We start from the raw sequence: 69,985 nt of genomic DNA, 5'->3' as shown, positions 1-69,985 counted from the left end.
GATTATTTCTCAGTTTGATCATTTTTCTTCATTGACTATAACGTTTCAAGATGTATTAAACTTCACCCAAAAAAATACTGTTATATAGCGTGCATCAAACTTATTATCCATGGTAAAGGGTATCTTTACTAACGACTCCGCATTTTGATTGACTAACCATCAAAGTCAGTACTACACAAATAGTTCACATCTATATGAGGTTGTAAAGAATACAATAACTACAATAACAAGTTGTAACCTAAAATATATACAAAGTTCCATTTTTTTTTTGAACTGCAAATTTCATTAGAAAAGACTCGCTAGTTAGAAGCTAGCCGAGCCAAGAACCATACAGATACAATATACACTTTAGAAGGAAAATGAACACCAATTTCTCAAAGTCAAGTCCTTAAACTTTACTCTATGCCTAATCCAATAAAAAGAAATTGCTTTGAGATTGCCATTACTCTATACATTTCATTTAACTATGCATAAATTAGAGTGTTCAAGGTCATAATGTTAGCAGACAAATAAAATAGAAGACTAAGGTTCTATAAGTTCCAGAATTACCCATTGATCAAAACATGCTAAAACATACAGTTCAATGCAAACTAGTACATTAGCGATTTAAAGACTGAACAGGTTTCTTTTAGACTTGGGCAAAAACAGTACTATGGACAGCTTCAAAGCATAGCCAAGCTAATACAGAAAAATATCCAGCAAAACACAAAAAATCATAAAAATTCGACACAAAACTTAATACTCCCATTTTTTCATTTCCATACCATCTGGGGGGGTTCCTTCCACCACTTTAGATCCCACTTCTTTCCAGTTTGTTGACAGCACTGTCCCACTCGACTCAACCTGTTCGTTCACACAACACACCGTAACTATAAACATAATTGATAATATATACTTATGGGCTTATGGCAACATTTATCCATTTATCAATCAAATCAACCCAGTCAACCGTAAATGGGTTTAAACGCACAAAATCGGTAGATTTGAAGAGGAATCAAAACAAGTTCGTGTCAAATCAGTGTCAGGTTGAGACTGTCTATTCTTTTGAACTTTAAAATTAAAACTATTAAAGTAAAAAATCAACACCAAAGCCAAGGAGACTAATTTTCAGATACAGGGAAGTATAATCTTACAAAAGATTTTCTCATGGCCCTTCTTGTATCCTCATCTGCATCTTTATATATATCACGGAAAAACTTGTTAAGAGCTGCATCACCATCTAGTTTTTCATCTTTCTCCTGAGAAAATAAGCTCAATTAGCCACACTACACAGGGCTCACATAGTCTTAGGCACATAACATATGTGAGTTAGCAGGTCAAAGTCCATACCTCCTTTTTCACTTGAGCTTCAAGCTTATCCCAGTCCTTGGTTGGTCTGGATGAAGGATATGTTGGCCTTTGATTACCTAAATAGCAAAGAAAAAACATGACCAGTGTCGTGAGAAAAATGAACTATGAACAACAAACTTACACTACAAAGAAACATAAGCCATATTAAAAGGGACAATTTCAACGCATTTACTTATGAATTGGTCAATTTCAATGTTCTTTCATAATACGGGTAAAAAAATTAGCTAAAAGGGAAACCTGAACCATTCGTAACGCATTCAAAATGAATAACAAGTGTTATTGGGTCAACCTGAACCAGCCCGTTTGGACAAGACTAATTACCACCAGTTTCAACCCCAACCCGTATTGACCCGTTACCCACCTGCACATCTTGCTGCCTCTCCACAAAGTTACAGATGTTAGTGTGATATCGACTATTGCAAAAGGCTACCTGTGGAGACATTGATCAGCTGAGCAACCAAACTGTTGTTAACGTATTCGAGAGATGTCCAATGGATAGATTCAACTTTTGTAAGCCGGACTTCAATTTTGGTCGAGAGAACATCATATCTGCACTTAGTGGGGACTATCTGTAAAAGTTTAAAGCATGATATTAGACTCCGTTATATACACCAATTAACTATAATTCATAGAAAGAAATGAGCTTAATCAAATCAGTCATATGACTGTTAGAATTGAAGTTCATGTCCATCACCTTTCCAAACAAGCGAGGCTGAAAAATGTATGAATCTTCCCCAGGCACATGAATACTTACACTTAGCTGAAAAGCAACAACATATAAAGGTGTCACAATATAATACCAGCTTTTCCTTTATAGGATAGCCATGAAAATTGCAGAAAAAGAGTATGATATGTGTCAATACAGGCTGGTGCTTTTTCAGTATGGGTTGATATAGACAAGCTGAATTGGGTTGACCCAAAAACCCTTTCTGTCCAATTTTTAACAAGTAAATATTAAAGTAATGGATCAACTGTAGGTACAAAAATATATATTCTATTACAGTATACTTCAAGAGACTTCAACCATGCTTGACCCATACCCATCATCCCCTTTTAGTTAATTGTATATATTGGTTCAGGTACGCATATAAGTATCATTGATCGCAGTTCACCCTTATTTTTAGAGGGAGGTTATCTTAATGTACAATAACTTCACATGTGTCTGAAAACATTAAACATAGCGCCCTAAGGCAGGACTTAATTCAAATCAACCCATTCAAAAGTAAATTGGTCGAAATTGCAACCACAGGTATATAGTGATTAAATGAAAGTAAAATGCCAACGTACTATTTGCTCCCCATAATTGATAGACACGCTGTTAGTCGGTATCCCCTTGGCAAATATGGTCACGACAACCTCATCTGGCTTCTGATTCATGCCTGCAAATATACAACATCAAATAAGCTATATGGTATACCTTGACTGTCCAATGCAGCCAGAATCAAAATAACAAATAATATATGGGTCCAAAATTAGCTACACCCATATCACCAAACCAAAAATAGCCCTTTTGACACTTCAAGGCTTTATGCACACAAGTCAATGTAAATGAAACATAAGCAGTAAAAAAGATTTGATGCTGGAAAGTATTAGATTCAAAAACATGTTCAGACCTGTATTTGGGTTTGGCTGGTGTTATGATCATCTCACTATTCTTTACATGCTCGGCATCTTTAGTAGTTGCATCAATGTTTTCTGGTTGTTGGGCATTATAAGCCACGCCATTAGTAAGGGTTGCATCCGGTGACTGTGTTGGTGACTCACCATTTTCCTCTGCTTTGGAAATTTAACACTCATCGTTAAAGGCAATAGCATGTGCACTTAAATCAGAATAAGATGCATTTAATTCAACACCTCAATTTTCATGAACAGTTTTATGGGTAATAGTATTGTTACAATTAGATGTGTAGAAACTAGAGACTAAAAAGTGTCTTTAAAACACAAATCCACCTTCAGAAACTTCGGTTAACTAGTGTATCAAACAAAAATACATAATATGGGAATTGTGTGAAAGAGAAAACTGATTTTCAACTGAAAAAGTGTTATGACACCGTGTAATCTAACTTTTATCGGCTTTTGTCTATTGGGTCATTTTAATCATATAAAAAAGGAGGTTATAATCCAGGAAATTAAATAAATGATATATCCTCCAAACAACGAGATGGCTATATGTACATGGCAAACCAGATTCCAAAGTTTTTACATGTCTGATTTACCTGCAATGCACTTGTCACACTTGTTCATCCAATCTGCGAATCTTGAATCTTCTGGAGCTAATGCAGAACCAGCTTCAAATGCTGTTTTGGCAGTCTGGTATTCTTCAAGACTGAAACAAGCCGACCTGTAGGAAAAATCAAGAAGTAATAACATATTCACAAAATCATGTGACTAAAAGCAAGGGACACAATGTAGAGTGCAGTCATCAGCGTTTAAAATATTAACACATTATAGACACCATAAGGTAAAGTAATACATAAGAAGAAAATGTGCCCACCATTCTAGAGATCACGACAGAGATATACAAACACATTATTATTTACGTACATATGAAAAAATGGATAACAATTGGTTAAGAGGACTCACCCTTTGCGAAGATATGCCTTGGGATTTGAGGAGTCCAGTTCAATTGCTTTGTTTGCATCAGCAACGGCTTCTGCTCCCCAAAAACACAAGCAATAAAACATGTATGCATTAATACTACGAAAAGTCAAATAGTTCCTGATGATATTACTTTGCTATGTTGAATATGACAACAACATTACATTACATCCTACTAGTGTAGCTTTAAGGCGAACAAACAAGATGTGTGTACATATATATATAATTCACATTAAGTACGTAAATCTGACAGAATTAAATTAATGATATCAGCATTAAATATAGTGTCACCACATTACATAACCAAAATCTAACGCACAAAAGGCATATATATACGCGCTAAACTCAGCACTAATTTACAAATAAAAAGGAGTGACGGAAAATATATAATCAGTGTGGGCATATTATAAGGATATATATATATATATATATATAGTGAGAGAGAGAGAGAGAGAGATACCGGTGAAGTTATGGAGTTTGATATTAGCCTGAGCACGGTCAGAGTACAACTCGGGGTTGTTAGGCTCGAAAGAGATTGCCTGTGAATACAAGTCAACGGCGAGTTCAAAGTGGTCGTCAATGAATGCTTCCTTTGCCTTGGCCGCGAGATCCGACGCCATCGCTGCAGAACAAGGTTCTGGAATTTATAATATCGAATGGAGGAAGGGAGGGAAGGATAATATGCCTGACTTGAAACAACGAAATGTATGAGTAGACGATTGGATTTGCGTGTGTTGTGTTACAACTTTTTACATTACAAATATATATATACACTACATTATTGTCCCGCGTAACAGTAAATATAATTTTATACTTAAATATATCAAAAATACAATTTTCTCAAGTAATAGTTAACCAATTAGAATATTCAATTTCACTTTATTAACATTTGTTTTTTTTACATTGATAATTTCACAAACATTTATTGTGTTGTTCATTAAGTCTTCCTGATTCAATAGATTATTCATGTCAAAAGTTAATGCTTATCCATATCATCACAAATATCTCGATGTCATTCGGATTTTCATTTAATGTCATAAAAAAATATCACACATGACACATTCTTAAGATGGTGCCAAAACATACAACCTTCTAAACCGAGTTGCAAGATTGTCACCATTAAGCCAATGATCATTCCAGAATCTTGTCTTACATTCACTCTCAACTGTTCTTTAATAATATCTTAAGGGGCTAGCAATCAAATATGCCTCACAGAATGAGGAACATATATTTGCCCATATGTTATTACCATTTGTTTTACATAGGAAAACAAACTCATAAACATGAATCACATGGATGATTTTGAACATCACGTCATCCATGTTTTGAACCATATGTCATATCCATTTGTACATATCAATGCTAAATTAAGAGCATTCATACCACCAAAACCTAAAACACCTACTTTTTTACTTGACGATCGACTTACATTTCATTTTTCGAGTTCGACCCCCCTCCCCTTCCTCCCTAATCCCTCCACACAAAAAATATGAAATTGTGATCTTTATCAATCGAAATAAAGAAAAATAATATATCTTAAATACTTTGAATTCCTAAGTTAGAATCCATCATAGGCAACGCATTAGTATTGATTTTAAATTTTATTCTATAAAAACTTTGCAAAATTTATGATATATAACCATGCTTTATTTTATGTTTCATTCTTAAAATACTTCGTATCGCATTAGCCTTTTTCAAAGCATCGCAGTTATTAAATCTTATAAAAAAATCTTTATTATTGTTATTAATCCCCATCCTCTAGCCTAATACTCTGTCATCGCCACCATCTCCCCATTGCCGTCGCATTGCGGGAACATAGGTCTTAAATAATATATATATATATATATATATATAGCGATAATTATAAGAATAGTAATAATTAATAATAATAATATCATCTTTTATAAAACATCTTAAAAGTATAAAAAATATATATAACAATTAAAGAAAAATAGTGATCCATATGGAGAAAGTTTTCAAAAAGTTTAAATAATATATGTTTTTCACGACGAAAAAACAATTATAAAATATCAAATTACATTAACTTTGGATCATGTGATTTTATCTTACATACAAGGTCAAAGTTTACAATTTAATTTTATCCATAAATAGTTAACAAATTTATGTTACCAAGCATGTCGACATATTATTTACGATTTACAATACATAATTAAGAAGGGGATTTTTTGACTAATTATATAGAGTGAAAGTATTAATGTCGTCCATCTGTAAACATGAAATAATTAGATTTAATTTAATGGTTCTAAATCAAAGTTGGAACTCATCCAAGAGTTTCTATTTGTTTAGGGATAAATTTAGGACCTTGTTATTACTAGATTGATAGATAGGAAAAATAAAGTTTGCGATTTACTATACCAATATTAATAAAACCTAATTTCCTCGAAAAATAATCAAAGTCTACGTCAACGCTTAAATTTAAAGAAAGAAAGGGGTGTTTTCGTCGATAATGATAACGCTTAAATTTCATAAGAATTAAAAATAAAAGTTAATAATAAAATAAAATGTTACGAAATAACGTTTGTTATTTAATTCACTTTTAACCAGTGTAGTTCTCAGTTTTTTAGAAGACAAGTTGTAAAGGTTACGCTAGTTTTTAAAACTTTTTATCTGTTTCTAATTCACTTGAACAAACGAGTTTATTAAAAAACACTATTTTTTTAATTGTTGCTATGAGTATAAAGAACAACATTGACATGGTAGCAAATAAAAGAGAAAGAGAGAATGAATGAAGAAAGGAATGAGAAAATTATGTATAAGGTTGTAAAAGAAAGTATTCGAAGCAATTTTGATGTCATTAGATGTCAAGGAGAGTAAAAAAGAATAAGAGTGTGCTTAATATCTAATATTTCTTTATAATAATTATTCACCTCTATTTTAGGAAAGGGTTAGAAAATAGTTAGATGGAAAATTACTAGATTGCCCTTAATAAACAACCCATAAAGAAAGGGTTATTAGATATTATCAAAATTATCCTTGATGAATAAATTTACACTTTAAACTCTTATTTTCTAAAATATCACTATCACCATTGTATCAACTTACACGGTTAGACCACTCGACGCCAATTGTCGATGTCATCGATCACCACCCATCACCGACACCACTAAACCACCGTTGCCGTGACCGCCGTCGCATTTGCACGGGTACAATCCTATAGCTAGTAAATAGAATTTGGGTTGGATTAATTACTCCTGAATTGCCTCATAAGTTCTCAAATATTCCATATTGCCATAATGCCATGTGGTTTGAGATTGGAATATGTTTCTGGCGAATAAAATTGTATGTTTTTTTTCAAGTTGTATCCAATACCAGTATTGATAAATGAGTTTATGGGGATGTTTAAGTAGCTCGTCTCTCTAACATTTGCAAATTTTGAGTTGATATATTTTTCACATTGGGAAAAAGGAAAAGTAAGGCTTATATATGTAGATGTGTGATTTACTGATTTTCATTTGATTGAAAATAATCTTAAAAAAAATCTATACTCACATTCTATCAAAAATTTCACACATTATCAAAATACAATACTTTTTGCCAGAATAAAGAAAATTTTGCAACTTCTTTGGTATAATTTTTTTTTAACAAATATAGAAAATAAAATTTGATCTTCAATGCATTGCATCAAAATATTATACGCCGAATAGCTACACTAAATTTTGTAAGTATAGTTTCGCTTATTAAAATTAGATTGTCATTTGCATCAACTTAAATATCTAAATTTCATTTTATATGCTAGTTGTTGATTTTAACAACACTTATCAATGGCTGTTAAAAAAATTATATACAATAATCAATAATTCAATATTATACAAGTTTTAAAGATGGGTGAGGGAACTCCTACCTTTTCCCCAAGTTTTATATGCTAGTTGTTGATTTTAACAACACTTCTCCCCGTTTTTTTCTTTCCTTTTTTTTTTTTTAATTTAACATCAATTTCTTACTAAACTAAAAAATAATTTTTATGGAACTCCCTTTTTAACTTTATTTCTTAATAAATTCAAAATAACTTTAACTTTCAACATATTCTCAAACCACACACTACATATACTCAAAGTATCCCTAAAATATTTTCCAACTCTATCTATTCAAACTATCACTCTCATTTATTCACAATTATTTTTTCACCAATAATACTCTTAAAAAAATTATTTACAACATATATCCAACCCTTAAAATAACTACACATACTGCCTCTTTTACATCAACTACCTTTACAGTGGTAACACACCGTTATCACCATTACCACCACCCGTCGTCGCTGTCGGGTACCCCTCTCGTTAAACTAATACAAATAACTTAATCAGTCAAATACAAATTACTTAACCATACTAAACTAATACTAAAAATCCCTACCAAATTACTTGATTCAAACACACATAAATATCCTAAACATACTATCTAGTCATTAGCCCAAAGGATGAGGATTCCCTCAACCCATCCCAGATATATTAATTAATTGATCAATTAATTATATATAAAAGGACAAATCCAAGGTGGTTAATGAGTAAAAAGAAGGATGAGGAACAGTAGAATAATTGCAAGGTTATATACCAAATATTAAACGAGTAATATTGAACGGAGTAATAATAGACCAGGGCAACTGTCATAGAATTGTAACCTACCGGCCACTATCATTACCATTTATGAAATACCATCACAATGACAAGAAAACATGCTTATATTGCCTTGACGGCCATGTGTAAATGCCGAATGTGTCTGGAAGACAAAAAAACGATCTGCAAAAACCATATTAATACGAGTCAAGGTTTGTTGTCTGATGAAGGCATTCCTTCTGGCTCGTCATTATGTGAGTTGTCGCCTGATGAAGACATTCTTTCTGGCTCGTCACTATGTGAGTTGTCGTCTGATGAAGACATTCCATCTGGCTCGTCACTATGTGAGTCATCTGGCTCTGAAGACGTTCCGTCTGGCTTGTCACTATGTGAGTTGTTGTCTGATGAAGACGTTCCTTCTATTGGCTCATCGCTATATGAGGTTTCTAAACAATTGCGACAAAAGCTGGAGTTGTATTTGGGGTTGTATTTATCTTCCTCACAACTAGCCTTGGCGAGATCTCTAAGCCTCTCATATAACTCTTCAGGAATACTACCTAAATTGACCTTTGGCGGTTGATCCAACTTATCGATTACATCAGATATATAGTCTGGGTTTATTCCCCAAGGGTCCCATTCTGCAACCAACACAATACGTAATCTGACTATCCCGGTGGAGCGACAATAACGTCATTAATAACAATACATATGATCCTACGAACGACATTTGGTTATTACTCGATCCTCTTCAGAAACAGATAATACTAGTACTAATAATTATAAGTTTGGTGGTCACACTTGTGAGATACATAGATCTACCCTTCATTAATCTCGCCGTTTAGCTAACAAGCTTATTTTTTAATAAAAATAGGAGGTGAAAGAAGATCAATCAAAATCATCTTTCCCTTCCTTTTTCATTTTACTGGTGTTTTAAATTCAAAGAAGCGGCAATTGCAACTCGTGTATATGAAAATGGGTTTATCTTAAAACCCTAAGATACAAGTCTCATTTTATTTTACAAACAAACAATTGAATTTCCTTATCCGATAGTAATAGTAACACTACTTCTTCTCAACAGTAATAATTATCAAATAAATATGAGAAAAAATGCAAAAGCAAAAAGAGAGAGAGAGGTACGAACCGAGCAAATTGCTAAGGATTTTAAATTCAAACCGAGCATCTCGAAGGAGGTCATCAAATTCTTGGCAACCGATTCGCTTCTCGATGGCTTGAGGGTCGTAGTCTTCCCGTACGCAAATGTCAAGGCGTTGGCGAGTGTTGGCTTCAAGGGCTTTACGATAACCCTCGTCTTCAGGTATACTCTGCACCTCTTTTATCGTTCTTTCATATAAATAAATTAGTTCCTGCACCGGCCTCGATATTTTTGATTTAGTTGCTTCTGCCACCGGACCGGTTGTTGATGTTTCCTTAGCTGCCGCCGCCACCGCTGGATTCATCCTCATCCTCATCATCATTGATGGCCTCGCAAACTTTCGTAAAAACATCTTTCCTGTTTCTCTCCCACGGCGGTCGGTCGGTTGGTTGGTTGGTTGTTTATGATCCTCTTATTTTTACCACCGTACAATGTAAAACCCCAAACCTATAGATCATTAATATAAGGCCCAACCCTAGGCCCATTTGATACGTTCGTTTATATTTGTTTTTTGTTTACTATTTAGCCATCACCTTCTAAAATTAATTAACGAAATGAGCTTGAAATGGATTGACTAACTTAACATAACACTAGCACCGTGTCTGTACAATAATGATGTGGTATGACTCTACGAACACCACCATGTTCGTCGGTAACGATGTGGTTGTGACAGACGACTGTTGGTGGCAGAGCGGCATTTTAGTGGTATAGTTGTGTAAATAATTGATGTAAAAGTAATTGTTGTAAATAGTTAATAGAAATTTTATTAAAGAATAAAAAATAATAATGTAATATAATATTGAGCGTATTTTAAACCTTTTCTCCATATAAAATAAGACTATTTTTTATAAGATGTATAAATAGTTAATAAAAAAAGGTTTTGTTTATAATATCTTATATTATAGCTAGGATATAATGGATTGGGATGTTAAGCAAAGTACACATAAAATGCTTTTGAAATTTGAAAAAGAGAAAAGAAATTTTTCTCAAAAACTTAAAAAATTCATTCGTAAATAAAAAACTTGTTATCTTTTACAATTTTTAAAAAGAATCTCGTTATATTTTTCATTTTCAGATGTGCATCAATTGCACTTTTATGTGTGTCGTTAGAGCAAACACATTTTTATTACGCACTAGACATAGACATATGTACGTGTGATGCGGTGACAATAATGATAGTGACGATAATATGGTGGTAATAGCGGTGACGACGGCAGTGGCAATGATAGTTTGTTATTAACGTAAAAAGGTCAATATAACTATTTTATGGGCATACATCTCTACAATATTTCACTAAGTATTAGAGATTTATTGGGTGGAGTTAAAACAAATTGGACTAACTATTTGAGGGACATAAACGTCAAACGGGGGGTGGGGTGTTATTTCCTATCGTTTGCGAACAAAAATTGAGGGAGGTTCCCCACAATAAGATTCGTATAGATAATAATGTTAGTTCAATTTTACTATTCATATAGATAATAACAAGCATGGTATCCGCGCAATGCGGCGGCGGTAACAGCGACGACGGTGTAGTGGGGCTGGTGACGCGTGGTGATGACATCGACAATTGGTGTCGAGTGGTGTAAGTTGATGTTTATATAATAGAACTATTTTATAAGATAAGAACTTAGAATGTAAATTAACAAGATAAGGGTTTAGGATGTAAATTAATTCATTAAAGGTAAATTTGGTAATTTATAAAAACCCTTCCATGGTGAGGTGTTTATTAAGGACATTTTGGTAATTTCGCATGTGACATTTTGGTAACACTTTCCATTTTGAGAGGGGTGTATAATCTTTAATAAGGAGTATAGAAGTATAGATATATGTTACTTCAATTTTACAAAAATCTGATTGTTTTTTTATTATCAAAAACCTTATCAATAACCATCACTAAAATCATTGGATTTAAAAGGATTTCTCTTAAAGACATCTCTAAAACGTACCAGTAACCTACATATACGGGAAATGATATAGCTACAACAAAATGTATACATTTACAACAAATATTGCAGTATTAGTTATATTTTGTGTATTAAAATTTATATTTATATTGTAGATGTTTAAATGTTGTTCTATGAATATCACTGCCGTAATATACATATACCCTTCATATAAAATTACCCGACTTTTGAATTTGATGCAAGAAAAATACACATTAATATATATACCAGCACCATGTTGTCATTGTAGCAAATTTCTATTTAAAATCACCGAACTCTTCTGTATATGAATCTACAACTACATTATTCATGAATTAATAAATTGACATACAAAAATATAAACGCACGGAAAGAAAGTTGCAATTTGTATAGAATAAATTGTAACTTTTTATTGATATTATATATCTTTTAGCATTCTCAAGAGTTCCACATTAAATTGTGTATCTTGAAAAGCCTTAAAGGAAAAAAAATTGTTAAGATTAAAAGCTACTGCCCCTGCCACTACTAGTGCTACTATTCAGGTTTCGAAACCTTTTTAATACATCTTCATGCATCGGTTTGAGGATGTTTTCATTGTATCCACTACGTCGTTCATCATTGATTTCACACTCGTCATTATCTTTAAAGGACGTCGTTGATGAGAAGCTTGAAGTAGAGGCTGGAGAAGAGGAAGAGCATGGAGGGTGCTCGGCAACACTAGTATCGCCAGCAGCAAGAGTAGGTGGTTTGCTGCTGTTTTCATTAGTAGTAGTATTGAATTTATTGCTCCTTGTGCTGCCGGCTAAAGAACTGCGGTGAGTGGGTCGAGGGTGAATGTGCTCACCCGAATATGAAACTATAAAGATGGTTGTGTCCACGGGGCTCCGTTCCACTTGTTTCTTTGCCCCACAAGCTTTTGTTGTGCTACATCTGTAGTAGTTTCTGAACATATATAATCCAATCCAAAGCAAAAAATCATTACTCTTAATTTTTAAGAAATTGCCAAGATTACATTTTCTAAAATTGTTACCACTAATTCTATACTTTTCACAATGTATATCTCCACGTACACTGAACATGTAATTATCCGTAGTAGTACTAATTAATTCTTTGTTGTTTATATATGGTGATAAGATGTAACTTAAGTGAAAACGGAGGAAAACAACAAATTAAATGGAGCACATGTAGATACCATTATAGCAAAGATTAATTCAAGATATACTATACTATACCTTGGAAAAGGGGATCCTTTGATGGGTTTTTGACCGTATTTCCGCCATGCCCACAAATCATTACTTAAGTCTTCTTGTGTCAATTGAAACACCGTCTTCTCCTGGTTTTTCCTTCAATTTCAAATTTAATTTAATCTTACTTTCATATTGATAACATCATTAAAAGATGAATTAATCATCCCATACTTTAGTACCAATATCGAGTACTACTTGACCCTGATGACCTGATCAATCTTAATTAATTACTCCGTATAGTTAAACATCAACAATTGTCCGTCCTATCAAATAATAATCTGTGTGAAAAATAATGCACTCAGACCATAACTATATGAAATCTCTAATTAATCAGTTAGTGAAGCTTTATTTAATTAGAAAAGTCGATAGTGTTGTATAGTACAATACTATATAGCATGTTTGGTGGTATACGGTCAAAATCAAGTGGTGTACAGATCACTTCCCTAATTGGAGTGTGCATAATTAAATACCTTTTTCTGGGACGTGTGGAATTAGAATTCATCATGGCGTGCATGGAAAAGGAATGAGAATCTGTCAACATCGGTAATTGTTGGTGTACTACGAATCCTTCACCATCCACATCAATACTACTACTACACCCTGCTTTGTATACATCCTCCAATCCACCACCGGAATTTGTTGATGAAAATAATGCAAATGGGTTGCTCTCATTTTCAGATGCCGACGCTAAACTTTCCAAGTTGTACGTACCATCGTCGTAATCCTCTATTGTGGTGGGCCTGGCATTCCCAGCAGCCGCACCAGCGGTGGTGCAACTCCTCACCACCGCATGCAGATCCCATTGATCATCATCCATATATAAAAATATAATCGCCCTAAAACTTACTGTATTATATATGTAAGTGTATATATATGTCTTAAAATTACCAGCGTTGACTTTAAAAACAGAGAGATTAAAAACAGTGTATATAATAAAGTCATATAAAAATATATGACTTTATTATATGTATCAATATAGAGAAAAGGCAGTATATATATAGTGTGTAGCCGGGTTACTACTAATGGAAGAATACTAGTGTATGCTAACTTTTTGTGTTGTTTAGGGTTGACAATTGAGAAGAAAAAAAAAAGTCAAAAGGAAGGCCGCTTTCAATTCATCTTTGCTTTTCACCAAGCCAACAATGCGATTGTTTGTATGTGTTTTGGTTTGGTGGGTGTATGGACCATTTCACCCATTTGCAGCTAGCATGCTCTTAAATACTACTACAAGACAATCCAGTTATTTTTTACAATAGATCCTTGATATACTTTAATTGATTAGCGATGGAGATAGTGAGTCACTTATAAGAAGATTTGATCCACATTCATAAATGATTTTCTAACATGTATAAATGGTTCATTCGGAAGAAGGTATATAATTTCTCATTATGTATTAATTAATGGTTTAAAAGTGCATAATTTCTTACTTTGTGGATTTGTGATATAAATCTAATACACTACAACAAAAATGTCATTTATTCATACCTACTTTTAAGAAGTGTGGAAAAACTTATTAATTTGTTCACACTTAAAATATTTAAAAAATTATACATATTTAAGAGTGTGAAGAAATTTAAAAATTTATAATTTTTTCACACTTATATATGTGGAAAGAAAAAGTTCACATCCAAAAATACGTGTGAACAAATGTCAAACATATTCACATTTAAAAAGGTGAAAGTCAAATTATAACATCTAAATTTTTCACATTTCTCTTCACAGTTACAAATTAATCATGACACTTCTAAGTGTGAACGATTAATATACTTTTACACATTTAAAAGTGTGGAAATTTTTTTTTTCAAATATATAAGTGTGAAAAAGTTATAATTTTTCAAATTTCTTCATAGTTTTATAGGTGAATATTTTTTATACTTTTTTAAATATGAATAAATTAAGCAAATTTTTCACAATTGTTAAAAACAAGTGTAAGTGAATAAATGATTGGGTACGTAGCTTACTGCTTCCATATATGGATCACCTTTTTATACCGGTTTTATGTCTCTATATATAAGCAAACTACATATATAATGTGTTCTAAAATGTTAACAACTTGGTAAATTTTTTTTGTCAATGGCCCAATAAGATATGAGTATGGACCCACTTTGTAAGTGCTCCAATCTTTTGTAGATTTTTCTGGTACTAAATCCCACCCCCATTTCCCCCTACAATAATTTCCTCAGTATACGTCTATACTAGATTAGTAGATTTAGACATGTAGTATTAACTAGTAATGACACAGATATATGCAAAGGAACATTTGTGAGAAATTAAAAGGGTCGTTAGCTTTTAGTTTCCTTGAAAGATATACCATAAAAACAACATATGTTATGTATGTATGTATGTATGTTACTAAGAACTATGTTTATTCTTCGTAAGCTCCAACATTAAGTTTGGTAACAAGTGCAAATTTGCAAGCACATGTGAGAAAAACCAAATAGCAATCGTTTTGAATATAAATGTAGAGTTAATTGACTATATTTAAATTGGCTGTTTGAAAGTGTTCTAATTCCTGATGAGTTGAATGTACAACCTAAAGAAGTGTTTGTTTTACGTTGAAATAAAACGTGTAAATACCCTAGTTATGTTGAAGTTAATGTTTTATTTTTGTTTTGAGTTTTGGTCACTAGTTGATCTAATATCCAATGAAATATTTGAAAAAGAGAAAGGTAAATATCAATATCATACAATATATCACGTTTTAATTTGATTTATATAAGATGTGATAATATATACTCCGTATAACTTTTTTTGGTCGATGGATCATATATTCCAAATTTACAATAAATAGAAAATGGAAAATACATGAACCCAATATGGGGGGAGAGGACTTAAGTGGTTGACTATTGGGTCACAAAGGTTCGAGTCTTGTCAAACATTGGAGAGATAAGATGATGGGCCACGTTTAGTGGTAGTGTTGGGGTAGAGACCACATCATGGGTTTGGCATGCAGAAGAGGTTCCCTGGCTCTTTGATCACTAACTAGCTAGCTAGAATAACAGTTTTATCATATTTAATGAAAACTTATATCCATCATATATAGATGTCCATTTATATAACAATCAAAGTATCCATCTTAAATATCCATGCACCCAATTTTAGTTTAAAAACATTATTATATCTTGAAAAGATTTAGTTCTAATCAATATCTGCAGACGACACTACTCAGGATCTACTGGACTTTGGAAAGTCTAAAACAGAAGGAAAAACGACAAGGTAAAAAACTGAAGGCCCACGTCTAACTAAAAGTCCCCCATGCTTACAAAGGAAAAGACATAAAACTGGACACTTATATAAAGACGTCCAAAGTCAAACGATAAAAACAGGAACTGTAATACAAAGTCAACTCCGTCCTTCTAAACCAACCATAATCATTAGAACATCATTATCATGCTAATGCCCCAGCACCATCTGTCAATGTGGGTAACGAACATCGAACATCGCCTACTTTGTTTTTAACAACAGGTAGATTTGAGTTTTATTTTGTGTCTTTAACAAATTAAAGCGTGTAAATTTATTTGAACTTATGTCAGAGTAATTGAGACATAGGGCAAGTCAAACGAGAAAGTAACAACGCTTGGGCCTAAAACAATCATAGAAGTATAGTTATAAAACACATGAATTAGGCGAAATTCAACGCATTATAATGGGAGCAAAGGAGGTCTTTCTAAACTTCTGAGTTTGTCATTTCATTCTGAAAAAGTAAAAATATGGTATTGTGTAGTCTTTGGTGCTTTTCAGATACAACAAACATTCTAGGTTGATATGTACTCGTATTATTTTTGAATAATGATATGAATGTTGTTTGTTGGCCGTTCAGAAAAAAAAAACAAAAAAACAAAAAAAAAAAAAAACATGAAAGAATCAAAATGCAAAAATCAAAACGATTTATACTCAAATTTGGACACCATACTTATCATTATCATTTACACATGTAATTGATCTGGTATACTAATACTCCGTTAATAATTTCATGTATTATACTCGTATTCCAACTGACATAGAGTACAATAAGGATTACAGAAAATTAACAAGGAAGTCCTAATCACCTCATATATTTCCAGCTATCATTGTACCAAAGGAAAATTATTCACCATGTTCATCCAGCTATAGAAGATCATTTTCATCCACTTCATATTGATCTGAGCTGGATTCCTCGTCATTTGCTTCATTGCTAACCTCAATGACCTCTTTGTTATCATTTTCAGGTTGTTTTAGATTCTGTGATCGGATTTTAACACGTTTCCCTTTTATGTATCTATACTCCCATTTAGGTGGAGGGTATTTCTTCAACAACTTTTGGTACTTGTCCAACATTCCTAACTTTTGAAATACATCTCCAACCATGTTAACGATTGAAACAGTAGGTCGGATACCAAGTTCTTCCATATCAGCAAAAACCTAATAGCAAATTCAAGAGTGTTAAATAGATATCAAACAAACGAATAGACCGCTCGATTTTGACCCATTTACATTTGAATGGGTCGATCTGGATCATAATTTGGTCTCTAAATGGTTCAAATAGAAAAATATAGCTTAAAGGGGAAAGAGTCGAAAGTCGACCGCCCCAAATTGTTTTATTCAAAGATATAGATTTAGTATTACAATTAGTCAATTATATTGTTTTTCTGATCAATAGTCAATTACATTGTTTTTCAAAAGTGTTAGCAGATCAATCCACTACAACCCTGTTTCAGTACTAAAAATGACCCTTTAACTAACCAATCCGACCCTCCGATTTTGCCACTTGATTAGTGATAACTGATAAGGAAGGCAAAAGTACCTCAAACATCTTGTCATGCATTTGCCTCTGGTAATAAATGGTAATCATTCTATCAAAGAACATTCGAGGCATACTTTCTAAGTTATCAGAGAATAACTTCGACCATAATTCTTCGGCTTCATCGATTCTTCCATCCTCCGCCAATGCATATAACAATAAATAATAGCTCCCCATTGTCCTTCCTTGGCCTTTGCTTAGCATCCACTTGGTCACCTTTTACACATTTAATTTAGAAAAAATTTCACGAAACTCAAACAGCAAACTGAAATAACGGACAAAAAGAAAGGAAAATAAAAAATGTTACACGGAGTCACAGTCACTTCTTACTTGTATTATCCTTTTCCATTCCTTCTCATATTCTAGTGCTTTTAATGCTTTTTTTACGGTAATCAAAGGAAATTCCAGATCCCATGCAATGAAAGAATCAAGAGCCCCATAGACTTCCTCTTTGACATTTGATAATCCCTTTATCTGGTACAAAATGATGAAAACCCAGTTTAAACATCATAAAGGCTATTATTATAGAACCAATTACTCTAAGACTAGTAAACACAAAACGTACACATTCGACAAGTTTTAACGATTTAGAAACAGTTCCGATTTTGGGTCTTGTTTTCCAAACTCGTGGATATCTTGGCCGAGGACCTTTCGCTGCACATACCTGGAATTTGCTACAACTGATGTAAAAAAGAGGGACGAAAATCAAGAAATCAAAAGTAATGATCATGTAATACTTTCTGACAACAACAATACTTGCAGATACAAACAATAATTGCATATTTAAGGGAACAGTTTAGATGGACATTTATATAGACATTCATTTCTATCTTCGTCAACCTGTCTATTAACTCAAGTTATAAGGAATTCGAGTATGACATGCCAACGCCTACAGAAACCGCAAACCAGTTGGCATTCTTCATGAGAAGATTCAGTTAAAACAAGCCATGCCGTAAGATTCGTGACAGAAACTCGTAACACATGTCACACTTTACAAGAATTCAGGAAGCACGTGTACCCAAACGGGAGGTCCCAGAATGGATATAAACCTTAACAGTTGGTTATTAGAGGTAAGCCTAATTGTTATCCAAACTTTGAAAAGGTAGCTGATCTGACAAAGAAACAGACATACCATTTAATGCAAAACGGAAAAGAGAGGTGGTGATTTGGCTTCCCTAGTGAGGAAAAAAAGGTCCGAAGTTCCCATCAAATGAATTAGATCCTAAAACTAATAACTCATTTATTATCATGAAAAGCTCAACTACTGATGGCGCTTAACCATGTACTGCAACAACCCAGTTTCTCATATTTCATGACAGCCATTGAAATCCCTACTTTCATATTATAATAGTTGAATATCAGACTAACATCTAAACCTTCTAAGAACACTCATGATAAGTGGTTCCGGATAACCATCACCAAAACTACAGATTTAGCAAGACGCAGCAGCGTTCACAAACTCATTTCGCTTCTAATTTTCTACCGCGATAGTTACTTTTTAAGGGCAAAAAGCATCAGATTTTAACAGTGGAATCTACAAACTTGACCTAACATGCCAACGAGCTATTTATCTGATTCGATTAATAGTTCAGTAGAGTAAGGCTTACCACAAAGTTGCTAGCTTTCTTTGGGAATTCAATGAATGGCAATCTCCCAATTAAATTTGGTGTAGCGTAGTAGCAGCTCAACATAAGCATCCTGACAACAAAAAAAAAACTGAAAGAAAATAAAAGCTATGTAAAAATCATTCTCAGAGGCAAAATATCAAACAGTTGCAGTGCACAATTTTATTTTAAAATAATATAGGAAATTGACAATTTTACAAGTCAAAAAATGTAAATATATTTAAAGAATGACACTTACGAGGCTGACTGATAGAGCTTGAAATTCACTCCGCAAGTGCAACCATCGAGTTTACTGCAGGTGCTCAGATGTAGAGGAAGAGCACCGAGCCAGAGAGCGACGGAAGAAAGACCAAAGTATAAAGCTCTAAATGCTCCGAGAAATTGTTTCAGGGGTTTGTTGGCGGGTGGTGTTATCTCCGTTTGGGCGAGCAGCAGGGGCTATTGGTGATTAGGGTTGATATGCGAGATATGTGGATGCACCCTGTTACTGTAAAATGACAGTGTGTTATTATTAAGACGACTTGAGTAATTCGAAGGGCTTTGGTCTAGCAGTATGTGAGGTTAGTTCGATAGTGGATGAATTCTAAATATTTGTGGTTTTATATGGTACAACTGTTTTCATATGGTTACGCAATCCAACGACGATGGTAATAGTGACGCGGGGTGATGATGGTGATGATAGCGTCAACGAATAACGACAGTGGCGGGTGGTGGGCGGCAATAGTAGTGAATGTAAAAATAAATGACGTTAAAGTAAGTAGTATAGTTATTTTTAAATATTGAAAATTTATGTTGTAAATTATTTCATTAAGATATTATAAGTATATAGGCAGAGATGTTTATCTTAAAATTAATAAAAGAAATGAATATTTTAGATATTTCATTGAGATTTTCTAAAAACCGTTTCCTTTATTATGTATTATAGGTAAATTAAAAAATCATCTTATGTTTGGCAAATTGTGATTGGTTATGAAATTATTAAATAAAATGACTCGACGAGACATTTTTGTTATTTTGAGACTACAACAAATGTGTGAAATGAAATATTGTCTCAATCTGTAAAAGGCATGGGTAAATAGTTAATTTACCTATAAATAAATTTTTTTTTGACCAAAAAATGACCATATGTAAAATCTGTTTATGAAAACTTAAAAAACTTATTAGGGTTATCCAGTTCAAATTCAAAATGTTCATTATTTGAACTTTGTACTTCACAAGCAATAAAAATTCCCAAATACAACCAACTGTTAATAACTATTGCAGGCTTGCAGCAATAACGAATGTTCTTTCAAAAAACCACATGTTCCTGAACTTCATGAACAAAGGACATGGTCTTCAATCCAAAGGTAATTTATCTTACTGTATTGTTGTCCTCTACCCTTTGGCCATAATAGATTCCATAGAAAAGATCAAGTTCACTACACGGTCATTGTTGATTTTAGTAGTTCATTCTTTCATCGTGATTAGACTAAATCATAGTTTTGTTGCTCATATATAATGTCTAAAGTGTGTTTTTTATGATTGAAAATCTCACATATCAATAACTTATAAGATTAGAATACTATTGAAGCATTTCATTTTTGTAATCAAGCTTGACATTTGGTTATTTGAGCACAATATTTGGACAACTGATTTCTTTTTAATTTGTCGGGCATTTGGGTTTAGAGAAATAGAGAATTATTTCTTGCCTTAATTGTAATGTATGAACAAGATGTAGCATTTTTTTTTTTTGCCCTATATGTGGAATACAAGTATTTCAAATTATGGAGAAAATGTTTTAGTAGATGGGATACAAATAATTTCTTGATCTATCAAGAGTTTATTTGTGACTTTTAGTATTTTTGGATGATTTTGAGCGTTATTCGCTTGTCTTGGCAATTTCAATGGTGGGTGTTTGTAGTTTTTGCTACAACTTACAAGCAATGATAGTTGACACTTATGTATGATAGGTAAGATAGATTTGTGTGAATGGAAAAAAGTGATTTTGTTGTAAGTACTTAGAAATTTTTTAAAAAAATCAATCTTAAGTATGACTTAAGTTTTTAAAACTTTATAAATAAATGTCCCGTTAAAGTGAATGATAGTTTTAAAAGTATGTTTGGACCTCTCTAAGATTATCCTTTTATGTCAAATGAGATAACAGATCATTGTCTAAATACAGTAAATCATGTTAAATTAAAGAGAAACAATCAATCAATCCTTCTAATAAAATAACTTAAAAGTTATAGGATGGTGACAAGTTATAGGATGGTGACATATGGAAAAATGAAGGGACAAAATTAAGAAAGAGAACACATGTCACATTCTTATAGTCTTAAGAAGATTTTTAGGCTATATTATTGGGAGGATTTATCATTTTTCATAAATAAAATGTGGTAGATATAATTGGAAAAAAATGAAAAGGCCCGGCCCGGATAATTCAAGAGCCCAAAAAAACGGGCTTTAAATTTAACAACCAAAAGTCGATCCGCACAACAACACCTTATCTAAGTAGGGTTCTCTTTTGTTTTTCTTTTTCACAAACACAAACAACACAACCTTCCTCTCTAACTCTCGTCCATTCGCCGTCTTGAAGCAGCCGCCGCAGTCATGGTAGTTCTCCCTTTTCATTTGTTGAAAAAATAATATCATGAAACAATCATTATCTATAGTTATTAATTATATATGTTTCTTTTTGTGTGTGTAAAATCTACAGATCATCCCTGACAAGAACCGCAAAGCCATATCCAAATACCTCTTCCAAGGTATCATTTTTATCTAGTTCTGCAAATCTAACAAATTGATAATAATAAATTAATTGCTGTTATGCAGAGGGAGTGTGTTTTGCAAAGAAGGATTACAATTTGGCAAAACATCCAGAAATAGATGTACCAAATTTGCAGGTGATAAAGCTGATGCAAAGCTTCAAATCAAAGGAATACGTCAAGGAAACATTTGCGTGGATGCATTACTACTGGTATCTCACTAACGACGGCATTGAGTTTTTGAGGACTTACTTGAACCTCCCTTCTGACATTGTCCCCGCTACTCTCAAGAAGTCTGCCAAGCCTCTTGGCCGCCCCATGGGCGGCGGTGATCGCCCTCGGTATATTTTATTTTTTCCCAATTATTTTACAGTTTCAGCACTGTCTACATATTGTTCATGTCTTTATAAAAAGAAGATTGATGTGATTTTTAAATGGAAATGATGTGGTTTAATTTATGGGGTTTTGTGTGAATATGTGTAGTGGCCCACCAAGGGAAGGGGATAGACCGAGGTTCGGTGATAGGGATGGATACCGTGGTGGACCTAGAGGACCTGCTGGAGATTTTGGTGGAGACAAAGGTGGCGCTCCAGCTGATTACCAGCCTGCTTTCAACAGGGTAATGTTTTTCACTATTTTTTGTGCTTATTCATATGCTGTTTATCATATCTGGTTCGACTTGTGTAATGCTTTGACTGTTGTTTGTGATATCTGTTTATAGCAATTGATTTTTTGTGTTTATTCATTGCTTGCTTGTTTATGTTGGAGTTGATTTGCCAGTCATTTGTATCATTTTCGTGCCTACTGGCAATTTCATTCCAAGTTTTTGAATCGACCCTGTTAATTATATGTTATTCGATTTGGAAATGTTTGTCTTGGCATTCATTTATGGTGCCACAAAGTCAGTGAGAATACGAATCTTTTAGCATGTGTGCATTACCATGGTATGCTAGTTAACTTTGAAATGTTGTCAGGCCAAGCTCATATGTTAAGTCATGCTGCCTGTGATCTTTTTCTGTTTTTTCTTACTTGTAATTTGTGGAACCCTCCCAAACTTATATCGGTCATTTGATTAGATTACCATAGACACAGTTTTGGTTGGCACATTGCAATAGATATGTTGCAAGTACTCGATAAAGATTATATACATTATATACATGTGTAACTAATGAAATTTGAATTAGACAAAACTGTCCAGACAAGGAATCATATTGGTTCTTTAGATGAATGTCTCATATATAAATTTAAAAGGTATATGGTTTTCTTCAATCTCTTGTTTCAAGTTCTAGGTGGTGCTTCTTATATTTTGCATATATGTATGCAGCTCTGATTGTGTGCTTATTAAGTAATAAGCACTATAGCTGCAAACATTTTTTTTCCTTTTACAATTGTACCAATGTTTTTGCACTAAAGCATGACACGGTACAAACCACACTTTCACCACTTACTGAACACTGCTCATAGATAAGCAAGAATATTGTATGTTTGATCTGTAAAGTTAGCGTGCTTTAGACTTACTTATTTATAAGATATGTTTGATCTGTGAAGTTAGTGTGCTTTAGACTAACTTATATACTAAGAGAGTGAAGGTTGCTATTTACAATCTGTGACTTAACTGTAATAAACTATAATTTGCAGGGTCCTGGAGGGAGGCCTAGCTTTGGTCGTGGAGGTGGTGGTTATGGTGGTGCTGCTCCACCAAGCCCAAGCTTTTCTTAAAACGTTTTGTGCTATGCTGTCCAATTCGAGTTTTATGGATGCTTAATGATGTAACTGTTATAGAACCTGGGATTGACAATTTTGTCTAGTTTTGAATATCGTATGTTTTTAAATGTTAAGATTATCTTTGGTGTTGTGTTATTTGTAACTGTTTCTATCTCTGGTATGTTGGCATTTAAACATGATCACCCGTTACATTTGGATGAGCAATTGCCTTCAATTCTTGTTTAACGTTTTGCCATGGTCCCTAAAACGTTAGCCGGCAATGCCATCAACTCATCCATGTGGTTTTGCTAGATTTACAACTTTATTCAGTGCAACACATCAAGCCTCGTTCTATATATTTTTTATTTTCTGAATCAAATGCACTGTTTAGTTTTTCTTGAAGACCTATGCTTGTATCTCTGCCATTGGCTCATTTAAGTCCCAAAATACCAGAATTTAACTTTAAACTCTCAAACATTTATATTACTAAGACTTGTCGATATAAAGTATGATGAATGGTCTGGGTGGCTTTGCTTGCATATAATTTCTGTACAAGAGCAACTACTACTAGGTTATATGAAAAAAGGTTTCTTGTTGTAGTTCTAGGTTTCCTAACGTTGCTGTCATGGAGTCCTTTTTTCTTTTTCAATTGTTAGTTTCAAAATAATTGCTTGCTTTTTTAAAAGAAAAGTTAAATAAGTAGGTTCATTTTGTAGGATTAATTTAAAAGTAAGATGCCACAATTTGAGTTTCTTGCAGCGGATACCATCTAACCAGACTTCGTTTCTCTTTCTCTTACTGATATCGATATGTCATTCTAGAGATCCAAAACACCATACAAAATCATATTAGTGTACCGACTTGAAGCATGACTCATGTAGTCATGTTCAATTGAACTTTGGACTTCTAATATGGTCATGTTAGTGCTATGTTTAATAGAACATAGTTACATACCAGGAGTTTGCAGATGAAACAGAGATCATTAAAATCATGTGATATTGCGATTTCTTTATGAAATACATCCACTATTTTTCTGAAGCAATATACCTTTGCCATTCTGAACTAAACAGTAAAACAGCTGACATAGTTGAAGTTTTCAGCAGTGTGTTGTATAATATGGTGCTTCAACTAATACGGTGACGATGTTTTAACGAACTGGATGAAACTATCATCTGTAGTTACTGTGCAGAATTATATAAGAGAATATTGTGATTAGATGCCAGTTCATTCGTTGGTTCACCCATAAACATGAGATGGCTAGAGAATGGTTAATTCATTGGTCCAAACTTGAGATTGCTCGACCCACACAGACAATGCGAGATATGACTTGCTGAAATGCAAATCAAATACAGTCATGCGGCAAATAGATGACAGATATAGGATTATCATAGTGTTTGGATACGGCATGTTGATCCCTTTTACTGCTTTAGAGGGAACTTTTGAACTTCAATTTTAACCATTTGCGGCAATTTAGAAATACGATTAATAATTGTGAAAACAAGGTTAGCGATTGCCCATTTTCACCATAATAGGTAACAAGCCTTCTCTGCGTATCTCTTGTATGTTAATCAGTTAATGCAGTTTTCAAGTAAAGAAAGAATCATATAAAAAGTAAATCCAAAACACACAAGATAAACTGAACCAGGATATATTCCAACGACGTTCTAACAGTACAAAAACCAGAAATATTCACTTTTTATCTCCATCAGACCCGAACACACTAAAACAGTTTCGAAGACAAAGATAAAACATCTTAAAACACTAGACATGAAGAAAAAAGACTCATTTTAGAAGACCATTTGAACAAAACTCTGAACGGACCGATTGCTCTTCTTCCCCAGCAACCAACAGCCTCTAATCAACTTCCTCCATCTTACTCTCCTCAGCAGCTTCCTCCTCCAAAGCAGGCATTTCAGCATCATCGCCGGTTTCTTCCTCCTCAATGCTCAGACCCAATTTCAGCATCCTGTGGATCCTTCCTCCAAACATGTTAGGGTCCTCCAAGCTGAATCCAGATGTTAGCAGAGCAGTCTCAAACAGAAGCATCACCAAATCCTTGACAGATTTGTCGTTCTTGTCCGCCTCAGCTCTCTTCCTAAGCTCCTCCATGATGGGATTGTCAGGGTTGATCTCCATAGTCTTCTTGCTAGACATGTAGGAACCCATGGTGGTATCCCTTAGAGCTTGTGCCTTCATAATTCTCTCCATGTTAGCCGTCCACCCATACTCCCCAGTCACCAAACAGCAGGGGGAGTCCACAATCCTATCAGAAACCACAACTTTCTCCACCTTGTCACCCAATATGTCCTTCATTGTCTTGCACAAATTCTCAAAAGACTTCTTTTTCTCCTCCCTCTTCTGCTTCTCTTCCTCTGTTTCGTCATCAAGCTTCAACCCTTCCTTTGTTGCAGACACAAGCTTCTTCCCATCATACTCCTTCAACTGCCCAACCGAATACTCATCAATAGCGTCCACCATGAACAGAACTTCATAACCTTTCTTCTTGAGTTTCTCCAAGAACGGAGAGTTCTCAACAGCTTTTTTGCTCTCTCCAGTGATGTAATAGATGTCCTTTTGACCTTCCTTCATTCTGGTAACATAGTCCTTCAGGCTGGTCATTTCATCACCACTCTTTGTTGAATGGTACCTGAGCAAATCAGCCAGCTTGGCCCTGTTCTGGCTATCCTCATGGACTCCCAATTTCAGATTCTTTGAAAAGGCTTCATAGAATTTGTTGTAGTCCTCCTTGTTCTCTGCAATCTCGTTGAACATCTCAATGCATTTCTTGACAAGATTCTTCCTGATGACCTTAAGGATTTTGTTCTGCTGGAGCATTTCACGAGAGATGTTGAGTGGCAAGTCATCAGAGTCCACAACACCCTTGACAAATCCAAGCCACTCAGGAATCAACTCTTCACAGTTGTCCATGATGAACACCCTCCTGACATACAACTTAATGTTGTTCATCTTCTTACGGGTGTCAAACAGATCGAATGGAGCCCTCTTAGGCACAAAGAGGATCGCCTTGAACTCAAGCTGTCCTTCAACAGAGAAGTGCTTCACTGCTAGATGGTCCTCCCAGTCATTGGTCAAGCTCTTGTAGAAAGAAGCATATTCGTCCTTTGTAATCTCCTCTGGTTTGCGCAACCAGATTGGTTTCTGCTTGTTGATGAGCTCCCATTCATGAGAAACCTCTTTGATCTTTTTCTTCTTGCCTTTCTCTTTTTCTTTCGCTTCATCAACTTCCTCAATGTCACCTTCCTCTTCTTTCTTAGGCTCATCATCTTCATCATCACTGATCTCCTTCTCAGTTGTTTTCTCGGTCCACAGATAGATCGGATAGCTAATGAACTCAGAGTGCTTTTTCACCAAATCCTTGATTCTCCTTTCCTCAAGGTACTCCATCTGATCCTCTTTGAGGAACAAAGTGATCTTGGTTCCCCTGCCAAGCTGCTCACCCTCAGTATCCCTAGTAACCGTGAATGAACCACCAGCTTGAGACTCCCAAATGTACTGCTCATCATCATTGTGTTTTGTAGTCACAATGACTTTCTCAGCAACCAAATAAGCAGAATAGAAACCAACACCAAACTGCCCAATCATGCTCACATCAGCCCCAGCTTGGAGTGCCTCCATGAATTCCTTTGTTCCAGACCTCGCAATTGTTCCTAGATTGTTCACCAAATCTGTAGACACACACAACAATGACACAATTAGACTCCAATGATAGATCACTTCCCATTACCAACACAAGCTTTTACTGACATAACCAACAAAATTTTAATTTCAGAATAAAAATCCCCCTAAATAAGACCCCCTGCAGCCACAACATTACCAGCTTTTACTGACATAACCTACTTTCATATATTCCGTCCCAATTTAAATGTCCATGTTTGACTTTCCAAGTCTTTTTCTCGTAACTTTGACCATTAATATAATTGTTTATGTTTTATAATACTTGGCGAAAGTTATATGATTATAAAATACATTGAAAACTTAATCGATTCATATATATTATAACAAGTATTACATAATACAAATAGAATTTTAGATGATCAAAGTTTACCATGAAAGACCAAAAATGTCAAACTATGACATTTAAACTGGGACGGAGGAACATGACCCCAAAAAAAAAATACATCATAAGTACGAAGCTAAAATGCACAATTTCAAGCACGCACTCATGTACTAATATACTCCCAACTAAATAATTGACTTTATTATAGATTAGTCTACACTAATCAAGACTAGACACATAACTATAACTAGAAAAAATCAATAATCACAACTGATACTAGACTATTCCTTGATAACTAGGAAAAAAACATTATAAATAACGGAGTCCTATGTTACTTCATCATAATTCATATAAAACTCAACAATCAACATAGCGACAGCCTACATGCCTATATTTAACTGCTAACAAAATTCCGTAAAATATTCTATAAATTCCTTCATAACTAGAAAAAATATCAATATAAATCAAAGCAGAGACAAGACTATATGTCAATTTATACAAAACCCGCATATACATACATGCCTATAATTAACTAAATAATATATTGATAACAATGGTTTTTTTATATATATATTTTTTCTAAATTCCTTCTTAACCAGGAAAAAATCAATATATAAATTAATAGCTGTAATTTACAATAAAAAAAACCTAAAATAAAAAACGAATAGTATCAAACTTATGAGTTATAGTAAAAATTATGCCATGCATGTTTATATAAGCTGACAGTAGTATTATCAAATCAATACATAAATAGATAGAGAAAAAAGTAATATACCTGCTTTAGTCATTCCAACACCGCTATCGATGATTGATAAAGTTTTGTTAACCTTATCGGGAACGATCCTAATGAAGAGCTCCGGCTGCGCATCCAGTTTGCTCTTATCAGTCAAGCTTTCGAACCGGATTTTATCCAACGCATCTGAAGAATTGCTAATCAATTCACGAAGGAAGATCTCCTTGTTGCTGTAGAAAGTGTTGATGATTAAGCTCAACAACTGATTGATTTCTGCCTGGAATGCAAACGTCTCTGCATCTGCCATCTGTACTTCCGCCATTCAATTAACCAAAGATTTTTTTTTATATAAAAGATTAATTGAGAGTTTTATATTATATAATGTGTGCTTAAACTGTAGAGAGAGATTGTGTGAATTTCAGTTTTCCGATGAGGGAAAGAGATGAATTTGGGTGGGATTTATATGGAGAAGGAGAAAGGTGGTGGTGATTCTAGGTTCTTCTACGGGGCAATAGGTTCGGAGTGTGGTTCGGGACTGTTCTGGATGCTTCCATCCCCCTTCTCGAGTTGTTTCTATAATATTCACTCCATTCTTAATTTTTTTTTCATTTAAGAAAGGAAATGATAAAAAAACTCTTTCAAATCTTTTATTTTATAAAAAAAATGATAGGAAATAATAGGATAAAATAGGTGTTTTAAAACTAAAAGTTTTTTTTGTTAATTTGGCATAATTTGGTTAGAAAGGAAATGATACATATATAAAATTACTATTTCACCCTTCACTTCACATCTATTTTTTTTTTCAAAAATGCTATATTTGTAAAATTATATCTTTTTTAACTTTCCTTTCTTTCCCATAAAACTCAAGAATATAATTACCTCTTTTTTTTCTTTCCATTTCTTTTATTTTTCATTAAACTTAAGAATGCATTATATGTATACACTTTCTTTCCCTCTCCTTTCCTATCCAATTTTATTAATTTTTTTCTTTCCATTATAAACTCGAGAATGTAGTGTAAATGAAAGATTTTTGTTGAAATTTTACCACCCGGCCGAGCCCAAAGGCAGCCGATTTATAATATACTAAAAACTTATGTGAATGTACAAGTGTTTTATGTGTGGAATTTATAAGTTCTTATAACACATAATATTTTTTACCATTCTTTCATTTTAACCACTTAAACTTTCTATCTCTTAACTCTTGTCTCACATAGAAGTTTTCGTTTATATTTTCTTGATACTACATTTTGGATTCTCATATTTTTATCAAACAACTTTCACACATTACGGTTTTACTTTAATTTCATCCGTCTTTTTATATATCTAATTTATTTTAATATATTACTAAAACCTAATAATTTTTTCCAACTTTACATTTTAACACCTTAAAGTTTTTATTTTTTCACTTTTGTCTTCGTTTGTATTTTCTTGACACTTAACTTTTGACTTTTTATGTTTTCATCGAACAACTTTCACACAGTACGGTTTTACTTTTAATTTTCATCCGCCTTTTTAGATATCTAATGTTTTTAATATATTCCTAAAAGCCTATGTAAATATACAAGTTCTTTATGCATGAAATATACAAGTTTCTATAGCACATAATAATTTTTACCTTTTTTTAATTTAACCTCCTAAAGTTTCTATATTTTCACTTTGTCCCAAATCAAAATTTCATTTTTATTTTATTGACACTTAACTTTTTGGTTCTTATGTTTTTACCAAGAAAACTTTCACACAATTATGGTTTTACTTTTAACTTTTATCCGATTTTTTTATATGTAACGTTATTAATATATAATAAGTTTTATCATATTTACGTCTTACGTTCATGTAATATTTAAAGCGTTCATATAACGCATAATAATATTTACCAATTTTCATTTCTCCCTAAGGTTTCTATCTTTTAACTTTTGTCCCACATCCAAGTTTTCATTTCATTTTCTTGACACTTAACTTTGGGTTCTCATGTTTTTATCAAACAAATTTTACACAGTTACAGTTCTACCTTTAAACATTTGATTTTTTATATTTTCATCCGTCTTTTTATATATAATACATTCATGTAACATTTAAAACATTAATATAGTTAGTGTTTATATTTTTATATATCTTATTATTTTTTTTTTACATTTTTTTTATTGTTATTGTTATATGTTTAGTTGTCTTTTTTAATTTTCGGTTTAAATATTTGACATAAATCTGGGTCTAAAATATTGTCGTGTAAAAGTGTATCCCGCAGCAACGTGCGGGTTAAAAAACTAGTTAAACATAACAAATTTGTTTTCATCAAGTTTTGTTTTTTTGTAAGGTTTTCATCAAGATTTGTAAAACGAAAGAAAAAAATGCTCCAAGTATTCTAAAGAAAAATGTCTATAATGCATATTAATATTTGTTTATGTCAATTTACCATCTCAATCTTCATTAAAGACGTTTATCCTAATATCACAATCGATGTTTTTTCATATAGTTAAGCTAAAAATTAAGGATATATTAGCTAGAATAGAAGAGGCAACTTGAGAATAATCATATAACACATTGGCCTTCAAATCAATTTAGCGATTCAATAAATAAATTTGAGATATTATGGGTGCGTTTAGATAAAACACCATTTATTTTTCATTTTTGTATTTAAAAAATTAATTAAAAATAGAAAATTTGCTTTTTTTTATTGTTTTCAAAAATATTTTTCATGAAAACTAGAAAACATTGTTTTTCATTTTTCTATAATAAATTAGAAAACATTTTCATTTGTATTATATAGATGGAAACTACTTTCATTTTTTTAGAAAATTTAAAAATTAAAAAACATTTTTACAACTAAACACGCATTTTATTTTTTAAGAGACTTTCCTAATTTCGATAGTGTTAGTAAGTATTTGGGGATAAGTTGAACATCTTACATTTTGTTGATGAACAAAGTTTATTTTTTAATCACGGATTTTTGTATATGGCATTTCTTAATAAAATAAATTCACATCAACCTAAAATAAGTCTTAGCTTTAAATTGTCAATAGACGATTTTTAGCGAATACACAACTTTTTGTGTATATACTAGGGATGTGCAAATGGTCCGACCCACGACCCGTAAGTACATGAAAATCGGAACCGTGACCCGGCCCGTGATGGTTCGGTTCCGGTCGGGTTCGGACGGGCCACGAGTTTTCTTCACTTTTTTCAATTTTTGGCTTGACTCAACCCGACCCGCGCAACCCGTGACCCGAAAATGCAACAAAAGCTTGACCCATGACCCGAACCGTTAGCCCTTCGGACGGGTGGTTAGGGCCGGTTCTGAGTCGGGTCACGGGTCAACTTTTTTTTTTTTCTCATCCCTAATATATACTACACCTTAAATAATTAATAGATCGCTTCATTTAGGCACAAACCTATAAAGGTGGGGAGCGTTTCGCCACCCCTCCCCTCCCCTCTCTGATTTTTTTTCTCGTCCCCGCTCGCTGCCTAATGCTAGGAATGTCTCACCACTCTACCCTCTCCACCCTTTTCTATTTCATTTACTTTCTATTTATTTTTAATAACTAAAATTTTAAACCAAACACGACCCAAATAATTTTGTCCAATCAAAAAGTTCTGCAAGTATGATCAGAAAAATGATTTTAACTTAATGACCGATTGACCAATGTGAGATTAACCCACTTGGTAGAGGCTTTTGCTGTAAAAAACAAGACTACGGTTCAACCCCGACAATGGTGTTTATTAGAATAATATAGGAGTAGAGTAGGATTTGCAGTTCAAAAAATACCAATATATATGAATAGAGAGATCTGGGGTGTTTTACATCTTAAAGTACATTGAAGAAATTTACTTGTCCAAATTAAAATCTTCCTTTATCAAGGACACAGATACAGATACAGAATAGATATACAAATAATAAAAAACTGAAAGAGTAAAAAGAACATTGTCTGGACTTATTCTCTTTAATGATACAAACATAAAAATATTAATGGGAAATGCTAAATACAGCCTTTAGGACTGTATTTAACGTGCATAAAAATATTTGTACCTTCCATATTAAAAGTCTGCCCCTTGATTTTCATGGTAAATGTACAAACAATTTATGCACCTCAAACGCAGCCCTAAGGCTATATTTAGCAAACCCCAATATTAATTAGCAATAAAGTCAGCTAGCCGTTTCAACTTTGAAAGATAAACTTAATGCACTTATTCTCCTTTTCTGGACTCTGGCTCCTTTCAAAAAATCAAGATGCATAGTCAACTTCGTCTCCATGGCAGCTTTATTAGAATAAGCTAATATACACTTTGATCACAATACTGTTCAGATGCTCTTTTTCCTGTACTTCTTTTGGTGATGCGGCGAATCCAACCAACTTGGTTCGATCCAAGTATGAGCAGAAAGATGTCTAATTGGGAAGGCATCCCCGAATTTTTCTTGGATGCTTGTATCATTGAATGTGTGAAACGTGCATGTTTCAAGTGAATAAAACACTATTTTCTTGTTTCTAGAACTCAGTTGTGAAAGGAAGATCTTGTTCTCCATTTCTGGTATTTTAGCTTCAATGCAGAGACATGTTGTATCACAAATATAAATCACGTGCTTTCCTACACCATTTACTTTTTCCCATTCTTGTGTAGATTCGTTCAACTTGAATACCTCAATGGATTCTCCAAACCCGCCGATAACAACTAGTAAAAGATGTTGGTCACATTTTACCAAAAAATATTGTGACTGAGAGCAGCTACAACTTTTTGGGGCTTGGGTATTGAAAATTTCCCAAGAGACATTATCTTTACCCAAATCTCTGAAAACCATAAGTGTTCCCGTCTTGTGCAATGCATAAAGACCTTCACCATGGAAGGTTGGAAAACAAATTGGATATTCCCTTGCACAAGTAGATCAAACTCCAGCCAGGGTGTTTCTTGGGCTACATGAAGAATGAGAACTCTTGAAGATGCAAATCCAACAACCATACATTCAGGTGAACTAGGCGGGGCTGAAAACCAAAAGGAAATTACAGCAATACGCGTTTCTGGAAGCTCGCAGAGATCATTAGTGAAGGGGTTAAAAAACGCTGGGCAGAAGTCACTGGTCTTAAACAGCAACCAGCCAAACCTGGAACAACATATTGTTTCATCAGCAATCGGTAACTGTGAACATCGCATAAAGTAGTTGTCACCCAACATCGGATCTGTGAAAGTGATAATGCCTTGAATTTGGTCTACAACCATCAGCCAAGGCGAGCCTAGTGAATAATCCTGTAATCTCATTAATGATGTATGGTCGCGCCATTGTATCGTACGTGCCGCTAGATGGCAACGTTTGCATGTAGCACGAAAGTTCATGTATTCCACTCCAACACAAATCTTCATCAGCATCTCCAGAACATCAAATGGAATATCAAGCAAGCGTGATTCAGCAACTTCAACCTCATTGTCTGATATTAAGTTAATCACCATCTCGTCTTCTTCTTGTTTAGAATCAACTATGAATTTGGCTTCTCTATGGTCATCTTCTAACCTACCAAAGTAAAAAAAAAAATCCTGTAATAAAACACATGATATGAAAATATATAGAAGCATAAGAAAAGAGAGAAGCAATACCAGCATTCCCACATTGACATGTGGCTTGTTGACAGCACTGAGGAAGGCATGGGAGATCGAACAATGGTTTTTTTAGTGAGGTGATAAGAATATATTACTTTGTCCATTTTGTCAAGAATGTGTATATACCCCCCTAAATCCGAGGCAATTCCAGGGTTGTAATATTCCAAGTTATCATGAGCAACATCAACAACAAATATGGTGTCTTTAAGGACTTGTACTTCTTCCCACAGATCTTCAATAATAGCCAAGTCGAGAAGGTAACCTACAACGCTTTGATCAGGTTCTTCAAGACCAGACATGTCCCAGTTTTTGAGGCATTCCAAGGCTTTCCAATTTATACTAGCCATGTCTAATTTAAACAGATACACATCACTAGGAATTCTGTCAGCTTCCGTATGAAAACCAACTACAATGAGGAACAACTCTGTACAATTTCCTGTCAGAAAAAAAAAAGCTGTTTAGGACAACGACAGGGAAGAAGAGTGGCTTCCCCAACTGCTATTAGTTGTATCACAACGTCTTTATCCTTGACTACAATTTCAACCCGTATGACCATTGGAGTAATACTATTTTCACTACATAAAGCATATATTTGACCATTGCAACAAGTTAGGCTATGTAGTAAATGACCATCCCAGGTTAATCTCTTGAGTTGGTAAGCATATGACATCTCGGTTCATCTTGGCTTTTTCCTAAGGCTTTTCTTTCTTTTAGGGGATACTTGACAAAAAACAAAGGTACGCTTATTGGAAATCATTAAGAGGAGAACTGAAGTAGGATTATATGGAGGAGCAGACAAACAACATTCACGGATAGAATCATAATCTCCGTCTTTCAATAACAAAGGAGGGAGAGTTATGGTGTTAGGAGCAGATGAGGGGTTCCAAAGAGACCAAATATTGTTGTGTGGATGGTTTGAGAGAATGATCCACCCATGGAAACAACCTCGGATACGATTCCCGGACAACGGAGAGACTTGACACTGATATTTAAACATCGGGTTGTGAAGGGTGGAGAAAAACTGGTGAGTAAGGTCTTCCAGGTCCTGAACAACAAACCATGGATATTTTGCAGATAGAGAGGGCAGTTTATTATTATCATCATTACAAACCTCCGCATCATGCTTATTCAGCTCCATCGTCATCATTGAATCTAAGATATTTCAAAATATAACTAATTAAATTGGGACAGCAACACTATTAGCAAAAACTATGATAAAGACACGAGTTTATCAACTGGGCAACTACAACATATTCAACTTTTATCAAATAATCAGAGCTAAAAAAAGACGGATCCCAACTCCGGTTTAATGACCCATTTTATCAATTAGGCAACTACAAAAGATTCATTTATATCAAACATGCAGAGGTTAAAAAGACCGTGACGTTTTATCACATAATAATATGAAATATACAACTACTATTAAGACTCGATTTTTATCAACTGGGCAACTACAAAAGATTCGATTTTCATCAGATAAGCAGAGCTAAAAAAAGACTATGACTTTTTATCAAATGATAATAATCATCTTAAAAATATTCGACTTATATTTAGAGAATACTATTTAACCATCTAATCAAATTTTATCAAAGAATCGACTAAAAGCTACTCGATTTTTAATAGCTGAAAAGACTTCATTTTTATTAAGTGGGCAGTTTTTCATAAACCACGCAGAGCTTAAAGAAAGACTGTGACTAAAATATCACATAGTAATTTGAAATACAAGTAACTACAATAAAGACACAATTTTTACCAACTGGGCAACTACAAGCTAAAAAAAAAGACTGGGACTTTTTATCAAATGATAATAATCATCTGAAAATTACTTGACTTTATCTAGAGAATCCCATATAACCATCTGAAAGGAATCAAATATTATCAAACAATCGACTGAAAACTATTCGAAATTATCTAGCTGAAGAAGACTTGATTTTTATCAAACACGCACAGCTAAAAGAAGACTGTGACTATTTATCAAATAGTAATATGTAAAATACAAGTAACTACGATAAAGACACAATTTTATCAACTTTTATAAACAAGTAGAGCTAAAAAAAGACTGCTACTTTTTGTTAAATGATAATAATCATCTTAAAATTACTCTGACTTTTATCTAGAGAATCCCATTTAACTATCTAAAAGGAATCAAATTTTATTAAATAATCAACTGAGAACTACTTGATTCATATTAGCTGAAAAAGACTTGATTTTTATCAACAGCAGTTTTTTATCAAACACGCAGGACTAAAAGAAGACTGTGATGAACTGGGCAACTACAAAAGATTCAATTTTTATCAAACAACAAGAGCTAAAAACAAGACTTCGAAAATTTATCAAAAAATGATGATATCATCTAAAAATTACTCGACTTTCATCTAGACAAATACCAAATAACCATCTAAAAGGAACCAAACCTTATCAAATAATCGCCTGAAAACGACTCGATTTTCATTTAAAACATACTTGGAATCAAATAATCAGCTGCAAAAACCTCGGAATTTTGTTAAATCATATTCGTCTTAAATATCAAATGTTTATTGAATAAGAACCTAAATAAGACTCGATTTTTATCATCGGAAAAAATAGTACAGCACCATCTATGTCATATAATATTACCGATTTACAAGTAAGTTGCTGGTAGTCGAAATCAGTAGTTGTTTTAAACTTAATAAAATACCAAATAAATCAAGGGATATGAAAGTTTAAAGATCGAATTCGTAACTCAAATTACACCCACATTCGATAATTTATTGATACGATATCATTGATATAATTGCGAACAATAGTAAGTTAATTCGTAGGGTTTACCTGCAAATTAGTATGCTGAAAGAAAAAAGAGCAAAGAGCGGCTGTTATCTGCGAGAAAATAGAATTTTACTAGTACTTCTAACAGGCAACAACTTCTAACGGGGCGGACAAAAGTTAAAAACATTAAGGAAAAAAACAAAATTTTTGTGTCAAAAGTTAAAGAAAATAAAAGTTATGGTTAAAAATAAAGAAAATGAAACTTTGGTAACAAAATTTAGAAAACAAAAGTTATGTGGTAAAAAACAAATAAAAGAAAACTTTTAGAGACTGAAAAAAAATTAAGCTATGTGAAATAAAATACAAAAGTTAAAAAACTTAAAGTCAAAAACTGTTTGTACAATGGATTAGGTTAAAGGATTTGGAAGTGTTTGATGGGTTGGACGACGATTCCCTGTTGGTAGGAGTCTTCCTCCTTTGTACGCCGATTTAGTTATGTTTAGATCTCTTAGGGTTTTGCCAGTGAATCGTGTATGTGTTTTAGGGTTTTTCCAGTAGTAGGCATAATGATAATGATTAGGGTTTTCTCCCTTTTATAGCTGCTTTTTCGTGGAGAATAAGTCTCTCACGCGTCTTTTATCTTTGGTAACGATATTCTTTATTTAAGGAAGTGATATGATCGTATCTTTTTGTGTTTATCTTCTTTTCCCCAGCTATATGATATCCTGGGTGACCTTTAAGCCTACCCAGGGTGAGGCTTTATTCTGGGTGACGGTGGGTACACCATCAAAAACAAAGTATGTGGTAAAAATAAGAAAAAAAATAAACTTTTGACGGGAAAAAGTTAAAAACCAAAAGTTATGTGGCAAAACGTAAATAAGTCAAAACTTTAGAGGCAAAAGTTAAGAAACTTAAACTTGAAAACAAACTCCGTTAAATATCCTTTTATAATTACCGCTAGCTAGCCAAACAACACTTAACGACCATTAAGACTGTTACTTAACGGGTGTTAAAGTTATCTATTGAGTTTGTTTAATTCTATGCAATAGAGACTTGTATTAAATAACTTATAGCTTATCTCTATTATAAAGCTAAAGTAAAATTAAAGAAAGGTAATTATCAATATCGGGTCTGTCTGTTCGATTGTTAAACCAAAACTAAAATTCCTAAAAGTTGACCACAAACTGTAAGTAATTCCAATGTTAATATCTTATCTTTCACCCCTTATTGTTTATTATTATTATTATTATTTAAGCAAATTAACCTTCTAAATTCTGATGCTAATATAGTTTTATTTAAGTGATCATGTTTTCTTGTATACTTGTATTAATCAATTGAATTTATTTATATCCAGTATAAATATATTTGGGAGACACCAAATTAGAATCACAGATTTACTAGCAATATATAAAAAATAATAGTTTCAAAAGAAACAAAGATGATTCTAGTTGTTTAGTTGCAATGTCACAGCAGCAACATTTTTGGTTATAGTTAGTAAGTTGTTGATTAGTGCTTTAAAATAATGATTTAGGTGGAATCATGGTAAAAAAAATAACCATGGATTCATTTTTCAAATGAAAACAGGAAGAGTTCATAAAAACCAATCCGAACTCATACCTAACAAGAATTTGAACGGCTGAACATGTCATTTATAAAAATGTGTATCTGTCACATGTCATTTATAAAAATGTTCGGTCCCTTCAACTCAAATTCCTGGTTCAGCCATAGTACTGAAATGTATGTATGTTGACATTAAAACTAAGATTTAAACTAACTATATATATAAAGTTAATTACTGAAATGGTACCTCACGTTTGCGTCATATTACTGGTTTCATATCTTTCCTTTCAAAATTACGCTGATCATACCCAACGTATGCAAATCTCCACTTGGACCATACTGGAGGCTAACGTCGTCAGCTGGCCGTTAAAACCTCCCCCACGTGACTTGCACGTGAGGGGTAAATATGTAATATCGCGTTTCCTAATTACTGAAATGGTACCTAACGTTTGCACGATATTGCTGGTTTCATACCTATATGTTTCTTAATTACTTAAATGGTACCTAATGTTTAGTTATTAATTTATTTTTATTTTTTTTAATTTGTTTTTTTTTCTTTTATAAAAATTCTCCAAAACTTGTTACAATTTAATGAAAATAGTCAGAATACACTTATAATCCACTCAAAAATAATACCAAATAGCTATTTCATAACAAAATATAAGTTTTAAAGTTCACGAATAACCAAAAATAGCAATAAAGTGTAATAAAACAATTTTAAAAAAATTTGCGAGGAAATTTTTTTTTTCGAAAAAATTCCGGAAATACCGTAATGGTAATACCAGAAATATCCAGGAATACCAGAAATATTAGCCGGTATTTAAAACATTGCTTTAAGCTTCGTGTCGCAGTAAATACTGACTTGTATTTCTGGTATTATCATTGCGGTATTTCCGGAATTTTTTTAAAAAAAAAAAATTTTCTCGCAAATTTTTTTAAAGTTGTTTTATTACACTTTATTGCTAATTTTGGTTATTCGTGAACCTTAAAACTTATATTTTGTTATGAAATAGCTATTTGGTATTATTTTTGAGTAGATTATAAGTGTATTCTGACTATTTTCATTAAATTGTAACAAGTTTTGGAGAATTTTTATAAAAGAAAAAAAAACAAATTAAAAAAAATAAAAATAAATTAATAACTAAACATTAGGTACCATTTAAGTAATTAAGAAACATATAGGTATGAAACCAGCAATATCGTGCAAACGTTAGGTACCATTTCAGTAATTAGGAAACGCGATATTACATATTTACCCCTCACGTGCAAGTCACGTGGGGGAGGTTTTAACGGCCAGCTGACGGCGTTAGCCTCCAGTATGGTCTGAGTGGAGATTTGCATACGTTGGGTATGATCAGCGTAATTTCAAAAGGAAAGATATGAAACCAGTAATATGGCGCAAACGTGAAGTACCATTTCAGTAATTAACTCATATATATATATATATATGATATAATGTCATGTTACTTCTTTTAAATTAAATATTAATTAATTAAATAGATAGATAAAGAGATGTTTTTTGTAACGATTATTTAAAAATGTATATGCGTTTGTTTTTGCGTCACTTAAAGGCGTGAAGTTTGTTAACTAAATCACATCACGATATTACGTTTTTTCCAGATAAATGAGATTTTAAACTCATTAACACTTAATTTCAGAATAACCATATATACTCTCTCTCAAATGTAATTCACGAATTTTGTAAACCCTAAATCAACAATAATCAATGTCGATGTCAGCTTCGTCACTTACTGGTCACCTTTTCGATCAAACACCATTCTTCGGGCTTAAACTATGGATGATAATCATAATCTGTATCGGTTTAGTCACCGCCATTCTCCTATTCGCGTTTTTATGTTTATGGTCATTTCTACGGCGCCAGAAGAAAAAGCTCAAGAGTAGTAGAAATCCCAGTGGCCTCGTGATGGAAAGAAGGTTGCTGCCACAAAGCGGTTGGGACATTGGAACACAGGACGAACGAGTGCTTTACTCGGATCGCCACAATTGGTGGGGAAGTGGCGGCGGTAGTATTCATTTGGTAGACCATCATAATAATTATATGCAAAGTAGAAGAAGAAGTAGCTGTGGTACTAGTAGTAGTAGTGCGTGGCGATGCATGAATTATAATTCAAGGGAAATTGATATAGCAACAAATGGATTCGGGGATGGGAGTGTCATTGCAAGTGGAGAGTATGGAGTGATGGCTTATCGTGGTATTTTGTTTGATGGTAAGAGAGTTGCTGTTAAGAAATTAATCAACATCAGGTAATTAGCTAGTACTCAATTTCTATACGTACACTTTATTTCGAATGAAATTTACACGTACATGAAAGTTTAATTCATTGGGTCGATCTCATTGTGAATTAGTACTAATGATGAGGAATTCATCGAACAAGTGGAGGCCATTTGGTGCATTAGACATGTAAATCTGGTGAAATTACTTGGATACTCCATTGAAGGAGACAAAAGGTACGTACGCCGTGGTGCTTATTTCATTATCTATTTGTATTTTTTGGCAACAAAGTTATTCATAGTTACAGTATAATCCAACTAATTAAAGAAGGACATATTGCCTAAAAATAGCAACGTACGCTTTGCGAAGCAAATAAGGGATGCCATCACAAACCATCGATCATATTAGGCCGGTTCAATTCTTAAATAGAAGGAGGACTCCCGACTACCGCCACATCATCAATTATTTTATAATTTATCTCACACACACATATATACACCACACATATATAAAATAAAATTAAAAAAGAAGTACAGCTGACCCCATAATGGAGAGTCTTGAGTAGTCCCTCGGAGGACTAATTTGAAGGACGTTGGGCATAGGACTCCCGTGTCCTACGTCTTTGAATTGAAGAACGAAGGGAGGACTCCCTTATAAGAACCGGCCTTACCCTCTCATATATATGTTTCAAAGCGATTAATTGGTACGTGACTCCTTTTTATCATCATGAAATTAAGTACCAAGCAATTTGCCCATGCATATATAGTAAGTAACAAAAATTGTTAAGGAGTATTAATTAGATTGATATCGTGTATCAAATAAATTAATTTGTTTTTTAAGGATGCTTGTGTACGAGTACGTTAACAATGGGAATCTACACCAATGGCTTCATGGATCTGTAGCAAGGGTCAGCTCTTTAACGTGGAACATTCGGATGAACATTATACTCGGAATCACAAAAGGGTACGTACGTACGTAAGAAAATGTCTTGATCAATAATTACTAGCTAGCTAGCCAGCCTATAAATATATAGATATATGAACGATTAATTATTGTATCTGAACGTACGAATCTCATGCATGTTAACCGTCTTAAAAATTTGCAGCTTAGTGTATTTACACGAGGATTGCGAACCCATTGTCATACATCAACAGTTGAGGTCTAGTAGTATACTAGTAGATCATCGTTGGAATCCTAGGATATCAAATGTTGGTACAACAAGGCTTCTGGATCTTGGACCAACTCCATCCACGTCTCATCCTCTCACTGGAATGTCGGGGTTAGTTTGCCAGCGTACTATACCTTGTGTCAAAACTCAGATTGAATTGACACATATATTACGCACTTATCTATTGTTTTTTGTTCTTTTTTCAGTTATATTGCTCCTGAATATGTTTACACACGCGCCTTAAACGAGAAAACTGATATGTATAGTTTCGGGGTTCTCATAATGGAGATTATTTCAGGAAGAGCCCCCGTCGAATATAAAGAATTCGGCAGAAAGGTTTGGGTTCTCCCGCCTGTTAATTTGTTATTACTCATCCGTAATAGTACTCTACTATTTATCTACCAATATATAATCTTGAAAAAGAAGTTAATTACTCAATATTGCTAATTTTATATATATAGGAATACTTGGTAGATTGGATAAAAAGCAAGGTTAGCAATCAAAACTTTGATGATATAGTAGACGCTAGACTGCATGAACCGCCATCCTTAACCGATCTCAAAAGAATGATCTTGATTGCTCTTCGATGCGTGGATTCAGATGTTGAAAATCGACCTAAAATTGGAGATGTTATTCACATGCTCGAACCACGGGACTTGCTTCTTAATGATGTAAGCTTCCGACCCCTTCTTTTTTTCATCTATCTATCCGTTGATAAGTGATACACACGTTTGTTTATTTATCCATTAAGTATCTGGATAAAGTGATCGATTAAATGGATACATAATATGTGTATTGATTAAGTTAGTTGTTTTTTATTTATCATGTCAAGAAACAAACATGTTTTGATTGACTTAATAGATATGTACATTTTTATTAAGTAACATACAGGACTGTACTCTTTTATGCTAAACAAATCATTTAAAAATTCGTTTTGTACTGGTAATATTTACAAGCTAGGTTGGCTCTCATTAATGCAGGTTTCTGTCGTCAATACATAGACAAGATATCAATGTGGATCATGGATTAATTTCATTACTTCTATTTGAGGTATCGATTCATCTTTAGTAGGTTTTGAATATATGTAAGAAGGTAACTAGATACTGATTTTCGTTGTTTCACATATAGGTTTCTAAATGATCACCAGTATTTATAAAAAGAATGAGTTGGATCCCATACATTCATCTTGCTTGTGTTGGTATATATTCTTTTTTATTTTCCTAAAGATTTTACCGCTTACTCAATTAGCCTTTTTTTTTTCATGGGCTCAATGGTATGAATGATGCAAAGTTTTAAGAAATCATAAAAGTGTAGCTGGGCCTAGGCCCAAAAATTTATAGGATTATATCATATAACTATTGCAAGATGATATTCATAAGCATACGGAAAACTTAAATATAATGAGAAATTTTTATATACTAATGATGATGGTTTTAAGAAGAAAAATGATGTTAACTAAGTGTTTTATATTCTTGACTTTATTGAAAAAGTCAAAATGAATGGAAATCAAACATGTTGATTTATATGTGTAATTGTCTATACCGGCCCGGCAGGCCCGATCCGGCTCACTTACTTAATTATATATATATATAATTATATATATATTTTTCATCTCTATCTAATAATTCAGTTTTTAATTTTCTTTCTTAAGATTTTAGCCTAAAAAAAGTCTACTAATTATATTTATAGTTACTTTTTAAAGAAATTTTAATAGTAATTTTACATAAATATATTGAATATTTAGATTATGTATTTTGAGTTTTTTTTTTTTTCTTATAATTTTTAAACTTTGAATGATATAAACAATTGTATGGTAATCTTTTTTTAACCTATCACATAGTTATCAAAGATTTCATATTAAGTTAATAAACTATTATATACATAAACATCAAGAATTAAATCCTGAATTTTTTTAGACTATTATTTTAATATACATGAAGATAATATCAAATTATATTATTATAAAAGTTACATTTGCTAAACTAAAAAAGTATTTAGGATTGCATCTTAAAAAAGTACCGGATTATTGTATTTGCATAATGCAAATAGTGAAAAAAGTGTTTGGTAAGAAGTTGATTATCTAGATTTTTCATATAGAAAAAACTCAACTTTGGCAAAGCAGGTTGGGCATTTTTTTTTTAAAACACAGTTCTTATTCTCAAATTCTATTTTACAAACAAATTTCCAAACACTCGCGAAATAACTAATAGTTATGATATAACGAAAACTTATGTTTATATCGTGTATTAGGCGGGGAAAATTATTTTATAGTTTAATGCTAGCATTCATATTTATCGAGATGGTTCTATAATACGAGTATAAAGTTGCAAGATTGTTCTTAAATTGCAATTTGATCGAATGACATAAGACAATTGTTTATGATCTAAATAAATAAGGTTATATTTTGTCTAAATATATTAAGTAGAATGACTAATATTGTGTTTACTACATTTGTCTATACATTTAATACCAGTGGCGGAGCTACATGGTGGTCAAGAGTGGCTATACCCCAAAATGTTTATAAAAGTCTGAATTTTTTGTACTATTTTTACGTATTATGGTAGTTTTAGTACTAATTTAAATCGTCACCCTACAGAACATATACCTAAAATCTCATACAACTCACCCAAATTATTCTAAGTTCAAAAATAATTACATAATAATTTGTTCCTAAATATTGTAATTTAGTTTTACACTTTTAAAAGTGTCACTAACCTCTCGTGTATTTGATATGAGACTAAGGCTTGTTTCTATTATACTTAATAGACTTAATAATTAACAACTTATTCAGTCAGATTTTTATTCTATTTTTTCATTTAATAAACTAAAATAAACGTCAACTACCTATTTTTTATTCAATACATAAAACATTATTTATATATTTAGGCCACTGATTACACTTAACATTTAATGACAATAAGAGAAATGAGAGAAAAATCAAAGACCAAAAATCTTGAATTCTCTTAAATTATAATTAAAATTTTTATTATAAAAATCATTACACATCTTTTTATCAATGACATTGACTAAAATATTAGTTTAACTTTTATACATTGAACGGTTATATAAAATAGAAGAACTAATGTACGTTGTATTTGATCAAAATTAAGTCAATGATATCATCATTATCTATAATTACTTATAAAGAAAATATGATTAAGAAATTAAGCATAATTTTTCTTCTTAAAATACCCCTACTTAAACATAAAATTTTCATATACCCTCATTTCTTCATTCTCTCTAATCATTACACACTCTAATCGACCTTCTATCACCCTCCGTCACCACCCTCCGTCTCCACCACCTCCTTCGATATCCACCACCGCCTCCCTTTTATATTGTCATCGCCTTCTAACCGCCGTAACGGACAGGCACTATGCTTGTTTAGATCTAAATGTTGTAATCAAAAGTTGAAACTCATCCAATGATCCTTATTCTTTTTATAAAAGAATTAAACAATTTAATGTCTTACGTATCTCTAAATCACAAAATTTTATAAGGTTTCGACATATAAGTTTGCAAAAATCTACAAAGGTAACATTAGAATTAAAGGTAGAATATTACGGAGTATATGTATAATAATAGATTTAGTTATGTAAAACAGAAGGACAAAATCATGTTTTTAATTGCATTATATTGGAAGTTAATTTGTAATGACAAAAAAGAGTATTAGTGCTCCATTTGAAATTACAATTAGCTTCATAAAATCATGTCTTTTTTTATACGTGAATAGTTATATTTTATATCTTTATATTATATTATTGTTACCATATATTAATATTATTTAAATATATATGAGGTTATAGTTTGTCTAAATATATAAAATAAAAGGACTAATGTTGTGTTCACCTAATAATAAATTTGGTAAGTATACAATTATTATGATCTAATGGTTAAAACTAAAAATTTAAACTCATCTAATGGTCCTTATTTTTTCATAAAAGAATTTAGGACCTTGTTATATATATATTGGTAAATATAAGTTGGTACAATAGACATTAGAATAAATTTTGTACAAGTTATATAACAACTAAAAGCCTTAAGGGTGGGGGAGCGCCTCACCACCCCTCCCCTCCACTCCCCGCTTTTTCCCCCCCCCCCCCCCCCCCCCGCATGCTCCCTAATGCTAGGAGTGTTTCCCCACCCCTCCCCACCTTTTTTTTTTATTTCTTTTATTTCATATAAAAACTAAAATAATACGGTGATAATAAATACTGAAAATCATATAGTGGCAAAGTTAATATTTTATTATATAAAAATATATATCTATCTTGAGAATAAATGGGCATCGCACGTTTTGACACATACGACATATCCCACTATTATATTCAATGTTCTTTCTTCTTTCTCACTCACCGGAAAATATTAACACCTACCGGAAAAAAATGGCGGTAGCAACAGAAAGCCACAAAAAGAAAGAAGAAAATAAGGAAGAAGAATAGAAAACAAGGGGAAGAGAGAGCAAAAATCAAAAGATTTTGTATTTTTTATTATTATTAATGATTGTAACGGTCATAAAGCGGCAACAAAACTAACACGGTTGTCCCCTAAATGCTTCCCACCCTACCGGTACCGGTACCACGGGGTGGTGTTCCCTTAGGTACCGGTTCGGTACCTATTCCCTCCCCGGGGCACTCCATCCAGCCTAATAAGCTGAAAAGTACAATCGTGCTCCATCAGTAACATAGATCCATAAGCTAAATGTATCACCGAACCACAAAATTCATTGTTATACGTTTGATATATTTTTGTAAGGAAAACTAAAAAAAACCTTTGAAATTTTCTTTTTTAATGATATATCAACTTTTACAAATTTGATCTATAATTGAAAAGACCCTGGACGATTTAATAAGTTAATTGTTACTTATGCATTATATTAACATATGGTATTTTTACAATACTATATGACGATACGTATATTCATTAGAATTAATTTGATATCAAAATGTTAAATAGTATAGTATAATAAATTACAATAAACCTAGTATATAATGAAATGAAGCGAACATAATGTACAATGAAATGAAGCGAATTTTCAAATAATTTGATTGGCATTCATACAAATTCATTCATCATTTTTATTGTATTAGAAATAGTATTAGACTATTATGGTACATCTAATTTAAACAAATTAATCTTGTCTATATTTAGAAGAATCAAACCAAAGTGGGGGTTACATTTCAAAGTTGACTTAAACGGATCAAACAATCCAACGGCTCGAAGTCAATTGACATAACGCTACCGGGCCACCGGCTACTGCTTTAACAATGTGAAGTTAATTGTTGAAAATAATATACCGAAAAATAATAAATTTTACTAATCAAATAGTCTAATAATTCTTTTAAAACATTAAAGTGACTGGTATCCATTAATTCTATTTTTTAATCTTGCATCCGGATTTTTTTATATGTCATTATCTCATAAAAAAGAAAATTTTTTTCTCGCTTGGTTAATGTAGTAAACTTATAGCCACGTCTAATATTTTAGTGTTTATATATGTAATAGGTTAAAAATTAAGATTGACCGTGAACGAATAAAACCAATATATAACAACTAAAATTTTAGACAAGTTTTCAGACCAATCAAATTTTTTTTAGAGCTTTTAGTTTTACATCTTCAAGTTGAGATAAAATATGCATCATATAAGCATGATTTTTTATAAGTACAAACTGAATCATAACGAGACCTTTAATTATGACGTTTTAACATATTATTAGAGAGGCCTTTTACTTAATACTGAAAAAAAAGAAATACAAGAGTATTGATAGATATTGGCACCAAGTTAACAAACTTGCCCTCCCACCCAACATCAGTTAGCATCTCACAAAATTTTAAATACTTCTTTTATTTTAGATGTGAAGTTATTTTAGATTAAATATATAGAAAATGAGAATGGGGCGTATGGATAAGTAGATTGTGGAGTATAAAGTATTATATATAAATCAAATATTTTTAAGATATCGGGTTGACGGGTCGACCTGACAACCCAACAACTCAACCCGGACCCAACCTGGAAAAATTCAAATTAGCAGGTTGTTGGGTCAAAAATCCCCAACCCTAACCTTTTTTTTTCGGGTTGGGTTCGGGTTGGGTTGAGATTGACAACCTTAAATCGGTATACTACTATACCGTATATATATATTTATAATAAAATAATAGATATATTTGCTATTATTAAATTACCAAACTAGCCTTTTTGTTTGATGTGTGTATTCCATTTCATGTGATCGTCTTTATATATGTTATCAGTATCATCCACTTCGCTCTTTCTTTCTTTCTTCCTTTCTTTTCTTTTCTTGTCGCTTTGTTTTCTTCATCAGATCCAACTACCAACAACAGAATCCCCAAATTCATTTCACAATTAAAAGGTTTGATTTTGTTATTTATTCATCTTTTTATTTTTATAATTCAATTCAATTATACCTTTTTTTGGTCCTGATTGTTAGATCATATCAATTTTATGTTCAAGTTTACAGCTTTATTGCAATTGTTTATGATTTTGATCAAATTTCAGTTAATTAAGTTAGGGTTTTCCATTTGTAGACCTTTCTGTATTGGTTTGTTATTGATTGATTCCGAGATCGCTTTGATTTCACGGATCTTTGTTTTTGATTATGTTTGTTTGAATTTAAAATTGAAATTAATGGTTGGTTAACCCCAATTACTTTACTTATAGTCGATTGTTATAAATCTAAGTATTCAGATAATTATAATGAATATATCATGTGTAGTGTTTTTAGGGAATCTATTAATAGGTGTTTGATTTGATTTGATTTATATATCTATTTTCGTAATTTGTTTTGCAGGTGTGTATGCCATGTGAGTTTGGAATACAGCAAGATCTGTAATCCAGTTGACTTATTTATTCCATTTGTGGTACATAAAGTTTGCGGTGATTCAAAGAAAGGATGGTGCGGATGGGCGGTTTAATGGGTGCTCAATTTTCTCTTACCCTCTCTCCAGTTTTATCCGTCTGGGAATGTATTGTACGTAAAATGAGGTATTCGTTCAGACCTGAGTGGGTGTAGGGGTGGCGACAAAGGAGTGAACTTTACGTTTGAAATTAGTTTTTGAGATTATAGTATTACTAGATAGTAAAAGAAAGTCAAACACAGTTGTATTTCATAGTGATGATTTATACTTTTTAGAAAGAAAGAAAAGAAATAAAGAAAGTTTAGGTTTGAGTAATTAAGAAAGTGTTTAGTTCTTTTTTTTTTTTCTCAATATATAGAAATTAATATATGGAGTGTGGTAAAGCACCGTGTGGCGTTAGGAAAGTTAAGAAGAAGCAAGTGAAGGACGAATTGGATCGTATCAAACAGGCTGAAAAGAAAAAAAGGCGATTAGAGAAAGCCCTTGCAGCATCAGCAGCTATTATTTCTGAGCTGGAAAAGAAGAACCAAAAGAAGAAAGAAGAACAACAAAGGTTGGATGACGACTGTGCTGCTATTGCCGAAGCAGTTGCATTGCAAGTCCTAATTGGTGAAGAATCAGACAAGTTGATGCAGAAAGAAGATGAATGGTATCCTTGGGGATACTCTGACAGTAACTTTGACCTCTATGTGGGCGATGCTCATGCTAGAACTACAGCTGCTGTCATTCCACATCCTCAACAACTCTCTAGAAGTCCAAACGGAAACATGGGTTGGGTGTCCGATAGTTGTGGAGGATCTGGGTGTCAATGGGATGGATACAGGTTCCGTGGTGAAGGGTATTTCTTGAGTGATGTTCAGGCACCGTATGTTGTGGAGAGAGACTGGGAAGCTGCAGAGGCTATTTCTTCGCTCCAGATTGCAGATGATGGTGTCAATGCCTTTGTTTTTAATAGAATGTTAAGAGGATGAATGCTTCAGGTGTTACGTTTGAGGCAACTATGGTTTCTTATGTGTGGATTTACAGAGATCTTGATAAATCATTCTCTCTGAAATTTTATTTGAGTGTATGGCGCGTTTTGTGTTCTTTTGATCTTGTTTCTTCTTGAAATTAATGTTCCCTAGTGAAGTCAAATACTGATATTATCAATAATATTGAATAATACTCGAAAGTTGTCTGCTGCATATGTTTGTGATACTTTAACATGTATGCTTTTACATCACTTGTGCGTTTAGCCTGCAGGTAGCTTTACGTATCACTATCTGCGAATGAAACACGTTGGTAGTTGAAATGTTTTATGTCACGTTTGACGCAAGACAAGGTCACATAACATTGTGTGGAATTTCTTGTAGAATTTGGGATCGTTTAAAGCGACTTTAATAAAAATAGAACAAACATAGGCACATAGAACAATTGTTACATTGTAAACAACACAAATGCCGGTTCGGTTCAAGTATATATGCATTTAATAAACAATGAATTCTAGAGTTGTAAAGGACAGATTGACGAAATATAGTCAGTTTGCTTCAACATGGGGTGGAAAACAGTTAAAAATCCATACATAAACCACAAAACAGAGGTCGATAAAACTAGTTCAAAACAAATACCAACGAACGTTTTACATCTCATTTGACCTCACAGATGCTGCACTAGACTCTTGCCTTCGCGGTTGTGGTATCTGATGTTGCACTATGTCATCGTGTCCATTATCAAGTGTAGTACTAGTTGATGGTTTTGCTCCGGCGTTCACAAGATTTTTAAACCAAGCAGGTTGCTGAAATCTAGGGTTGTTTCTGTTCGCACTACCCGGAGAATTTGGAGACCCGGGGGCGTTATTATTTGAAGCGATGCCAGCAAGAAATCGATATGCCACTTTGCTAGCTGTCACAATCTCTGTTTTGGCTTGTCTGAACTATATCCATTTCAAAAATGGAAATTGAGTTACGTCAGAAATTGAACGAGCGGATATGGCAATTTTAACAAATTTATGTCCAAAATAGTCAATTCGGGTTTCATTGATAACGAGTCAAATTGGTAAAAGCCAAAGTGTTAGCTTAAAAAGAGACGAATTAATGGTTTATTGGTTTATTCTAGGACTAGTTTGAATCGCTAATTTTATTTCATTTTTGGCAGGATAATTAGTAAAGGTGTTTGAAATCGTACTTAACACTAACTATGGATGTTTAATGGGAGTCTAAAGCTATGAATCGGAATTCAATTCCATGAAGTTCCGTGGGAATTCGTACAAGTATAATCAATAGAATTGAATTTCGAATATTAGCTTTAGGCACCCAAATTCAATAGTTGGGAACCCTAGAAAGGTTAACCTAACTTGTTTTAACACATGCTTAAAATCAACTGCTATTATCAGTGCTGAATTTAACCCGTTATCCAACCTGCTTGTTTTGCTACATATAGCTGCCATAATATACGACAGAATAGAATAATGAGACATTCAGAGTACAGAACTGATGCTCACCTTGACAGCCGTGCTTTCAGCTATTTCTACGGCGGTGTCACCGGCATTAGCAAACCTGTTCACCCAACCTGTAAAATAGTGTTTCAAACTCCCAATTAACGATCTTCTTAGTTCCAAATTCTAAACAAACATATATGCCACAAGATATAACTCAAGACAAATACATGATTCATCAATAACTCAAGACTGGTACAAATTCTAATGGATTGTGAGTATAGTCTATGACAAATTGAAAATGACAAACCAGATATTCGTCTGTAACTCAAGACCAGTACAAATCCCAATATAAATGGATCAAACTCACACTTAACAGTTCTCACATCGGAAAAACAATAAATAAGATAACCCAAGATATATACACACACAGAAAGTTGAACCACCTAGTGCCAAGTCATCTTAACAATGCATATGGTAGTCCAAAAGAATAACTGATATGAGCTGAGTATTCAAGAGTCACAGTTCATAGCAAGATAAAAAAAAAAAAAAAAAAATGTCCGAAAGTAAGTGATAAACCAACCTGGAAGTTTGGGGACACCAAGGCTTTCACAAAACTCGTTGCAAAAGTGATTGCAGTTTTTGGAAAGCAAGTCATAAGAGTTTCCAGGCCACTCTCGGCTAAGTTCGCGTAAGATCTGGTTGACCTTAGATTTGGATAAGCTTGTTTTCCCAAGGACAATGCACTCACGATATGTGTACATAGGGTTCTTTTTTGCAGGGCAACAGAAAACTCCAGTCCCTTGTTCACAGAACCCAAACGACCATTCATCCTCTCCATAAACCTTGGATAACAAGCATATTAATAAGCCTTATAGAGTATTAACTACCTTTGAAATGATCCAGCTATAATCGGCAAAATCTATTTATCCATATTTCAAATGCTGCTATTGTATACATCCGACAGTAACTGAAAACTTAAGGGGACAACTCATTTGGGTGTCACCGTCAAACAAAGTAACATGTATACATAGGATAGCCAATATTTGAAAGTTGGATACACACTATATAAGCAATTTAAGTTGGGATAGAGACACATACTCTGAAATAAAGTTAAGAAGTGGTAGTTATTCAACTAACATGATTTACTAGCAGTGAATCACAATATTGAACCAGATGAATTTAAAAGTCACAAATAAAATAAAAAAATCAATCAGTAGGAGAAATCTGGAAGGGCAGATGGTGTAATTATAATAAATAAGAATAATACCTGAACGGCGCTATGAAAAATGCCGCCAAGACCGATGCCGTCTTTAAAAATACGGTTGATCTGAAGGATGGTGGAGTTGGTTTGATCGGAACCACTATTTGTTACATCATATATATGTACTACTACTTCCGTCATCTTCCTTCTCAAACCCTAACCTAACCCACCCTCTTTCTTTCACTTATTATATATTATACAAAATGAACTGAAATTGGAATGTAACAAATTTTTAAAAAAAGTATAAACTAGAGATCAAAATATAAAATTGACCAGCAATTTCATCATCATGGCGACAAGTAGTAGCTTAAATCGAGAGTTTGGGGTTTATTTTTTTCTTCCCCTTTTCTTATTAGCTGTCACGAGTACAAACGTGGTTCAATTATTAAAAACTCACATACACAGGGATTTCTCCATCGGTTTTCTATATTTCCACTTTTTAATTTACTATTTTATGTTTGGAAAATGCTAAATATAGCCTTAAGATTGTATTTAACGTGCATAAAAAAAACTTGTACTTCTATATTAAAAGTCCGCCCCTTGATTTTCATGGTAAATGTACAAACAATTTATGTACCTTAAATACAGCCCTTAGGGCTGTATTTATCAAACCCCTTCATGTTTTATTCAAATATTTAATTTGATTTTTTTTTAACATCCAAATATCTATCTATATCTAACTCTTTTATAATAATTATCAACCCCTTATTTTTAGAGAGTGTTAGAAATGGTTAGATGCAAAAGTACTAAATTACCCTTAATAAATACTCACTATGGAAAAAGTTTTTATAAATTACCAAATTTGCCTTTATGGAATTAATTTACGCTATAAACCCTTATTTTGATAATTAATACATTAAGCTTTTATCTTCTAAAATACTCAACTAACCTTTACATCAACCTACATCACTTGACACCGAAACCACCAATAATATCGTCACCGACACCTGTAGACCGTCGTCCCCACCGCCGCCGCCTATTGCGCGGGTACCATGCTAGTATAATTTTGATATTTAATGTAACTATAATTACTTAATGAGAACCAACTAGGTTGGATCAGTGGTTGAAGCTCATGCCAGTGAAAACAGAGGTCATAGGTTCGATCCTCATGCCCAGCAAGGCTGGAGGTCCTTTTCTATCTATGGTAGAACCTGGAAACGGCCTCTCTACCTTTGGTAGGGGTAAGGCTGTCTACATATCAACATTCCTATACACCGTCGAATACAGTATTGAGACCCAAAACCCGTGGAAGACGACATTGGGAGTTACTTTACTTTTTTATAAATACTTAATGACTTTATGTATGTTTTTAATTACAACATAACTAGCTTAAAACTCGCGTAACACGCGAGATTTGTACATTTTTATTGCATTATAAACCTTTAATATCTAAAAACGATTAATATTCAAATAGATATTTACATATTTTTGAACGACAAATGTAATACCATATTCATTGTCAAGAAAAAATGTTAATAAATCATGTTTTTAACCATAAAACTAAATTATATACATGAAATATTAAAGAAATATTTTTATCAACACTAAGTTGTAACCATATTTCTAAGTACCAAATATGTTATTTTAATTCATGTAATTGAGCAATCTTATAAAAAAAAACATGTAATATAATTGAAAAATATTTATAGAGTCGTTGAAATAAAACGTGATTAATGGAAATAAAATGCAATTGAAATTACTGGTAACAATATAAATTTTTAATGTTTTATCATGATTAAACACTAAAAAAGAAAAAAAAAAACTAAATAAAAAAATCATACAACTAAGATTCTTTATCAAAAGGTAATTAGTGAAGTAAATGGTATAGGTTATCAACAAATAAACAAGCATATAATAAATTCATCAAAAGTTTTTATCAAAACTTAAATATCATATTCAACTTATAAACTCATTTTAAATTGAAACTTGTCAAATATTCAATTATACAACATTAAAAATATAAATATACAATATATAAAACTTTGTAAGCATAAAAATATACTCCCTCTGTCCCATTAATAGTGTCCACTTTTTAATTTTCAAAGTCTTTTCTTTACAACTTTGACCAAAAATATTTTTATTTGTATTGCGTAATAGATGATAAAAGTTATATGAATAAATTGAGGTTTTGGATGTGTTTTCATTGGGTATAATTTTCAACGAGTATTATATAATACAATAAAAATTATTTAAGGTCAAACTTACAAAAAAATAGACTTTAAAAATTCAAAACTGGACACAATTAATGAAGTTTTTTTTATATAAATTATAACATTAAAGAGTAAGGAGTACCATTATTATAAAGATTTGGTTAGTAAAGTTATTGAGTTGTATTTAGTTAGGGCATTTACTAAAAAAAATAAATAAAAATAAATTATAATAATTAAAGTATGAGGACTAAAAATGTTATTGACCAATTCTCGGGCCAATGATGATGTCATCAGAAAAATCAAAATAAAAGGTAAAATGTAATCAATGGCTCACCCTTTTTCAAATTTGAATTAAAGATTTTGTTTTAATCTATACTATATTATAAAGCAGATTTTCTAGATTTTCAACATTCAACTAAAACTTTCAATATTGATTTTAAGTATTTTTTCAAAATGCTCCTTCTATCTTTTCCATAAATCATTTTATTTTTTAAATTAATTTAAAATCTTTTATCTCAAAAACCGTACATCGATAAATTATAAAATTTATATGAGTGTTCTTAAAATTTCATGCTCTTTCATTAGAGTGGTCATTCGATATACTTTCGAAGAATTTTAATCTGAGGGCGGAGCCCGTACGGCTAAGGACGGAGCCTGTCAGGTAGATCACCACATCACCGCCACCCCATCACCTCTATCACCGCCGCAACGCAAGAGTACTGTTCTTGTAAATATTAAAGGATTTTCCTTTTTTACAACTATTAACTATATATAGTAATAGTACAATCATGTAGGCATATAAAAAGATACATATGAGTTATGTGACAACCATTTAAATTGAAAGAGTTATGAAAAATTTTAAATTATAAGTTGATAACTTGATTGCTCTTACAAATTATGTGAAAAATTTTAAATTATAAGTTGATAAACTTGATAGCTCTTACAAATTATATATATAATACAATTATATATGTGTGGGAAAAAGTTCATTTGAAAAACCATGATATATATGAAAATTTTGTGTATCTACTAATAAACTAAAACAAGATTGCAGTATTTCTTGATCGACATGTGGCGTATTATTTAAGCGACACGTGTTTTTAGTATAACTTATTGTAATTACATTAAATATTTCTAAACCATTAGGATTTGTCGTTATTAAATCCAAGTTACCAGATCTCCAGTGAAGGTTTGTTCCTTGGGCAACTAGGGTTCGAATCCAAAGGGGCGCAAGTTTGACCCCAAATGACATTCAATGCTGTAGATGTCATGCCGTTTGGTGATCTATCCGGGGGTTTTCCCTATAAACTACCGCGATGACATCATGTCCGGTGGGTGTAAAGACCACATATGTGGTGAACAAGCCCTGACAAAAAAACGAACGTTAAAAAAAAAAACCCCATCAAATATGAATTTGTATAAAAATAGAATTGTTAACTTATCTATTTAAACTTATTTATATACCTCCATATCATTGGTTTTTGTAAGTAAATCACAATTGATATTTACAGACTGTCATCATATAATCGGTCAAATGGCCACATTGAAAACATTATCAGGTGTTATACATTATTATTATTATTATTATTATCTATAAAAAACTAAAACAGGATTAACATGTTCTTAAAACAACACGCGGTGTAATTCTTGATCGACACATATCATTTTAATTTATTTATTTTTATTAAATTAGCATTTTTAATTGTATATAGATGTAATTTATTTATTAGATTTAAAGTTAAATTCTAACTCTTGGCTTATATATACAAAACACATTATAACCTTATTTGATTGATCGTTTTCTCATTAAAAAAATTGTCTTTGTTTCATTCTCAATACTTCAACTCCTATTACTTATATTACTTATAATAAGTTATTAGCACGAAAACTCTAAAATTTGAGTTTACGATCTGAAATCAAAAAGTTATTTGTCGTCATCCACTATGCTTTTAAGGTCTGATTTTGTCATCCACTATGCTTATAACTTATAAGCTCCGATCTTGATGTAATTGTAAAATTTAAAGTAAATCCAAAACTGTAACTAAACGTATATTATATTTATCATTACCATTTATTACAAGTATAATTTAGTTTCGATCATCGGTTTCTTTTAACCACAATTTATTTCATACTCATAAATAATGTACGAGACATATTCAAATCTCTTTATAATACAATCTATATAGATATCGTACATCATACGAATATTAAGACTAGTGTGTATATATATATATAAAGAAAAATAATAAATCCTTCTAAATATTAGTCTAAAATTACCTTTAAAACTAATTGTCTTTCCTACTTAAAAGATTTTTAAGTCATTATATTAAAAAAATTAATCATTTCCCATATATAAACCATCTCATATATATGAATTGAGTCCATATTCACACCTCAATAGCTCTTGCAGTTATTATGATTCACAACACGATATCATGAATCATTTGCTTGTTAAGGATTGGGATCCTAAGTTATTTATAACTTTATTTGATAAAGTTGTTAATCCTATCCATATCAAGGGTTGAAACCAAGATGAGCAAACAATCACGGTCGTTAAGAAAACCATCTCAGATCATTGCCGCCGTTACCAATAAGACTGAGATCTTTCATTTTCTTTGTGGCCATGTGAACAGATACGCTGCATGCTCTCGTGGTCTCATGGATCGACCCTCTCTCTCTCTCTCACACACACACACACAAAAAGCAAGATGACATCCGTAAGAACTAAGTAGAACCCGATGAGCTGGTAAAAGAATTACGAACACTATTTTTTGGTTGAACATCATATCATAAAAGAATCTATGTAATGTGTTTTTTTCTCTCTATTCTCTTTGTCACATATACCACCAACCCGATGTTTCCTTCTTTGACCATTTATGTTTTTGAATATAGGTTTCCTTTGATACATGTTATTCTAATATGTGCCCGCAAAACACATGTTACACTTAAATATATTCATGTGTATTACTAACTTTCTTAACGGATTAAAAACTAAAGTACATGTTATATGCAACATTCAATACACAACTAAACGGACCCAACACTCATTTTGGTTTTACGGGTCTGTAGCTCACAGGATCTGTAGTATGTCAACAATAGACATATATCGACCATATATGCAAACAACATAAAGCAACGCAACAAATAGCCGATTGTTACCTACCATCGTTGGTCACCAACTGGGAAAAGACTTGGCTTGTCCGTATGTCTGAAAGTGAACCATCAACATTGATTGAGCCAACCCCAGATGCAATTTCTGGAGCCACAGTGGGACCAATGCTCGTAGCATCCACACTTTCGGTTTCCTGAAGCTGAAGTGCACACTCCAAGTTCCATAATACATCACCCATGGTCGGTCTATCAACTCCATAATCTGCTAAACATTTCTCAGCCGTGTCCCCATACTTTTTCAAAGAATCCGGTTTTATCTGGTCAGCAATACGTGGATCCACAATCCGTTTAAGCAGTCCTTTCTTTTGCCATTGAACCGCCCATTCACCTAAATTCACCTCCTCCCTGCCTAGCAATGGATCAACAGCAGGACGGGCACAAAGTACTTCAAAAAGGACAACCCCAAAAGAATAAACATCTGATTTATCAGTAAGTTGTTGTCTTCTAAAGTATTCAGGATCTAAATACCCAAAACTACCCTTCACTCCTGTGCTAACATGAGTCTCGCTTAAACATGGGCCTGACCTTGAGAGCCCAAAATCTGCAACCTTTGCGAGGTTAGTGTCATCAAGCAATATATTTGTAGACTTCACATCACGATGAATTATACCTTGTGCTGACCCCGTGTGAAGATAATGAAGCCCGCGTGCTGCCCCAATGCATATTTCAAGCCTCTGCTTCCACGATAGTGGTGGCAGATTCGACCCATATAAGTGATTCTTTAATGGTCCTTTTTCCATATACTCGTAAACAAGGATCATTTCCGACCGTTCTTCACAATAACCAACTAGTGAAACAAGATGTCGGTGTCGGATCTTGGACAAAATCGTAATTTCTGTATGAAATTCTGGGAGCCCCTGTCTTGAACCAGGCACACCGCGTTTCACTGCCACTTTTAAGTTATCACGAAGAACTGCTTTGTAAACTATACCAAATCCTCCAGAACCAATTATCAGATTCTTATCAAAATTATTTGTCCCAGATTGTAGATCAACAAAGGGAATCTTCAGTCTGCCAACATTATGTGTTGTTTCTAAAGATTTACTACGTGAACTCCCTCCATACACACGTAAAGGAGTCCAACCGCTGCTTTCAGCTTGTTTTTTGGCTCTCTTCTTCTTTGATTTCAAAAGAATCAAGATCACCAGTATGACACAACAAGAAACAATCAACCCTCCTACAATCAATGATATCAGAACCCAAATGTTCTTCTTGTTTGGCCAAATTTTCAGACTTGCAGGATTCACTATCTTCATAACCTCCACCCCATTTAAAATCGCATTCTTTCTCAAACTAGTGCTCAATTCCGACGGTCCAACACTAATTTCCAAAACCCCCGAACTATCAGAATCAACAACAAAGTCCGCATAAAAAGGAGACGCCAACACATGAAACGTAAGCAATGATAGATCAAGATCCTTGCTCACGAGGAGTCCATTGACGTACACATTGAAATACAACTGATTCAGCGAAAGACTAACAATATCACAAAAATGTAACCTCACAAAATACCTAGCACCACGTTGTGAATCAACCGGAAAACCCCATGTCAAATTAAACACAGAATTTATAGTCAAGTTCCCCCTATTCATTTCTTGAGCAGTCATATATACATTATCAGGAGCAATTTCTTTCGAAGCACCCCCTTTTTGATAATTTGGCAATTCTGTAGTGCTTACACTTTTAGCAGCCGATTTTATTGATAGATAATCCTCATCAGGAATCCAATCTCTCCAAAGGGTATCATTAAAAGATGTTAATTTTAAACCACCTACATTAATTCTATATATAGCTTCCAAAATATGTGATGAAATATTCTCGAATTCTTGAATTCCATCAAAAGTAACATACTTTGTACCACCATCAACAATAAGATCAGTTGGTGCAGAAAACACTTCTATTGCATTAATAAAAGCAAGCCCATTATTTCCTAAAGGATCAAAAGTTATATCGAAATGAACTTTATCTAGCATAAGTATAAATTCCTTAACAACAAGAGGCAACCCTGCTCGAAAATTGGTCAAAAGTGAAACCCCATTTACTGAAACAGTAAAATTTGAATTACCCAGATTAATATTTTGCGAATTAAATGGTGAAAAATGAAGACGTACCAAATGGGTCCCAGTTTTATTAATCTGAAAACTATAACTTGTTACAGCAGTGAAAACTCTGGCTGTAGTGTAGAGATCAGAGGAATTCGGGTTTGGGTTTGGGTTTGTGAGAGTGGTTGATTTGTCGGAAGAGAGGAAACCCGACCCGGGTTTATTCGAATCACTTACAAACTCTCTGCCGGAGACAATGGTGTTTGTGTTTGAACCACAGTTGATGAGGAAATTGTTCTGAGGTGTGAAAGCCATAGAAACCATAATTATGAGAGACAAAAACATGGTTAAAAACAGAAAGTAAGAAAACAAGAAATTTGTAGTCATTTTTGTAGGGAAAAAGGACTTGTGTGATTGTTGATTGAATAACCAAGTGATTAATAAGGGATGAGTTTATGAAGAATGTAAGGTGAGATATAGAGAAATATGAAGCATATACATGCAGAATTTGGAGTGAAAGATGTATTTGGTGATGGTGAGTGACTGAGTGGAAATGGAGAGTGTGGTGGGGAATAAAGATGGTTGGAAATTTGGTGAAAAGTGTCATCAAGGGGTTTTGACTTTTCCCAAAATGAATGTGTGTTATGGGTTTATGGAACTTTTAGATTCTAATGTGAATTATGCTTTGCGACTTCATTTATACGGACTACGGAGTATGAATGAATTAAGTTCACATGTTTAAAGTATGTAATTAATTGCTTCTCTAAATAACTTCTCCTAAAAGTGAAGTTTCTATCAAGCAATTTAGAAATGAATTTATATTAGATTTTTTGTTTTTATGGCTTTATTGACGTTTGGTCTGAGTATAAGCTTTTACAAAAGTGGGGATTACAGAAATGTTTGGGCAGTGGGCACTACATCTAAGTGGAAGGAATTATATAATCTATTTTCTTTCACATTATCAAAATTCAATGATATCATGTGAGTGTGGGGACCAAAGATAGTGATTTATCACCAAGACACCAATAATGTTTATCTTTGTATGTATCCACTTCGACCTTTGATTGTGTTAAGCCATATGTCTTGAGTGTTTTAGTCAAGGGAGATAGGTATTAGTAGTACCATCTAGTTTGATAGATATATCATATACATGTATTATTTACTTGTATGGTGGACTGTTTCATTTGTACAGTGTCATAACTTAATCAAAATTCATGATACGAATATCAATTCTCTTTAGTTAATGGGGGACAAAAAGATAAATTTACTCATCCAATTTCGTATAGCGTGTTTTAACTGATCATAACATTTCAATAGCTACTCGTTAATTGTGTGAAACTGCGAACCGTTATAATCGAGTTGGAATCAGAGCAAGTTCAAATCGTAATTGTATCGGTCAAAACAAGTCAAATGTGATATTTAAAAAGGAAAGATCTTTCTAATGATGTCTTTTAGGCGGACAATAATGTATATAAAAACTTATACTTACATATTAAAAAATTATTCCTAATCATTATGATAAATATATAAATATTTTATGTGTGACCCATTAATAAGGTATTATACATTTGAAAAAATCTATCAGGGTTGTAATCTCACTTCTTATATTTGTAGTAGTGGATTATTAGGGGTGTTCGATGTCGATTTTATCGTAAATCTATGTGGTTCTAATTTTAATTAGGTGTCATTGTAATGTCTTGAAAGTTAACAAAGTACTGTAATTATTATATGGTAACTTTCCGGTAAGAACAAGTTGAAAATAAAAATATTGAGAATAGTTTATGGCCATAGGATGAAAAAAGTTAATGGCGAAAATGATTGAGGGTATTTTTGAAATATTTAATAGAATTAATGGCGAATATGTATTTTTAGATATATTTTAAAGGACAAAATAGTAATTGAAAATAGGGGGTGGGGGAACAAAATAACTTCGAGATATCTGTATATCACCACGTTGATGACAGTTTGAAATTAAATTAGAAAACAGAAGTTACACACGTTTGGTTGTATTGTAAATTAAGATTTGGATGACTGTTTATATAAAAAAATACCGTAAGATACATAAGAATTTTAGGCAAACTTTATTATTGTACATAATTATAATTAATAAAATTTAAATATTGCATCCACTTTAAAGTTATGCATCCACATTTAAAAGGATTTTTGCATTCTGTGCATCCATTTATAAGAAAATTTGTAGATGCGCTTTATAGATGAGTTATGCATCCTTTTTATATAGGATTTTTGCATCCACTTTTTTAAAATGACTTTTGCATCCAAAAAGTTCTGCATCCATTTTATAGTCGACAGTATTCAAATTCAGCCAAATCAATAGGAGGAGTTAGCCCATGCTGCGCATCCATTTAATAGACGAATGTATCTTAATTAAATCAATTAGATATACTAATATTGAATAAGAAATCTGGAAAGTGAATAATATAATGTAATCAAATCATGCTTAAGCACTTATCACCCTATTTTATTGCAGCCGTACTAATTTCAATTTAGATTAATTAAATGGCAGTTAATTTTATATAATCTAGAACTGCTTGGAAAAAATATAAATTAATTGTATTTTGTAATTGTCTTAATTACCCTTTTTAAAATTTGACAATTTGGAAGTTTTGGTTCTTACATGTTTTTATTTTTTTGTTGTTCTTATTGGATAGCCACTATATATACCTATATAGGGTAGCCTTCCGGTGAGAACAAGTTAAAAATAAGAACAGTGAGAATAATTTCTGATCATTAGATGAAATAAATTGATGGCTAAGATGATTGAGGGTTGGAGTTGGTGAATATGTCTTTTTACATGTATTTTGAAGGACAAAATAGTAAAAAAAAAAAATGTATGCCGAATAATCATCACACGTTCATAGCGGTTTCAAATTAATAAAAAAGTTAGACACTTTCATGATTGAATTGTACAGTAAAATTTGGATGACTATTTCTATAAAATAATAATCTTCAAAATACATGAGAATTTTACTAAAACTTTATTATTATATCAAAAATTATTATTCTGTGATTTTCATGATTATCATAAACAAATTAAAAATGTTTTGCAGCAACCGTAAAATGTGCATCCACACTAAAAAGGAGTTTTTGCATCCTTTTTATAGAGGTTTTCTGCATCCAAATTTAAGAAGATTTGTAAATCTATTCTAGAAGAGTTGTGCATCCTCTTTATATAAAAGTTTTGCATCCATGTTTTAAGATGTCTTGTGCATCCAATGATGAATCAAATGTTTAGAAAATTTGTGCATCCATTTTATAAAAAAATGTATTCGAATTCATGCAAATCAATTAGATACACTAATGGTGAATTATAAATATACCAAGAATTGAATCATAATAAAAGCCGTATATATCAAATATAATTTAAAAAGGCAGTTAGTTTAATTTATTAATAACTAATTGGTGTAAAATATATTAAATGTATTTTTGAATTGTCTAACTTGCCTTTTTTTATAAGTGATGATGTGGATGTTTAGGATTGGTTCTTACATGTTCTTATTTTAAAATTGTTTGTATTGGATGCGTAACCTATATATATATATATATATATATGGAATGGTTATTTTGAAAACTTATAAAAAAGCAAGAACTTTTAAGAACTCTTTTCCATCAATATTAATAAGGGTAAACTTGTACTTTTCTAATTAACTAACTAAATGATATAAATAAATCAAATACCATCCTTATTTTTCTCTGTCGGTTAGAACAACAATTACGGTTTATGATCGGACGCGAGATTTCTTGCAACAATTCAGTTTCATTTATATCACACATATACAGATTATTTTATTTTAATGAACATGCATGCATCTTTTTAAACAAAATTAACAAAACTGAGTTATGAAACAAACATTTTTTTAACAGCATGAAACAAACATTTATATTACTCATTTTGTATACAAATGCACCAATTAATTTCATAATACATTTACTGGTAAAATACATTGTATATATATGCTCATATGAATTTTCATGCACATGTGATTACCAACTAATTTTATGAATTTTCTAATAAAATTTTTGCAAAAAATATATGTACAAAACTTTTACATACATATGCTCATATGACTTTTCATGCACATATAATCACCAACTAATCTTATAAAGTTTTTGTTTTTATATTTCGTACAAAAATGTATGTACAAATTTTTGCATACATATGCTCATATGACTCTTTATTAACATGTGATCATCAACTAATATTATGAAGGTTTTGCATAAAATTTTTGCATACATGTGCTCATATGACTCTTCATGCACATGTGATCATCAACTAATCTTATGAAGTTTTCGTATATATTTTTTGCATACATGTGCTCATATGATTCTTCATGCTCATGTGATCACCAACTAATCTTATGAAGTTTCCGTATTAATTTTTTTGCATACATATGCTCATATGACTCTTCATGCACATGTGATCACCAACTAATGTTATGAAGTTTTTATATAAATTTTTTGCAACCAACTAATTTTGTTGTTTTTGTATAAAATATTTGCACAAAATCTATTTCTAGAGTTTTTACATATATATATGCTCATAAAGTTTTTTAGAAAAAATTGAGGTAATTGAAAATGTTGCTTGAAACTTGAAAAATTAGTTTCAACAGCCACTCGACCACAATGCATTTCAACAAAATTGATGGATGATTTAATTAATTGCAATTTGCAACAGGTTTAATTGGACCAACAATTATTTATTCTATGGGATTGAAAAAAAATCATATTTGTGAATGCACTGATCGCTTAATTGCCACAACCACCATTACGGTTTCGTAGGATGCATCGTTAATATTTAAGTTTAAAAAAATTAGTAAAATCCATATAAATATTGACGGTTTGTAAAAGATAATAATCCTAAATTCCTTGATTGCCCTTTAATCTTTTAAATGGTGTAATTTATTATGCTACTTAATTACCATCTTGCCATTGTTATTTATATCCATTGATTAAATATTGAATGGTTAAGATTAAATCAAAAAGGTTCTCAAGAGTTCTTACTTTTTGTTGGGTTCTTAATCTAACTTTTCAATATATATATATATATATATATAGGGTAATTTTCCAGTAAGAACAAATTTAAAATAAGAACGGTAATAACATGGGGTAAAAGAGGAATTTAACATGGGATGGATTATTTTTTTTACTTTTATTTTTTTATTAATTATAGATTGTAAGTTTGTAACCACCTATAATTGTTAGAGCAATGCTAGGATGACAAATTTTTTACAAACAAAAGATCTACAAACACATGTGGCATGGAGTTGGTCCAATCAACAAAGAGAAAGAAAGAGTAAAAAAATTACATAAACATGATTTGATTGGTAGAAATTATGTTTATAAAAAATTATTTGTAAAATGTTTGTAGATATAGAATTACTCTATTTGGTATTGATATGGATCATTCATGTTTTACGTTTATAAATTGAAAACTAGTTTGTAGTTAATATTGTTTCAAATGGAAAAGCAACGTGGGGGTATAGAAGGTTTTGGATTTCCACATATACTCATTTGGCATTATTTTAATATTTAATTTGCTTGAAAAATTTATAACCGTCGATTTAGAAAAACAAAGGTCGTCGATTTGTTCTTTTATATATCATAGCTAAGCCGCCTAAGCGAAAAAAATAATTTCAATATTTGATTTTAACCATTGAAAATCTTAAGCACTTAAATCTTGACCTTTAAAATTCAAAGTCAAATTTCTGAAAATATAAAAATTAAAAGATGATAAACATGGTAACTATTCAATTGTGTATATTATAATATATATTAAAAACAAATCCTCGAAAAATGTGTAAACTAAAGTGCTTTAACAACTTCTTTTATTTTCAACTTTCCTTATTTTTTCACTTTTTTAATATCCATGATGCACCTAAATCTTTTTTTTCTTTTAGCTTATCCATCTACAAGCTTGTACATGTATTTTTACACAATTAAATATTTATATACATTGAACCACACCAACACCAACAATACACGTATAGTCTTGATTTAGGGTTTTTATTTTCCTTTCCAACTTTACATCTTCTTCTCCAATCATCATTCACCCTTTCTAGATTTTCTTCAATTGTCATTACAAGATAGCTGCTCATGGACAGTGTACCAGTTATCCTTTTTTATTTTATTTTTCATCAACTCTATCATCATTAGTTAACCTCATTGAAACAATTTATCTATACTATATTATAAAACAGATCTCCCATGTTTATATTTTAAGTTTCAACATTTATTTTCCCAAAATGCCTATATTTTAATTCTATATTTACCTAACACCATTTCTCTCTCCTCAAATCTCAACCAATCATTTGTTTTCTCTCTCCTCCATAAATTATTTATTCCTCCAATTCATTAAAATCTTTTATCTCAAAAACCGTACATCGATAAATTATAAAAATTATATGGGTGTTCTTAAAATTTCATGTTCTTTCATTAGAGATGTTATTCGATATACTTTCGACAAATTTTTAAATCCGAGAGCGGAGCCCGTACGGCTAAGGCATTTGGCTATCACACTCTATGACCTATCACCCCCATCATCTCACCGCCGCAACGCGCAGGTACTTGCTCTCGTATATATTAAAAACAAATGTACGAAAATGAGTGTAAAGAATAGTAACGGGTCACTCTTATTTTTTTGGCCCGTTTTCAATTTCTTAACGGACCAACTTTATTTTCTTTTAGGCCTGTTTCATTTTTTAATTTTCGACTTGACATATTATTTTTTAATCTTCTAAATTGGTTCCAATTTATTTACAAAGATCATTTAATTTAAAATGCGTGTAAAAAATAGTAACAGAACACTTTTTTTTGGCCCGTTTTCAATTTCTTAACGGACCAACTTCATTTTCTTTTGGGCCCGTTTCATTTTTTAGCTTTGGGCTTGACATATTATTTTTTAATCTTTTAAATTGGTTTCCATTTGTTTACAAAGATCACTTAATTTAATTGTATTTTTTTATTTTTTAGATTTGTTAAGATCATCTTATCTTATTACACGTGAACTATTACATAATATATATATATATATAAACACACACATAGGAGTAGTGTGTACGTTTTGAATATATACGCCTAACCATCTCCAAAAATTATGTATATTTCGGTTGATGTTTTATTATTATGGATTATTTTCGTTTCACTTTCTATTTTCAATGATTTTAAAATTTAGCTTTAATTATGTTTGTAATATTATTTTGTGTTAACCACTGGGTAATAGCACAGTAGCCACCAACCGCCACTTTACAATAGGGGTCTTGAGTTCAAGTCTTGCCAAAGGCAAGTTTGAAATAATCAGGGGATAACTAAGTGGTTGAGATTCACCCATTATAATTCTGTTATAAAATTGTACTGTCAAAACTCTTTAAGTTATTATTGCTTATTTATTAAAAAAAAATAATATCAACTTAGTTTTTTACTATGTAATGTTTTTGAAAGCATTTTATAAATTTTATATAATACTTAACACAATAAGTATAATGTCTCCCAGGGCAACGCCCGGATGACGTATCTCGTTAATAATACTAATACTAATTGTTGTTTGAAGTCTTGAATTAGTGTACCAATAACACAACACAATGATCGGTATCATAATACTCATAAATTACAATTTCATAATTAGTTGTATTATCCTTAATAATTTATAGGATATTTTGAGTTATATCATTATATACAACATAGTAAATGCTTCTGGTATCATCATTTATAATAAAAAATCATTTATGGACTAATATTAGCAAGTTAATGAATACAAACTCTTTTAGGTTCATATATTGAACAATTTTATTTATTTTTTAGTCACAATATTATATATATGAGTTTAGTGTGCCGGAATGAAACAAACTATGCCAAAAAAGTTATAGTGTGCATGAACTAACGTTTTTGTTTATTGTATGCATAAACTTAGTAAAAATGTTTAAATCATGCAATGTATATACATGGCAGCTCATATGGGCTGCCACGTGTAAAATTTTTTTTAAAACATGCCACGTGTAAGGTTTTGATTGGTCGGTCACAAAAAGTTACATGATATAAACATTTTTACTAAGTTTATGCATACAATAAACAAAAACGTTAGTTGGTGCACACTATAACTTTTTGGGCATAGTTAGTTGCATTCCGTCGCACTAAACCCTATATATATATATACTAGATTGGTGCCCGCGCAATGCAGCGGCGGTGAGACGGTGACAATGTGGTTATTAACGTAAAAATAATTTCATTGCGGTACGTGATTTAATGAAATTTTCCGGTGGGATGTGAAAAGGGGAGAAAGGGACGAATTCTGAATTAGGGTTTCTATTAGAGGTTGATTTTTTTTAAAGTCATTTTACTCACAATATATAAAATAAAAATAAGAATATATTAAGATGGATGTTAAATTAGGCATATCAGATTCTTAAATTTAAACGTAGAAGGTTGAGTTTGTTTTATAAGAGAGTATATATATATATATTAATATATATATATATATATATATATATATAGCTACCACTACAATGGAAAAAAAAAACTTATAAATATTCTCAACACTTGAAATACATTTAATATTTAATCTCAACCATTAAAGTTGAAAGTTAACTTATTCTCTTTTAATTATGACATATATTATTTTTTTTCTTTCTTATTATGAAAACCACTGTTATGATATATAACATATTACTACTTTAATGCATCTATTCCTTATCTAATATATTGCGTTTTAAAGTGCAGCCAAATCAGGTTTATATCCATTCGGGTTTATAGAGTGAAGGTCCGTGCGTTGCATGGCCGGGCTTCACAGGTTGTTTTGTACGTTTGTAAGATTGTCTTATTTTGAGGTTTTTTATTGTTAAGTTCGAGTTTGATGTCGGTGTGCGTGTTGATGCGCTGAGGTTGTTGGAATAGAATGAAGGTATGGAATGTACATATTCGAGGACATGAGTGATGATGATCTCTGATATATGATGGTTTTAAATTGGGTAATTAGATGTCCCGTTTCTTGCTTTTAGTTAATGTTTGTGAATGATCCAACAATTAATGTGTCATTTACACATTAGTCTGTATGCAATGATAGAGTGAAGACCCGTGCGATGCATGACTCTATACCACTCTAAACCCAAGTACGGTATGCCTAATCTAACACCAAAAAAGGATAGAAAATACCAATATTTCATTCCATACAAATCATAAATCACCAAAAAAAAAGGATTGGTTAAAAATATAGGCAACATGATAATGCATAATATCGAACAACGCACATATGATATCGAAGATACAAATGACATGATCAAAGATCATCGCCATCAACTAACAGAGTCGAAGAAGAACTCGATAGACAAAGGTTATCTGTTTTACACAAAAGAACCGGGGGTGGGGTATTAAAGGCGCACATAAAAGATGAAAAAACACCACAAAATAGTTAAAAGCATACTCGTAAGACATGGCTATCAAGGATGTTAGAATAAGTGGATAAATACGATATCTTCCTTCTTTCTTCTGGATCATTGGATCCCCTAAATCCCCCCACAGGGTCGCTTGTACCTCCCTTTGAACGAACAACTTTTGACATGATCAATCCTTTAAGAGTATCCACACACAAATACAATGCATATCGTAACCACTTGCAACCATTTTATACCCATCATTTGGCTGATCATTGAAGAGCCCCTCGTAAATAATATCACCATTAAGACAAACCTTTCCATACCCAAACGGTGTAGATAAGTGAGGAGTCTCATTTAAAGAGCATTAACTTGCTTATTATTTAAATTATATATTTGTTTGGTTTGTCTGTGCTTATTAAATACTCGTAATATTGCTACAAAATGGCTTGTTTATTTGGTTGCTTGATTTACAACTAATTACACAAACTAAATTCATCATCAATTAATACCCCGTTAGATTGATGTAAAATAGGTTCATGTAACTCAATTTATAGTATATAGATAATTAACCTTATTAAGTACTCTAATTAAAATTTAAAACTATTAAGTACACATCGATAAAGTGCTAAAAATGCGCTAGTTTTTTCACCCCCATCATAGAACTTTTAGATATATATAGAATACAGATATCCATTCTTTCTACATCACTTAACTATATATTATATTATGGGGTTTTGTTAGACGCAACTTTTAAGATTACAGTTAAGGTGCATTAACAAGTTATACAGTTACCATAAAATTCAGGAGATAAACTTTTGATATAGAAGGTACAAAATTTATATGCATATTAAGTGCAACCATAAAAGTTACGTTTAACATTTTCCTATATATTATATTTGTAAGAGTGATCAACATTTGTAATGTTAATATTAGTTATATATGATACCCAAAAACC

General features: G+C 32.3%; 11 protein-coding genes across 15 annotated transcripts; 3 read left to right on the top strand and 8 right to left on the bottom strand.

Moving 5' to 3' along the window:
- Positions 1-531: 531 nt before the first annotated feature.
- LOC122603500 (protein SGT1 homolog A-like) lies at positions 532-4,672 on the bottom strand. The gene is made up of 10 exons (XM_043776216.1): positions 4,409-4,672; positions 3,934-4,003; positions 3,567-3,691; positions 2,954-3,123; positions 2,638-2,718; positions 2,045-2,110; positions 1,781-1,919; positions 1,330-1,406; positions 1,134-1,238; positions 532-843 (listed from the first exon to the last, which is right to left on the bottom strand). Exons 1-10 carry the CDS (start codon positions 4,566-4,568, stop codon positions 736-738), a joined length of 1,101 nt encoding a protein of 366 aa, XP_043632151.1. The 5' UTR covers positions 4,569-4,672; the 3' UTR covers positions 532-735.
- A 3,845-nt stretch (positions 4,673-8,517) lies between these two features.
- LOC122605400 (probable NADH dehydrogenase [ubiquinone] 1 alpha subcomplex subunit 5, mitochondrial) lies at positions 8,518-10,112 on the bottom strand. The gene is made up of 2 exons (XM_043778347.1): positions 9,664-10,112; positions 8,518-9,160 (listed from the first exon to the last, which is right to left on the bottom strand). Exons 1-2 carry the CDS (start codon positions 10,025-10,027, stop codon positions 8,730-8,732), a joined length of 795 nt encoding a protein of 264 aa, XP_043634282.1. The 5' UTR covers positions 10,028-10,112; the 3' UTR covers positions 8,518-8,729.
- A 1,869-nt stretch (positions 10,113-11,981) lies between these two features.
- On the bottom strand, positions 11,982-13,788 carry LOC122605955 (probable WRKY transcription factor 27). The gene is made up of 3 exons (XM_043778920.1): positions 13,315-13,788; positions 12,830-12,940; positions 11,982-12,539 (listed from the first exon to the last, which is right to left on the bottom strand). The coding sequence occupies exons 1-3, from the start codon at positions 13,659-13,661 to the stop codon at positions 12,098-12,100; spliced, it is 900 nt and encodes a 299-aa protein (XP_043634855.1). The 5' UTR covers positions 13,662-13,788; the 3' UTR covers positions 11,982-12,097.
- Positions 13,789-16,714: 2,926 nt separating this feature from the next.
- Positions 16,715-19,804, bottom strand: LOC122603872 (pentatricopeptide repeat-containing protein At4g21190). Of its 2 annotated transcripts, none has more exons than XM_043776707.1 (6): positions 19,488-19,804; positions 19,232-19,340; positions 18,190-18,288; positions 17,955-18,098; positions 17,628-17,840; positions 16,715-17,245 (listed from the first exon to the last, which is right to left on the bottom strand). In XM_043776707.1, the coding sequence occupies exons 2-6, from the start codon at positions 19,319-19,321 to the stop codon at positions 16,952-16,954; spliced, it is 840 nt and encodes a 279-aa protein (XP_043632642.1). In that variant the 5' UTR covers positions 19,322-19,340; positions 19,488-19,804; the 3' UTR covers positions 16,715-16,951. The 2 variants fall into 2 exon arrangements, with proteins under 2 accessions (XP_043632642.1, XP_043632643.1); XM_043776708.1 differs by having other exon boundaries at positions 19,232-19,322; positions 19,488-19,803.
- Positions 19,805-21,729: 1,925 nt separating this feature from the next.
- LOC122603410 (40S ribosomal protein S10-1-like) lies at positions 21,730-23,853 on the top strand. Its single transcript, XM_043776101.1, has 5 exons — positions 21,730-21,841; positions 21,945-21,993; positions 22,061-22,334; positions 22,477-22,612; positions 23,632-23,853. Exons 1-5 carry the CDS (start codon positions 21,839-21,841, stop codon positions 23,710-23,712), a joined length of 543 nt encoding a protein of 180 aa, XP_043632036.1. The 5' UTR covers positions 21,730-21,838; the 3' UTR covers positions 23,713-23,853.
- A 1,476-nt stretch (positions 23,854-25,329) lies between these two features.
- On the bottom strand, positions 25,330-28,888 carry LOC122603346 (heat shock protein 83). The gene is made up of 2 exons (XM_043776020.1): positions 28,491-28,888; positions 25,330-27,383 (listed from the first exon to the last, which is right to left on the bottom strand). Exons 1-2 carry the CDS (start codon positions 28,768-28,770, stop codon positions 25,552-25,554), a joined length of 2,112 nt encoding a protein of 703 aa, XP_043631955.1. The 5' UTR covers positions 28,771-28,888; the 3' UTR covers positions 25,330-25,551.
- A 3,301-nt stretch (positions 28,889-32,189) lies between these two features.
- LOC122603567 lies at positions 32,190-36,912 on the bottom strand. Of its 3 annotated transcripts, XM_043776300.1 has the most exons (4): positions 36,837-36,912; positions 35,140-35,180; positions 34,026-34,464; positions 32,190-33,942 (listed from the first exon to the last, which is right to left on the bottom strand). In XM_043776300.1, exons 3-4 carry the CDS (start codon positions 34,373-34,375, stop codon positions 33,135-33,137), a joined length of 1,158 nt encoding a protein of 385 aa, XP_043632235.1. In that variant the 5' UTR covers positions 34,376-34,464; positions 35,140-35,180; positions 36,837-36,912; the 3' UTR covers positions 32,190-33,134. The 3 variants fall into 3 exon arrangements, with proteins under 3 accessions (XP_043632235.1, XP_043632234.1, XP_043632236.1); XM_043776299.1 differs by having other exon boundaries at positions 34,026-35,180; XM_043776301.1 differs by lacking the exon at positions 35,140-35,180 and having other exon boundaries at positions 36,837-36,883.
- A 3,147-nt stretch (positions 36,913-40,059) lies between these two features.
- LOC122604985 (probable serine/threonine-protein kinase At1g01540) lies at positions 40,060-42,456 on the top strand. Its single transcript, XM_043777841.1, has 6 exons — positions 40,060-40,598; positions 40,701-40,802; positions 41,407-41,529; positions 41,672-41,845; positions 41,941-42,070; positions 42,196-42,456. The coding sequence occupies exons 1-6, from the start codon at positions 40,060-40,062 to the stop codon at positions 42,454-42,456; spliced, it is 1,329 nt and encodes a 442-aa protein (XP_043633776.1).
- Positions 42,457-47,998: 5,542 nt separating this feature from the next.
- Positions 47,999-49,791, top strand: LOC122603210. The gene is made up of 2 exons (XM_043775851.1): positions 47,999-48,102; positions 48,541-49,791. The coding sequence occupies exon 2, from the start codon at positions 48,976-48,978 to the stop codon at positions 49,576-49,578; it is 603 nt and encodes a 200-aa protein (XP_043631786.1). The 5' UTR covers positions 47,999-48,102; positions 48,541-48,975; the 3' UTR covers positions 49,579-49,791.
- Positions 49,792-50,050: 259 nt separating this feature from the next.
- Positions 50,051-52,662, bottom strand: LOC122603577 (deubiquitinase DESI2-like). Its single transcript, XM_043776315.1, has 4 exons — positions 52,291-52,662; positions 51,604-51,865; positions 51,087-51,154; positions 50,051-50,519 (listed from the first exon to the last, which is right to left on the bottom strand). Exons 1-4 carry the CDS (start codon positions 52,423-52,425, stop codon positions 50,226-50,228), a joined length of 759 nt encoding a protein of 252 aa, XP_043632250.1. The 5' UTR covers positions 52,426-52,662; the 3' UTR covers positions 50,051-50,225.
- A 4,665-nt stretch (positions 52,663-57,327) lies between these two features.
- LOC122605930 (probable receptor-like protein kinase At5g24010) lies at positions 57,328-60,272 on the bottom strand. 2 transcript variants are annotated; one of them, XM_043778895.1, is made up of 2 exons: positions 58,216-60,272; positions 57,328-58,146 (listed from the first exon to the last, which is right to left on the bottom strand). In XM_043778895.1, the coding sequence occupies exons 1-2, from the start codon at positions 60,032-60,034 to the stop codon at positions 57,590-57,592; spliced, it is 2,376 nt and encodes a 791-aa protein (XP_043634830.1). In that variant the 5' UTR covers positions 60,035-60,272; the 3' UTR covers positions 57,328-57,589. The 2 variants fall into 2 exon arrangements, with proteins under 2 accessions (XP_043634830.1, XP_043634829.1); XM_043778894.1 differs by having other exon boundaries at positions 57,328-60,272.
- Positions 60,273-69,985: the final 9,713 nt, after the last annotated feature.

Source organism: Erigeron canadensis, chromosome 6 (genome assembly GCF_010389155.1).
Source record: "Erigeron canadensis isolate Cc75 chromosome 6, C_canadensis_v1, whole genome shotgun sequence".
NCBI lineage: Eukaryota > Viridiplantae > Streptophyta > Magnoliopsida > Asterales > Asteraceae > Erigeron > Erigeron canadensis.
Note: the sequence above shows the minus strand (reverse complement) of the source record. Positions and strands in the feature narration are given on the sequence as shown.

Bases quoted from the DNA above. Each gene is read 5' to 3' on its own strand.
- LOC122603500 (XM_043776216.1), bottom strand. From the start codon at position 4,568: ATGGCGTCGGATCTCGCGGCCAAGGCAAAGGAAGCATTCATTGACGAC. The intron at 1,920-2,044 runs GTGATGGACATG...AAACTTTTACAG, and splicing joins AGCCTCGCTTGTTTGGAAAG to ATAGTCCCCACTAAGTGCAG. The intron at 1,407-1,780 runs GTAGCCTTTTGC...TTTGCTATTTAG, and splicing joins GCTGATCAATGTCTCCACAG to GTAATCAAAGGCCAACATAT.
- LOC122605400 (XM_043778347.1), bottom strand. From the start codon at position 10,027: ATGTTTTTACGAAAGTTTGCGAGGCCATCAATGATGATGAGGATGAGG. The intron at 9,161-9,663 runs GTTCGTACCTCT...TGTTGGTTGCAG, and splicing joins AATCCTTAGCAATTTGCTCG to AATGGGACCCTTGGGGAATA.
- LOC122605955 (XM_043778920.1), bottom strand. From the start codon at position 13,661: ATGGATGATGATCAATGGGATCTGCATGCGGTGGTGAGGAGTTGCACC. The intron at 12,941-13,314 runs GTATTTAATTAT...TTGAAATTGAAG, and splicing joins TCCACACGTCCCAGAAAAAG to GAAAAACCAGGAGAAGACGG. The intron at 12,540-12,829 runs GTATAGTATAGT...ATATATGTTCAG, and splicing joins AAAGGATCCCCTTTTCCAAG to AAACTACTACAGATGTAGCA.
- LOC122603872 (XM_043776707.1), bottom strand. From the start codon at position 19,321: ATGCTTATGTTGAGCTGCTACTACGCTACACCAAATTTAATTGGGAGA. The intron at 17,841-17,954 runs GTAAGAAGTGAC...AATGTGTAAAAG, and splicing joins AATGGAAAAGGATAATACAA to GTGACCAAGTGGATGCTAAG. The intron at 17,246-17,627 runs GTACTTTTGCCT...ATTTGCTATTAG, and splicing joins TGCATGACAAGATGTTTGAG to GTTTTTGCTGATATGGAAGA.
- LOC122603410 (XM_043776101.1), top strand. The intron at 21,994-22,060 runs GTATCATTTTTA...GCTGTTATGCAG, and splicing joins ATCCAAATACCTCTTCCAAG to AGGGAGTGTGTTTTGCAAAG. The intron at 22,335-22,476 runs GTATATTTTATT...GAATATGTGTAG, and splicing joins GGCGGCGGTGATCGCCCTCG to TGGCCCACCAAGGGAAGGGG.
- LOC122603346 (XM_043776020.1), bottom strand. From the start codon at position 28,770: ATGGCGGAAGTACAGATGGCAGATGCAGAGACGTTTGCATTCCAGGCA. The intron at 27,384-28,490 runs GTATATTACTTT...GTGTGTCTACAG, and splicing joins TGTTGGAATGACTAAAGCAG to ATTTGGTGAACAATCTAGGA.
- LOC122603567 (XM_043776299.1), bottom strand. From the start codon at position 34,375: ATGGCTAGTATAAATTGGAAAGCCTTGGAATGCCTCAAAAACTGGGAC. The intron at 33,943-34,025 runs GTATTGCTTCTC...TTACTTTGGTAG, and splicing joins ATGTCAATGTGGGAATGCTG to GTTAGAAGATGACCATAGAG.
- LOC122604985 (XM_043777841.1), top strand. From the start codon at position 40,060: ATGTCGATGTCAGCTTCGTCACTTACTGGTCACCTTTTCGATCAAACA. The intron at 40,599-40,700 runs GTAATTAGCTAG...ATTGTGAATTAG, and splicing joins AAGAAATTAATCAACATCAG to TACTAATGATGAGGAATTCA. The intron at 41,530-41,671 runs GTACGTACGTAC...AAAAATTTGCAG, and splicing joins ATACTCGGAATCACAAAAGG to CTTAGTGTATTTACACGAGG.
- LOC122603210 (XM_043775851.1), top strand. From the start codon at position 48,976: ATGGAGTGTGGTAAAGCACCGTGTGGCGTTAGGAAAGTTAAGAAGAAG.
- LOC122603577 (XM_043776315.1), bottom strand. From the start codon at position 52,425: ATGACGGAAGTAGTAGTACATATATATGATGTAACAAATAGTGGTTCC. The intron at 51,866-52,290 runs GTATTATTCTTA...TTGTTATCCAAG, and splicing joins TTTTTCATAGCGCCGTTCAG to GTTTATGGAGAGGATGAATG. The intron at 50,520-51,086 runs GTGAGCATCAGT...AAATGGATATAG, and splicing joins CTGAAAGCACGGCTGTCAAG to TTCAGACAAGCCAAAACAGA.
- LOC122605930 (XM_043778894.1), bottom strand. From the start codon at position 60,034: ATGACTACAAATTTCTTGTTTTCTTACTTTCTGTTTTTAACCATGTTT.